Source organism: Papaver somniferum, chromosome 8 (assembly GCF_003573695.1).
Source record: "Papaver somniferum cultivar HN1 chromosome 8, ASM357369v1, whole genome shotgun sequence".
Lineage (NCBI taxonomy): Eukaryota > Viridiplantae > Streptophyta > Magnoliopsida > Ranunculales > Papaveraceae > Papaver > Papaver somniferum.
The window spans coordinates 166989135-167061223 of NC_039365.1; the positions used below are offsets into that span (position 1 = coordinate 166989135).

General features: G+C 35.9%; 2 protein-coding genes, 4 long non-coding RNA genes and 1 pseudogene across 6 annotated transcripts; 4 read left to right on the forward strand and 3 right to left on the reverse strand.

Moving 5' to 3' along the window:
- The first annotated feature begins 15530 nt into the window (after positions 1-15530).
- Positions 15531-15983, forward strand: LOC113302533. Its single transcript, XR_003336937.1, has 3 exons — positions 15531-15546; positions 15640-15760; positions 15968-15983. It is a non-coding gene; the product is annotated as an uncharacterized LOC113302533 (long non-coding RNA).
- Positions 15984-27741: 11758 nt separating this feature from the next.
- Positions 27742-32086, forward strand: LOC113303872 (NAC domain-containing protein 86-like). The gene is made up of 7 exons (XM_026552955.1): positions 27742-27786; positions 27976-28317; positions 29398-29675; positions 29792-30163; positions 30303-30758; positions 30878-30956; positions 31095-32086. The coding sequence occupies exons 2-7, from the start codon at positions 28161-28163 to the stop codon at positions 31817-31819; spliced, it is 2067 nt and encodes a 688-aa protein (XP_026408740.1). The 5' UTR covers positions 27742-27786; positions 27976-28160; the 3' UTR covers positions 31820-32086.
- A 328-nt stretch (positions 32087-32414) lies between these two features.
- On the forward strand, positions 32415-40108 carry LOC113303871 (putative ABC transporter C family member 15). Its single transcript, XM_026552954.1, has 11 exons — positions 32415-33071; positions 34180-36500; positions 36617-36703; positions 36809-37450; positions 37727-37891; positions 38121-38415; positions 38653-38867; positions 38989-39294; positions 39388-39451; positions 39527-39766; positions 39845-40108. Exons 1-11 carry the CDS (start codon positions 33044-33046, stop codon positions 39955-39957), a joined length of 4476 nt encoding a protein of 1491 aa, XP_026408739.1. The 5' UTR covers positions 32415-33043; the 3' UTR covers positions 39958-40108.
- Positions 33167-35470, reverse strand: LOC113303873. The gene is made up of 4 exons (XR_003337832.1): positions 35115-35470; positions 34822-35036; positions 33734-33843; positions 33167-33337 (listed from the first exon to the last, which is right to left on the reverse strand). It is a non-coding gene; the product is annotated as an uncharacterized LOC113303873 (long non-coding RNA).
- LOC113303875 lies at positions 36211-37240 on the reverse strand. The gene is made up of 3 exons (XR_003337834.1): positions 37121-37240; positions 36426-36634; positions 36211-36347 (listed from the first exon to the last, which is right to left on the reverse strand). It is a non-coding gene; the product is annotated as an uncharacterized LOC113303875 (long non-coding RNA).
- LOC113303874 lies at positions 37297-42961 on the reverse strand. The gene is made up of 4 exons (XR_003337833.1): positions 42829-42961; positions 41187-41269; positions 38783-38861; positions 37297-37430 (listed from the first exon to the last, which is right to left on the reverse strand). It is a non-coding gene; the product is annotated as an uncharacterized LOC113303874 (long non-coding RNA).
- Positions 42962-54392: 11431 nt separating this feature from the next.
- LOC113306399 lies at positions 54393-56886 on the forward strand (annotated as a pseudogene).
- The last annotated feature ends 15203 nt before the right edge of the window (positions 56887-72089 follow it).

The window sequence follows — 72089 nt, forward strand, 5'->3', positions numbered from 1 at the left end:
TGGAAGCCAAGAGGAATCACAGAAGGAAGCCGCGAAGAATGTTGTGCGCAAGACCAAAAGGCTAGAAATGGGCTTGAAGAGGAAGAATTGTTCTTAAAGAAGATATGGGCTTGGCATACCCAAGGCCCAAAACCCTCAACCAAACCCATTTCCAATATCCATACCCGCCTTCATATTCAGCCGTCGGATTGGATTATCTCAGCATCGTACGGTCGCTTCATCATAGTGCATCAAAATCTGAAGTTCCTGAAAAACACTATAGCACCTAACTCCATCTTGAGCCGTCAGTTTCGTTGTACTTCCGCATCCAACGGTCGCTCCTCGCTTCCTTCCATCTCGTCGTTAGATCGATCCATCATCTCCACATCCCACGGCTCATCCTCGCTGTTCATCCAATTTGCTACAACCGCCCAACACCCGAGCACCTAACACCTATACCCGTCAGCCAAACAGACCTTACCCAATTTTCCATCGACCACCTTCTTCTCCATCTTCTCCCCCATCCCTCTGCAACAGATTCACCTACTCCCTGCCACCACCTTCTCCGCCCCTACCAGCCACCCTACAACCTTAACAACTAAAACCCATCATCACCACTGACCTCCCCTACTAGCTATCAGTCGAGTTCGTCGATTTCACGCCCCTCTTCTCACTGTTGGCGTGTGAAAGTGACGAACTAGGTTGATGGCTATGAATCTAGAAACGTAGCAGGAGCAGGAGGAAGAGAAGATAAAGCATGGGTCGACATCAAAATCGCGAGAACAGTAAGGAATTTTTTCAATTAAAAATTTAGGTTTTCGAATTTTAGGGTTTCACAAAATTAGGGCTTTTTGAAAAGCTATAAAAGGCAAGTTGCAGGGAATGTCAAAGGGGTTCTTGGGTCATCCGAGATACCCCCTAATTGGGTTAATTTCATGTTTAATTTCAATTTCCATTTCAAATCAATTTAGGGTTCTTCAATTTTAATTTTTAGGGTTTACTGTTACTGTTAATTTTTTGATGTTTGATACTTTAATCATGTTATGTTAATCACCATGTTTGTTATGTTCTAATCCACCACTAGGGTGAGAAGACCATTGAACCATGTTGGTTAGCCATTTGGGTTACATCCTGTTGAGCTCAAAACACTTAGGTTAGTGACATTCCAAGGGTTCACTGGCTTGTGATTAGTGGTGCTTTAAACAGGCCATTAATGCTAGGAGTCAGTGATAGTCTGAGGGATTAACAAAGCCATATTAGTTAGAGACCTAGAACCTAATTGACCTGTGATTGTTTATGCTTTAATCAGATAGGCAATGCTAGGGGTTAATCCAAGGACTTTAGGTAGTTAACTAGACACATGACAAGGTTAACCTAGGTGAACTAGCTAGGTGAAGGGAATTCTCATCCATCTCCATACACTTCATTCCCATCCACAATTTCTCTCCCATGTTCTGTTTTGGTTAAGTTTTTCTTATTCATTGCCACTGATTTTTCTTTGCTCCTTTGCCACTGATTTTTCTTTTCTCCTTTGCCACTGTCATTCACTGCTTCTTTGGTTTACTGTCACTTATTTCTTCACTTCAATACACACCCAAGTCTCTGTGGTTCGACCCGTACTTGCACATTTGCCACTTTCGACACCGTGCACTTGCGGTATTAGTTTGTAGGTCTTTTAAAAGCCTGCCAATCACAGGCTTGCTTGTTCAAATGGCTACTAGCAGTCCTAACTCATTTTTAGCACTACAAGAACAATGACATGATTACTAACTATCTTAACATACAATCAAGAGTTTCATCTAAACCCTAGCACATGAAATTAGAACATGATAAACATAATTAACATTTGAAATTGAAACTAACTGAGTTAAGAACTATAATTGAAATTCACAGAACATGGATAATTGAGGGCACTGGCTAGTCCAGGCCTCTGAGGTGGTGCTCTAGCTAATTCAGGCATACCCACAACAGCACAAAACACCTTTTATTTATACCCAAATTAATCAATTAGGGTTCTTACAAAAATCCCCAAATTCCCCCAAATCAGGGAAGTTAGGGTTTCGAAATCTTACCCATACTTCTCGAATTTCACTCATACGCTTCTACCCACTTGCGTCTGCCTCTCCTAGACTTCCTCCATGCGTCAATTTCAGCTCTAGGTTACCTACTTCATCAATCTCCCACGCTTAGGGTTTCAGGGAGAGAAACGTGAGAGAGTGATGGAATAGGGAGCTAGATGGAAAGGGGGGTGATGGGTTTTAGTGGTTGGAGTGGTTGTGATGTTTTGGTGGAATTTGGTGGCGGGCAGAGACGAGGGTGTCGTGGCGGTGGAGTTGGTGGATCTGTTGCAGAGGGATGGGGGAGAAGATGGAGAAGAAGGTGGTCGATGGAAAATTTGGTAAGGTCTGTTTGGCTGACGGGTATAGGTGTTAGGTGCTCGGGTGTTGAGCGGGGACATCAAGTTGGATGTACAGCGAGGATGAGACGTTGGATGTGGAGGTGATGGATCGATCTAACGGCGAGATGGAAGGAAGCTTAAAGCGACCGTTGGATGCGGAAGTACAACGAAACTGACGGCTCAAGATGGAGTTAGGTGCTATAGTGTTTGACAGGAGCTTCAAATTTCGATGCACGAAGATGATGCGACCGTTGGATGCTGAGATGATCCAATCTGACGTCTAAAAAGGGAAACGGGTATGGATATTGGAAATGGGTTTGGGTGAGGGTTTTGGGCCTTGGGTATGCCAATCCCATATCTTCTTTAAGAACAATTCTTCCTCTTCAAGCCCAGTTCTAGCCTTCTGGTCTTGCGCACAACATTCTTCGCGGCTTCCTTGTGTAATTCCTCCCGGCTTTTCACCACTTTTCTGCTCTTTTTCGCTCCGCTATTCATCCAAACTTTATTTATTACCTAAAAATGCAAAATTAGTTAATAAAAATATTTATTCTTGAAAACAAAGAAAATACAGAATATGGGATATAATGTAGAATTAATGCACAAAAGATGAGTTAAATGCCAAGAAAAATATATAGAAATATGCACTTTTTAGGACTCATCAAATACCCCCAAACCTGAATTTTACTTGTCCTCAAGTAAAACAAAACTAAGGAAATCCTACCTATACCACTGTCGCTGGTCTCTCGAATGCATTTAGCGTATGCACTAAGCCTTTTAAACCACTAAGTGTCCCTAGTGGACGAGTGAAGTCTCGTGAAGGTTTGCTTAGAACGTACCTACAAAGTTCTAGGTCAAAATATAAGCTCAGATTCCATCAAATGTGACATGTGCAAGTCAGTAGAAGCTCACAGCAAAATGGAGATGTCAATCTAGCTATCAAAGGCACAATCCTAGCACTGATAACAAATAAAGACATGTGATAAGAGTGTAAAGTGTATCTACACATGTGTAAAGAAAGATCGGATGTTATGACTACTAATCACCAAGAGATAGTTTCTCAGGCTAAGAACCAAGGTCGAAATCTAGCTAGCTGTCCGGACTTTACGAGAATTGTGAATGAGTTGGAGGTATTTCACAATTACTCGCGTTGTACATCAATGGCATACACCCTCCTTGCTTATTACAATGAAACAACAAAATGACTATTTACATAACTCTTATTTACATTGACTACTCTCTTTTTATTTTTGGAACAAGAGATGATGGAATTGATAAATACTTGATTTTTTTATTTTTATTTTTTATTTTTTTTTTCTGAATATATACATCGTTTTTTTTTTTTTTTTTTTTGACACTTGCTAACACTTTTGATACATAACAAAAAGAAACAAAAAAAATACATGACACTTTGCAAGAGGTAGCCCTTTTTGATGCACCCAGTTAAATTCGATGGTTGTTTTTCTTAATGTAACCTCCACCTTCTATCCCAACCAACCAAAGAACAAGCTAGTCAAGTTTCGTTCAGTATTCTAAAGTGATTGGAAATCGTGACTTCCTATCAAACACCTTGAAGATCGATGCTATACATGTATTGGTAGATCGTGCGCGTGCAAGTTTCTTATCACTATGTGAATTGTGCTAGAATCAGGGTGCCTAAATATCTAGACTAAGACTCCTAATATTACATATTTGCACAAGAGTCAACATTTCAAGGTAAATGAGCTCCATTTTTATGTTTTTATCATTTTTCTAATTTTTTTTTTTTTTTTTATTTTTCATTTTTTTCAAAAAGGAAGAGTTCAAAATTTTCAATTATAGCATGTTATCAAAGTATCTACTTTTCACCCTCAAACCTAAACTAAACATTGTCCTCAATGTTTCAAAAGATAAACATGATTATAACACATACCATGAGAACGATGCTAAGTGTAGAAAAAGGAAAGAGATTACCGGATATTGGCGAAAGCAAGTTTTGAACTCCATTATTCAAGGAAAAAATCCAACATATGTCAGCCGAGATCATATTGGATTAGCAAAATATATACAAAATGAACAAAAGGATTTTTAAAATTTTTATCTACTGGATTATATACAAAAAATTCACCATACACTAACAATCTAAAGAGTTGAGGATCAACCCAAAAAGACGAAGTGTAGAAACATAGAAAGTTTCAAAACACTAAAATTGGACTTAAATGGGAGTGAGAGTGAAAAACCGAATGAATCACCCCAAAACCTAAATTGTTCAACATATTTACTTTTAAGCACAAAATCTTTTAATTTTAGGGATTCAGGATTCAAAAGGTCTAACTCATAATGGACTGTTTTCGGGATGGGCAAAGAAATGCATTCCAACTGTGGCTCTTTAAAAGTGTTATATTTTGAAGCAAAATAGTCCAAGAGGACTTGGGAGGCACACAGTTCCAATCCTAGATTGGGAATTTTCAGAAAAGTTGGTTTAAAATTTTTGTTGCAAACCAAATCTAGGTTGGGTGGAATAATCTCGATTTGAGATTTAGGTAAGAAAGTGGGTACATCTAAATTATTTTCATGGGTACGATCAATAGTACCAACACATACTTTTCCTAAATCAGAAACATGTAAAACATGCTCACATTCATCGAACAAAACATCAAGACCTAAATCAGTATCATGATTGTTCGAAGTACTCAAATCATCACCGGAAGAAATAACATTTTGTGACTTAGGCAAGGAATCAGACACATCAAATTCGTCCTCATGCATAATAAAATTAGTGTCTACAGAAGATTCAACTATTCCTATGTCATGTTCATCTTCACAAAATAATTGTACAAGCCCCATATTAGAATCAAAATCATATGAATTACAATGAGTATCAGAAGAAACAACATTCATGAAGGTTGAGGCTGAGAAGCCATATGTTATTGAACCAAAAGGTTCCACAATATTTTCAGCAAAAACATGTTCTTCTAACATATCATTATCATCATAATCATCATCATGGTAACATGCATATTGATCCTCATTAAAAGTGGTGGTGTCCTTAGTCGATTCATGTTCCTATAAATCAGGTTCATATTCAATATCATTTAGATGAATGGGACTGGACACTTCATTAGGGACAACATGCATTTCCTCATGAATTTCCTCCTTTTGTAGTTGAAGCAAAATCTGATCTAACTTCGCCTGAATGCGTGACATAGTTCTATCAGAATTTTGCTCACCGAGTCTGAGAGCTTCTACGGTGGAGTCTAAATTCATGGGAGTACAAAATTCTTCATGTTGAAATTGTGGTGAATGGTACATGTGTGCATGGTCATTAGGGTTTACAAAATATTGATCACAACCTTCGAAAGGTTGATTATGGTCCCAATGACTACCAGCCTCACAATTTGTGGGCATTTCATAATTTGGATTTTCATGGTATCCCCTAGATTTCCTAAATTCATGCAAAACATAGCAATATTCATCAGGGTGGTCTAAACCACCACAAAAGGTACAAACATGCATATTAGGTTGGCTAGGTTGATACATGGGTGAATAGTTATACGGGTTTGCATATTGAGGCTCATGACCTTGAAAAGGTCCATAATTATAATCCCTATAACTATTGACATCATGGTCTGTGGGAGGCTCATAAGGTGAATCTTGCCCGTAAGCATCTCTAATAGATTTATTCCCAGAGGCAGACCAAAATCCAGACATGTCTTTGTTTTATGAAATAATCACACAAATCACAAAAAAGTAAGGCCCACAATTTGAATTTTTTTTTTTTTTTTAAAGGGAGATGATAAAAATTTGGTTTAATTTGGGAGCAATTTTGGTTTTTGAAATTAGGAGCAAGCCCACATTGGTGGGAGAAATTGCTTTGTCAAGGGAAGGTGAACTAAGCCTACAATGTGTATGCAAACTGAAGCCCAATGTAGCTTTTGAAATAGCCTAACTGTTGCTTGTTTGGTCTGAAGCCCAGTTGGGCTTTCAAAAGTTCAGTTTTTCTAATTTAAAACTACTGGCCCAAATCAGTCTAAAATCACAAGCCCACAAGCAATTAAACAAACAAGCCCACAAGAAATTAATTACAAACCCAACAGAAAAATGGAAAAAATTATTACAAGCCCACAAATTAAAAATGGAAGCCCACAGGTTGGGTTCTCTTAATGGGTTTAGGCTTACTTGCTTAAGCACAGCCCAGCTGCTCAGTTTGGTTGCAAAAGCCCAGTTGGGCTTTGGATCATCCTAAGCTTTGGCTTTTTTGAGGCCCAGTTGGGCTTTGGATCACAGCAACAGCAGGACCAGCAGGGGGTAGCAGCAGCTTGCCTTTGCACAGCAGCAACAGCTGAGGCACAACAGCAGGACCAGGAGCAGCAGCAGGAGAAGCAGCTCAGCAGCAACAACAGCACCACAAGTTCAGTAGCACCACAAGCAGTAGCTGAACAGGGGCAATGTTGCAGGCTTGGAAGCAGCATCTCTATTTGGGCTTCACAGCAGCACAACAGCACCAGAGGTTTGTTCTCATCCTCACAGCAAGGTCACAGCAACAACAGCAGGGGCAACAGCTTCAGCAACAGGAGCAATTCAGCAGCAACAGGCTGCAACAGCAGCACCACAAGCACCTGGCAACTCAGAGAAGAGGTTCAGTTCCCAGAATGATGCAGTTGAAGCAAAGGAGAAGAGATTATGCAAATGATGCAGATGCACTAAGTTACATCTAAGATGCAATATGCTGATGCAATACAAAACAGTAAGATGCACAGCAAGTTATGCAAAAACAGCAAACTAAGATACAAGAAAAACTTCAACAAAACAGCATCCAAGTCCCCGGCAGCGGCGCCAAAAACTTGGTAGGCTCTTGAAGATGTAGAAAATAAGAGTAAAAGAAAGCCTACTTGTTAAACCGCAAGTGCACGGTGTCGGTTGTAGTTTGTGCAAGAACGGGTCGAATCCACAGGGACTTGTGTGTGTAGTTGAAGTTTCCTAAGCTAAGAAGTGACAGTAAGTGACAGTGGCAGTGACAGTTACAATGGCAATGAGCCAAAGGCAGTGAAGTATAGAATGAAGGTACTAGGGTCTTTGAATCTACTTCTTGATCCTAAGCTAAGGCAGCATCTAATCGAATCATGTCTTGTTTCATCTCAGGAAATACTATAATGGGTGATTTATCAACTAATTTTACTAGCATACCCCTAGCATCAGCTGTCTTTCTACAGCACATCTGATCACAGGTTTACTTGCACAACCAATTAATCTATCAACTCTAAGGCATTTGGGCACAATCCTTCTAATGTACTGAATTTTTAACCATTATCACTCACTTACCCCTAGCATCAGCTGTCTTTTTACAGCACAGCTGATCACATGCTTGCTTGTTCAAATGGCTACTAGCAGTCCTAACTCATTTTTAGCACTACAAGAACAATGACATGATTACTAACTATCTTAACATACAATCAAGAGTTTCATCTAAACCCTAGCACATGAAATTAGAACATGATAAACATAATTAACATTTGAAATTGAAATTAACTGAATTAAGAACTATAATTGAAATTCACAGAACATGGATAATTGAGGGCACTGGCTAGTCCAGGCCTCTGAGGTGGTGCTCTGGCTAATCCAGGCATACCCACAACAGCACAAAACACCTTCTATTTATACCCAAATTAATCAATTAGGGTTCTTACAAAAATCCCCAAATTCCCCCAAATCAGGGCAGTTAGGGTTTCGAAATCTTACCCATACTTCTCGAATTTCACTCATACGCTTCTACCCACTTGCGTCTGCCTCTCCTAGACTTCCTCCATGCGTCAATTTCAGCTCTAGGTTACCTACTTCATCAATCTCCCACGCTTAGGGTTTCAGGGAGAGAAACGTGAGAGAGTGATGGAATAGGGAGCTAGATGAAAGGGGGGTGATGGGTTTTAGTGGTTGGAGTGGTTGTGATGTTTTGGTGGAATTTGGTGGCTGGCAGAGACGAGGGTGTGGTGGCGATGGAGTTGGTGGATCTGTTGCAGAGGGATGGGGGAGAAGATGGAGAAGAAGGTGGTCGATGGAAAATTGGGTAAGGTCTGTTTGGCTGACGGGTATAGGTGTTAGGTGCTCGGGTGTTGAGCGGGGACATCAAGTTGGATGTACAGCGAGGATGAGACGTTGGATGTGGAGGTGATGGATCGATCTAACGGCGAGATGGAAGGAAGCTTAAAGCGACCGTTGGATGCGGAAGTACAACGAAACTGACGGCTCAAGATGGAGTTAGGTGCTATAGTGTTTGACAGGAGTTTCAAATTTCGATGCACGAAGATGATGCGACCGTTGGATGCTGAGATGATCCAATCTGACGTCTAAAAAGGGAAACGGGTATGGATATTGGAAATGGGTTTGGGTGAGGGTTTTTGGCCTTGGGTATGCCAAGCCCATATCTTCTTTAAGAACAATTCTTCCTCTTCAAGCCCAGTTCTAGCCTTCTGGTCTTGCGCACAACATTCTTCGCGGCTTCCTTGTGTAATTCCTCCCGGCTTTTCACCACTTTTCTGCTCTTTTTCGCTCCGCTATTCATCCAAACTTTATTTATTACCTAAAAATGCAAAACTAGTTAATAAAAATATTTATTCTTGAAAACAAAGAAAATACAGAATATGGGATAAAATGTAGAATTAATGCACAAAAGATGAGTTAAATGCCAAGAAAAATATATAGAAATATGCACTTTTTAGGACTCATCACAGGGTTTTTCCGTAATCTTGCATATAGAGGTTTGCTATCCTTAGCTAAATCCTTATAAAAATCTGCTATGTAATTTAAGCTTTCTAAGAATCTTTGTAATTGTTTTTTATCCTTGATTTCATCGGGAAATTTATCAGCAAAGGATATATCCTGTTCTATAGGTATTATAGTACCTTTATTAATATTGTGAGCAAGGAATCTAACCTGGGTTTGAAATATTTTCATCTTTTTTGCAGATACCACTAATCCGGCCTGTTTTACTATTTTGAGGAATATTGATAAGTGTTTAAAATTTTGCTCAATTGATTCAGAATATATTAATATATCATCAATGTATACAATTGTAAAAGTTGAATAAGAATTAAATATGTTATTCATAATATGTTGAAATTCTGATGGAGCATTTTTTAAACCAAATGGCATAACATTCCATTCATAATGTCCAAAGGGAACCGTAAATGCAGTTTTATACTTGTCTTTTTCTGCGATTTGAATTTGCCAATATCCTGACTTTAAGTAAAATTTTGAAAATATGACAGCATTATGTAATCTATCTAAAAGATCTTTTTTATTAGGAATTGGATACCTAATCCATCTTAATGCTTTATTCAAAGGCTTATAGTTGATGACTAATCTCGGAACTCCTCTTTCTAATTCAGCTGCTTTTTCTACATAAAATGCAGGACAACTCCAAGGAGAGTAACTTTTTCTAATCAAACCTTTATCTAGTAAATCTTGAATTTCAGATTTACATATTTCTAATAATCTATTGTTCATTTGAATTGGTCTGGCTTTTGTTGGAATCATTTTTTCAGAAAAATTTGGTTCATAAGGTAATTCTACTATATGTTGTTTTATTTCCCAGAATGCATTTGGGATTTCAGCACAAACTTCTTTCACTAGAAGATCATTAAAATCATAGATTTGTTTTTGGAGTTTTGGGCAATTTAGTTTCTCTTCTATTTGCTTATATTGAATCTCCTCTTTTAAGAAGAACAAAAAATTTTCTTTGTGCTTGATTATTTCTTGAACCTGGTTAATAAATTTTTGCCTAGGTTCAGAGACAAATTCAAATAATATTTTATGTCCCTGAATGAGGGCTTCAATGCCCGTATTGTTAATACTTAACGGGTACAACATATTCAAGAATGGAGTCCCTAATATGCAGGATTGAGATAAATTCTTTACCATGATAAATGGTGTCGCTAGACAAATACCATTATTACACACCGCAACATCAGATAATTTGTAATTAATTATCAATTTGTTTCCATCTGCAGTATTAAGAACTTGGGTTGTTTTGCTAAAATACTTTGTGGGAACTAATCCTTCATTTAAGAAGTTTATATCTGCACCTGAATCTATGAGTGCCATAGTTTCAAAACGGTATTCTTTTCCTATGATTAGGGTGACTAAGGTGTACCACTTTTGAGTGATTACTTTATCTATTATATTAATGAATTGCATGTTTTCGATATCCTGGTTATTAGTAGGTGATTCTGGTTTATATATATGTGTAGTAATATGAGCCTGGTAGTTTTGTAAAATTTCATCAAAAGAGTTTTCTTCTTGTGAGTCATACTCACAGTCTACTGGTTTATGAAGTTCCAATATCTGGACTCTTTGCTTAAGACTTCTTAATTATTCTTTAACCTGATTAACTTCTGCCCTAAGATCATTGACTGATGGTTCTTTTTTAATGTGATGATTTTATACTCTTGCCATTATTTCCTTAAAACTATAAGGTTTGTAAGAAGTTTCGATTTTCTCTTGTTTTGGTGCTCTTTTACCTACTTCAATATATTTTTCTAAAGCCATTCTCTTTGATTCTGGAATTTCAACTTTATCAATTAACTCTAATATAAAATTTTATTCATTGGTGAGGACATTTATTCCTAGACTCGATATTTGTTTATGAAAACAATTTTTACAAGAACAACCATCTGTACATTCATCATCCTCCAATCCTGGAATTGTCCCTGAATCATTTTCTGATGAGGATGATTCATCCTCTTCAGATAGATCGGAGTCCATTAAGAGGACTTGTTCTAATTGACGTTTGAGACCTTCGTCTAGATTAAGCTCATTTATTTTTTGTTTTGTACGACACTTATTACTATAATGCCCAATTTTTCCACACTTGTAACAGACCGGAAGTGACTTATTAGTCTTTTTATTTAATTGTTGTGTCTTATTGTTGTTTTTCCTAAAATTGGGTCGTTTAGACTTCAATGGATACCTATTAGGATATCTAGTAGTTTTAGGATTTTTATGGGAAGGTGGTCGAGTACCTTTCTTCCTAGATAATAACGCGGATGGTGTATTAGTGTATCCAAATTGCTCACAAAAATCACCTAACTCTTGCTTGTTAGATAATTTATTCTTTTGTATTTGTCTATGTAGCTTTATGTCTGAGCATAAAGCTAAACCTTCACATACAATTTCGGAAGATAGTTGGCCAAAAGTATATTCGCCATACTCAATACGTTGTTGAATATTTTTTGATTTTAGTCTATTTCTAACCCTTTCAGCAAACAGAGGGGGTAACCCTGAGACGAATTTCTCTTTCCAAAAATCAGAATTAGAGGAACAATCTTCTCTGCTGAACAATTTTGAGAAGAATACATCCTTGTACCATATATAATGGGAGAGGGTAGGACATTTAAGATTAATAAGTAATTCCCTAGATCTTTCCATTTGTTGGCTATTACTTCCTACAAAGTGCAGGCCAATGGTATAAAGTAGGATACTAACAATATCTTCCTGAGAGTATTCAGTACCATCTTCTAGCTTGATTGGTTTCTTTGCCTATAAATGCTATATTTTGCCTGGTCGGACATATGGAAATCCCACCATCCTTTAAGTTGGCCAGTAAAGCCAGTAACTATGGATTCAGCAATTTGTTTTTCTGGGTTTTTAATGAGTCTACAAGCAGAAGCATACATCGACATTTGTCTTATGATATTTACTATTTGGTATTCTGTCATACCATCTATGTTCCACTCAACTATGGATCTTCCATCAAACGAAGTCTGATTCCAATTATAATCCTCTTCCAGTTGTAAATCTACCGGTGTTGGTCTAGGGTAATAATTTCTAGTAGGAACTGTCGGTGTATATTTATCTTTTCCAAAAGATATTTTATCAATGTCATCAGAATTGTTGTTAATATTACCAGAATTTGATGAATGAAAAATTTCTTCCATTTCTTCTATATCTATATCATTGTATTCTTCGTGTTTGGACAGAACATTTATTCCTTCTTTTGATTGTTTGGATGCTTTAGATGGGCCTGAAGCAGATAAGCTTAATTTTCCTAGCTTTTCTACTAGTGCATCTAAAAAGCTATTATCTGGGTTGGACAACCTGAAGACATTTGGATCTATTATTGGGTTTGTTTTAAATAATAATCCACTAGATGGTGCCGGATTAAGTTTAAGCTCATTAGGTTGTATATGTTGGATTTTATCCTTGTTTAACAAGCCTTCAATTCTTGTCGTTTGTTTTCCTATTGAATGTAAATATAAATTGGTGTAGTTATTTTGTTGTATTAACTGACCAATATATTTATGGTTAGCTACTGAATCAGTTCCCTTATGTTCTAATTTGTATGGGTCTGCTATAGCACCTTTGATATCAAGGACTACTTCTAGTGGATGGAATGACTGAATAACATTTCCATCTTTTGTCGTATAAGATTGAAACTGGGTTTCCAACATATTAAGCGATCTATTATATTTATTTAAATTGTAAGTTTTGGTAAAATCTTCAAACCAGGTGAAAAATGGGTTTGGATTTCTATTATGACTTAAGTATAGAGCATAAGTTTTATATATTCTTGTTCTTCTATTAGAACTAAAGTTGGATTCAAACCAAGCCCTTTTATTTGTATTTTCTAAACTATGATACTCTTTTCGAAGTTCTTGTAAATCCAATGATGGTTTTTGGATCACATTTATCTCAAATTCTAGATCGGAGAATATCGGTTCTACTTGTTCAGGAATATTTCTAACCGTAGATTTTGGCGTTTCTACTTTATAATAAGGTTTATTAACCTGATGCGCGGTTTGTTTAACTCCTTCTATAATAATATCATTTGGGTCATTTATAAAATTATGAATAGGATCTGTATAAGAAGAAGATGCTACAGATGGCCTTGGTGCACTTCCCTCGCCTTCTGATATCTTAAGCCTAGTTTTCCTGAAAGATGTAAACTGTATTTCCACATCTCCATCTTCATATTCAATTATTTGTTGGAGATTTTGGTTTTGGCAAAGCTTTGCTGGAACTTCTACCTGTAAAGTCCACTTTTCAGGGAGGCTAATCTGATCCCACTTTATGGTTCTGGGAATAACTGTATGGGCTTTACCAATATTGGTATGAAAAAGAGTTGTCTGACCTTTTGTGTCATAAACTTGAGCATTAGGACATAAGGTATTCATAACCTTATAATATATTCTATACACAACGGCTAAGTTATGCGACCCTGCGACCATATCAAACCCCTGAGTTCTAACATTTAAAGTTAGAGTTTAAGGAGTCCTGGATCAGACAGAGACACCGAAAAATTTGGGAAACAATTAAAATAAATTGGACCTTCACATAAGGTGGACTCAATAATTCCTAATAATGAATCAGTGAATTTATTGTGTCTACAATCCCTGACACATAAGAGTACAGAATTATTTAATCATGTCCTTGTCAATGGTTTTACGGCTATTTGGATTAAGCCTATATGAAGATAATTAAATCTTTTTTGTTTATGATCTTCTATCATTCCAGGAGAGAAAAGCTCAAAATTATCATTCGAATCAATTATAGATATGGTCTTTTCTAAAGTTTTAATTGCGTAATCGCTTCTGAATTGAAAAGATCCTTTCTTATATACTTCATTAACTGGAACTTTAGGAATATTCCAATTTTGTATTTTTTTTCAATGTCATGCATTATGACCTCTTCTGAATTAAGGGTTATTTTATTTTTCAAACTATTTTTCTTTGAAAACGATCTGACAAAGCTAGCCATAATTAGGGTTTATAAAGCTGTAAATGGTCAACAAGAATCAATGCTCTAATTTTTTTAAAGAGGTTTTATTTTACGAGCTCACTGCGACTAATATTTAGCACTTTATCTCCCCTTTTTTAAATGGATCTGATACCAAAACGTTCCCAGGTTTTATATAATCTTTATATTGAAACAGAATATATATATATATATAAAACTTCAAAACAGAATATATTATTAAAACTAATAAATAGAAATAGTGATTGAAAGATAATTTAGAAAATGATTAATAGAAAATTAAAATGAATCTTCATAATTAAAAGAAATTTAAAACATAGATAACGGGTAGAGATACTTACAAAGTAGTCTTTTATTCCTTAATAGATAGCACACTAAACAACTTCAAACTCACACTTAGAACATGAAAACACTCACAAACTATCACTCTCAAAGCAGGAAACACTCAGAAACTTTCACTCTCAAACTTATAGACAATGACTCTTGAGAACTAAAAACTTATTTAACATATCTACAATATATGCAGGTAAAATCTCCGGGCATGGCCCCCAGCTACTTAGCCATGCTCTGAACCAATTTGGTAGCTCTTTGATTGTATTGAGTTTAAAACCAATATACCAGGAATGAGAGAATCTGTGAGTTTGATAGCAAAAATATGTGTCCATGCTTTAATATAATCAGTATAAGAATATGATCTCGGTTTGATATGGGGGTGATCATTGAATTTTTTTAACCCATGAGGGTTCATTCCCCAATCTCGGTATGATAATACCTTAAGAATAACAAGCTTGGAGAACGCAGGAGGACCATTACCGTTACTGTTGGCCGTGTTATGTGTTAAAAGGATAGATCCTGTCTCTATGAGTATTGTTTCATAAAACTCTCTAGTTTTACCATAATGTGGTAAAATATGCTCTTTTAAGTACATGCTTGCAACTTCTGCAGGATCTCTGTTAGCATGTTCTGTTTCCACCGCTAAAAGCGGTATTGATGTGGACATTATAAATGCCGACTTTTCTTCTGAAGAAGAATATTGTTTTCCCTTATTTGGGTTTCCTTTAATCATAATAGGATTAATTTTGTTCCTTTTATTAGGAGATGGGTAAGAAAATTGAGGAGCCTTTCCCCTAGTTATCTGGCAGTCCATGCTTCCCCTGCAAAAATTCACGAGTCAAGAAATCAGGTAGAGAATTAGTTTCACCTTTTATATATTCAATTTTAAAATCAAACGCTGATAAAATGGATTGCCATCTTGCAAAAATTTGCCGAGAGGCTAAATTTTTAACATCCTTTACCAATACATCCTTAGCTGCCTGACAATCCACTCTAATAAGAAATTCCTGGTTTAACAAATCACTTTCAAATTTAGTAACACAATGAATTATTGCCAATATTTCTTTTTAATGGTTGAGTAATTTTGTTGTGCCGATTTCCATACACCTGAGGTATATCTTACTAATTGCTCTTTATTATGAATCCTTTGTTTAAGGATTCCTCCATATCCGACATCTGAAGCATCAGTCTCAACTATTTTCTAGGTTGTTGGATTCGCTATAGTTAGGCATGGCAATTCTTTAGCTTTAGCTTTGATTTTTATAACAGCAGTTGTATGCTCACTGCTCCAATTAACAGGGTTTTTCCGTAATCTTGCATATAGAGGTTTGCTATCCTTAGCTAAATCCTTATAAAAATCTGCTATGTAATTTAAGCTTCCTAAGAATCTTTGTAATTGTTTTTTATCCTTGATTTCATCAGGAAATTTATCAGCAAAGGATATACCCCGTTCTATAGGTATTATAGTACCTTTAGTAATATTGTGACCAAGGAATCTAACCTGGGTTTGAAATATTTTCATCTTTTTTGCAGATACCACTAATCCGGCCTGTTTTACTATTTTGAGGAATATTGATAAGTGTTTAAAATGTTGATCAATTGATTCAGAATATATTAATACATCATCAATGTATACAATTGTAAAAGTTGAATAAGAATTAAATATGTTTAAATTCTGATGGAGCATTTTTTAAACCAAATGGCATAACATTCCATTCATAATGTCCAAAGGGAACCGTAAATGCAGTTTTATACTTGTCTTTTTCTGCGATTTGAATTTGCCAATATCCTGACTTTAAGTCAAATTTTGAAAATATGACATCATTATGTAATCTATCTAAAAGATCTTTTTTATTAGGAATTGGATACCTAATCCATCTTAATGCTTTATTCAAAGGCTTATAGTTGATGACTAATCTCGGAACTCCTCTTTCTAATTCAGCTGCTTTTTCTACATAAAATGCAGGACAACTCCAAGGAGAGTAACTTTTTCTAATCAAACCTTTATCTAGTAAATCTTGAATTTCAGATTTACATATTTCTAATAATCTATTGTTCATTTGAATTGGTCTGGCTTTTGTTGGAATCATTTTTTCAGAAAAATCTGGTTCATAAGGTAATTCTACTATATGTTGTTTTCTTTCCCAGAATGCATTTGGGATTTCAGCACAAACTTCTTTCACTAGAAGATCATTAAAATCATTGATTTGTTTTTGGAGTTTTGGGCAATTTAGTTTCTCTTCTATTTGCTTATATTGAATCTCCTCTTTTAAGAAGAACAAAAAATTTTCTTTGTGCTTGATTTTTTCTTGAACCTGGTTAATAAATTTTTGCCTAGGTTCAGAGACAAATTCAAATAATATTTTATGTCCCTGAATGAGGGCTTCAATGCCCGTATTGTTAATACTTAACGGGTATAACATATTCAAGAATGGAGTCCTTAATATGCAGGATTGAGATAAATTCTTTACCATGATAAATGGTGTCGCTAGACAAATACCATTATTACACACCGCAACATCAGATAATTTGTAATTAATTATCAATTTGTTTCCATCTGCAGTATTAAGAACTTGGGTTGTTTTGCTAAAATACTTTGTGGGAACTAATCCTTCATTTAAGCAGTTTAGATCTGCACCCGAATCTATGAGTGTCATAGTTTCAAAACGGTATTCTTTTCCTATGATTAGGGTGACTAAGGTGTACCACTTTTGAGTGATTACTTTATCTATTATATTAATGAATTGCATGTTTTCGATATCCTGGTTATTAGTAGGTGATTCTGGTTTATATATATGTGTAGTAATATGAGCCTGGTAGTTTTGTAAAATTTCATCAAAAGAGTTTTCTTCTTGTGAGTCATACTCACAGTCTACTGGTTTATGAAGTTCCAATATCTGGACTCTTTGCTTAAGACTTCTTAATTCTTCTTTAACCTGATTAACTTCTGCCCTAAGATCATTGACTGATGGTTCTTTTTTAATGTGATGATTTTCTACTCTTGCCATTATTTCCTTAAAACTATAAGGTTTTTCAGAAGTTTCGATTTTCTCTTGTTTTGGTGCTCTTTTAGCTACTTCAATATATTTTTCTAAAGCCATTCGCTTTGATTCTGGATTTTCAATTTTATCAATTAACTCTAATATAAATTTTCTTCATTGGTGAGGACATTAATTCCTAGACTAGATATTTGTTTATGAAAACAATTTTTACAAGAACAACCATCTGTACATTCATCATCCTCCAATCCTGAAATTGTCCCTGAATCATTTTCTGAGGAGGATGATTCATCCTCTTCAGATAGATCGGAGTCCATTAAGAGGACTTGTTCTAATTGACGTTTGAGACCTTCGTCTAGATTAAGCTCATTTATTTTTTGTTTTGTACGACACTTATTACTATAATGCCCAATTTTTCCACACTTTTAACAGGCCGGAAGTGACTTATTAGTCTTTTTATTTAATTGTTGTGTCTTATTGTTGTTTTTCCTAAAATTAGGTCGTTTAGATTTCAATGGATACCTATTAGGATATCTAGTAGTTTTAGGATTGTTATGGGAAGGTGGTCGAGTACCTTTCTTCCTAGATAATAACGCGGATGGTGTATTAGTGTATCCAAATTGCTCACAAAAATCACCTAACTCTTGCTTGTTAGATAATTTATTCTTTTGTATTTGTCTATGTAGGTTTATGTCTGAGCATAAAGCTAAACCTTCACATACAATTTTGGAAGATAGTTGGCCAAAAGTATATTCGCCATACTCAATACGTTGTTGAATATTTTTTGATTTTAGTCTATTTCTAACCCTTTCAGCAAACAGAGGGGGTAACCCTGAGACGAATTTCTCTTTCCAAAAATCAGAATTAGAGGAACAATCTTCTCTGCTGAACAATTTTGAGAAGAATACATCCTTGTACCATCTATAATGGGAGAGGGTAGGACATTTAAGATTAATAAGTAATTCCCTAGATCTTTCCATTTGTTGGCTATTACTTCCTACAAAGTGCAGGCCAATGGTATAAAGTAGGATACTAACAATATCTTCCTGAGAGTATTCAGTACCATCTTCTAGCTTGATTGGTTTCTTTGCCATATAAATGCTATATTTTGCCTGGTCGGACATATGGAAATCCAACCATCCTTTAAGTTGGCCAGTAAAGCCAGTAATTATGGATTCAGCAATTTGTTTTTCTGGGTTTTTAATGAGTCTAGAAGCAGAAGCATACATCGACATTTGTCTTATGATATTTACTATTTGGTATTCTGTCATACCATCTATGTTCCACTCAACTATGGATCTTCCATCAAACGAAGTCTGATTCCAATTATAATCCTCTTCCAGTTGTAAATATACCGGTGTTCGTCTAGGGTAATAATTTCTAGTAGGAACTGTCGGTGTATATTTATTTTTTCCAAAAGATATTTTATTAATGTCATCAGAATTGTTGTTAATATTACCAGAATTTGATGAATGAAAAATTTCTTCCAGTTCTTCTATATCTATATCACTGTATTCTTCGTGTTTGGACAGAACATTTATTCCTTCTTTTGATTGTTTGGATGCTTTAGATGGGCCTGAAGCAGATAAGCTTAATTTTCCTAGCTTTTCTACTAGTGCATCTACAAAGCTATTATCTGGGTTGGAAAACCTGAAGACATTTGGATCTATTATTGGGTTTGGTTTAAATAATAATCTACTAGATGGTGCCGGATTAAGTTTAAGCTCATTAGGTTGTATATGTTGGATTTTATCCTTGTTTAACAAGCCTTCGATACTTGTCGTTTGTTTTCCTATTGAATGTAAATATAAATTGGTGTAGTTATTTTGTTGTATTAACTGACCAATATCTTTATGGTTAGCTACTGAATCAGTTCCCTTATGTTCTAATTTGTATGGGGCTGCTATAGCACCTTTGATATCAAGGACTACTTCTGGTGGATGGATTGACTGAATAACATTTCCATCTTTTGTCGTATAAGATTGAAACTGGGTTTCCAACATATTAAGCGATCTCTTATATTTATTTAAATTGTAAGTTTTCGTAAAATCTTCAAACCAGGTGAAAAATGGGTTTGGATTTCTATTATGACTTAAGTATAGAGCATAAGTTTTATATATTCTTGTTCTTCTATTAGAACTAAAGTTGGATTCAAACCAAGCCCTTTTATTTGTATTTTCTAAACTATGATACTCTTTTCGAAGTTCTTGTAAATCCAATGATGGTTTTTGGATCACATTTATCTCAAATTCTAGATCGGAGAATGTCGGTTCTACTTGTTCAGGAATATTTCTAACCGTAGATTTTGGCGTTTCTACTTTATAATAAGGTTTATTAACCTGATGCGTGGTTTGTTTAACTCCTTCTATAATAATATCATTTGGGTCATTTATAAAATTATGAATAGGATCTGTATAAGAAGAAGATGCTACAGATGGCCTTGGTGCACTTCCCTCGCCTTCTGATATCTTAAGCCTAGTTTTCCTGAAAGATGTAAACTGTATTTCCACATCTCCATCTTCATATTCAATTATTTGTTGGAGATTTTGGTTTTGGCAAGGCTTTGCTGGAACTTCTACCTGTAAAGTCCACTTTTCAGGGAGGGTAACCTGATCCCACTTTATGGTTCTGGGAATAACTGTATGGGCTTTACCAATATTGGTATGAAAAAGAGTAGTCTGACCTTTTGTGTCATAAACTTGAGCATTAGGACATAAGGTATTCATAACCTTATAATATATTCTATACACAACGGCTAAGTTCTGCGACCCTGCGACCATATCAAACCCCTGAGTTCTAACATTTAAAGTTAGAGTTTTAAGGAGTCATGGATCAGACAGAGACACCGAAAAATTTAGGAAACAATTAAAATAAATTGGACCTTCACATAAGGTGGACTCAATAATTCCTAATAATGAATCAGTGAATTTATTGTGTCTACAATCCCTGACACATAAGAGTACAAAAGTATTTAATCCTGTCCTTGTCAATGGTTTTACAGCTATTTGGATTAAGCCTATATGAAGATAATTAAATCTTTTTTGTTTATGATCTTCTATCATTCTAGGAGAGAAAAACTCAAAATTATCACTCGAATCAATTATAGATATGGTCTTTTCTACAGTTTTAATTGCGTAATCGCTTCTGAATTGAAAAGATCCTTTCTTATATACTTCATTAACTGGAACTTTAGGAATATTCCAATTTTGTAATTGTTTTTCAATGTCATGCATGATGACCTCTTCTGAATTAAGGGTTATTTTATTTTTCAAACTATTTTTCTTTGAAAATGATCTGACAAAGCTAGCCATAATTAGGGTTTATAAAGCTGTAAACGGTCAACAGGAATCAATGCTCTAATTTTTTAAAGAGGTTTTATTTTACGAGCTCACTGCGACTAATATTTAGCACTTTATCTCCCCTTTTAAATGGCTCTGATACCAAAACGAGATAAGATTTTCTTTTTTGAGAATCCTATCTATAATTACAACAACCTATAAGTGGTAGACAAGTGGAAGACATATCTAAGGTGGAAATCTTAGATAAGATTTACCTTTTTTCTTTTTTGGAAAATATTAAACCTTTTCACTTTTACTATTTTGAAGCAAATACGTGTCCTTGGTGAATAGTGGAGTCGATCCTGCTTCCTGTTGATGAAAAGTTGACCAATTTTTTGCCGGAAAATAATTAGAATTTTTCTATCTTCTTCGAACCATTTAAACCCTAAATTATTCCAATGCAATCATCACCATTTGCATTTAGGTCTTCTGTATTTTCCGATTTTATCTCTTCTTCCTCAAAGATTTTTGACGAGGACGGTTGGGAACCCAAATCTTCGTTATCAAGTACCTCCAAAATCTGCTTCTTAAATGGTATCAGATACCAATGTTCACTGCGTAAAGTGCTAAATTAACAGGAAGCAGGATCGACTCCACTATTCACCAAGGAATCTAACCTTTATTAATAATCTTTATATTGAAACAGAATATATATATATAACGTTTTGGTATCAAGGAATCTAACGTTTTGGTATCAGAGCCATTGAGACTAATCTTTCCCTGCAAGATTATATAAAACCTGGTTGAAAGATAATCTTTATATATATATTTACATTTTATTGTTTTTCTTTATTTTTACATTTTATTTTTAATTTTAATCACCACTTATTCCCGCAAACAAATTATTAATCACCACTTATTCACTCAAACAAATTAAATTTGTTTTTACCCGTGAGAAGAATGAATCCTTATTTTGTTCTCTTACAATCAGAGCATCGTGAAAAAGAGCATACAAGCTAATCAATGGAAAGAGTATACAACAAAGTGAAACCATATATTCATGTGTGATTATTACTTAATTCAAAATCTACCATAATCAAATAATCTGATTATTACTCCATCTCCCAGTAAATCTCTCCATCCATCTCGATCGGTGGAAATGTTGGGTTTGAATCAAGATTCTGTTGATATTCTTCTTCATGGATTCTAGTGTTAGAAATTTCTCAGATGGTTTACGAAATCCATCTCCTATTTATTTAGCTCTTATCTTATGATTAAATTAAAAAAAAATTCATTCTTTCAGCCGGAAATTAATAAATTGCTTTGTCAAAAGGTTCACAAACAAATAAAAATTAAGAAAAATAATAATAGTAAAAAATAAATCTATTTCCAAAATTTCTCCTCGAGATGGTTACATTTCTATGATGATATATCTAAGGGTTACAATATGCACCCTTACAAAAGCTATCACGATGGTGACCTCGTCACAGCATGACTCTTAAATTAAAGCTTCTCCAACGGTTGTTATATGTATTTCCTATGTGGCAACATAAACAAGACATCTTTATTTCAAATTTTCTTTAAGTTTAGGTGAAAAAGTTATTAATCTCCAAATGTGTTGTTTGTGATCATTTTCTTATTAAATGTAAATTTTATGTTTAGTAATTTTAAGATTTTATTAGATTTAAAAATGATTATTTATTGTACTAGAATTAATTTTAGTAAATAAAATATATTTTTAATTTAAAAAAAGCTGACTAGGATGGTAGACAATGTCAAGGGGAATGTGGGAAACTAGACATTCCCCTTGACATTTTCTACCTAAAGTCTTGTATACATTGATTAATGACATCCGGGTTGGAGAATGATTTTAGAAAAAATGGATGTGCATCCTAGGTGGATTTTGACATTTATCTCCACACACATGCCATTGGAGAAGCTCTTAATTAAACCAAATAATGAAAGAAATTATAACTATGTTAATTGCATATGTTATTTTCTCCTACATATATCTCCATCAAATATATGTATAGTTGATTGATGAAGTTCGAGAAGAATGATGAATCTTTTTGAATGGTTCTTGTTGGGAGTGAATACGAGTTTGGTCATACACGTCATAGTCACAACGATGACAATACCTTTTCCGAGAATAGAAAATGAGAGAGAACTTAATTTCCATTGTACAATGTTCTTCCTTTTATAGGCTTTTCCTAAAACTCTTCTTTTCATGACATCATACCACATGTCATAGAAGTTCCTTTACTTACAACTATTGTCATCCCTTCTAATATAACTTTCAACTTCTCCATAAATCCCTTTGTGAACACGGAAATAATGATGGTATCCACGTATTCACAAAAAATATTCGCATCACTCACAAAATCATTGAGGAGAATAAAATAGTGTAAAATTGTACAAGTCCGAAGCTTATTAGACTCAGAGCCTTCGGGCTCGTCCTTGTCTATCCATAAGAGAATAACTGGACAGACTTATCGGTGCACAATATATAACATAACTCAGCATATAAGTAAAATAAAAGAACGAGAGTGCAGAATTTAAATGAGACAATGATTTATGTGACTAATAGAAAGGGATTACAGAGATAGTCGAATGACTTTAGAGTGAATAACGAAGGTAGCAATAAGATGAATCTACTACTTACTCTTACTTATTTCTCTCTCTTCTGCTCTTTTCTCTCTCTCTACCTAGAATTGGTCGACCTCCCTTTTTCTTAGTGTTCAAGGGGTATTTATAGGCATCTTCAGTGGGGCCTTTTTCTATGGACAATTGTGTCCTTATCGTCTTGATTTGTGTACCGAACCCGATGATATCTTCGTTCTGATCCATCGTCTCTCAAAGGCTTTGTGTAGAATTGAAGATGGGATTCCTTCTTCTTCATAGGATCTTAGACACGCGTCCTATGCCTAGGGTGTTTAATGCGGGTTGTTGGGGAAATTTGCACGCGTCAGGCGGCTGTCTGATGCCCCTGTCACATCCCTATCGGCGTGATTTCTCCCCACCCTTGATCTTGGATCTTTATTGGGATGGAGTAAAGTTGATCTCTTGGACTACTACACTACTTCGCGGTAGCTCGGTCCTTTGGTGTTCCTTTATCATCCATAGTTGGATTGGTCTGATGATGGGAACAAGCGGATGTCAGATGCCCCTTGAGTGTTGGGACGTGGCATCATATCTCGATGTTCAGGGGCTGCATGTCTTCCACGTATGGCTCCTTCGACACGTGGCGGATGATGAATTATGTGTATACAATTTGCCCCCTTTTTTCAAGTTTGAAGTTGGTCAAAGTTTGGAGAAAAACTGTCTTCATAGTCTTCCCCACTTCTCTCATTAACTCCTCCTTATTCTTAGGGCACGTTTCCCACTGTTGGAATTAACTTCCTCTGGATTCTCGGGGCGGTTTTTCCCACTTATTACGGTTATAAATACAAGAGGTTGGTGCGGCCTCATAACTTTTATTCTCTCTTCATTCTCCTGTCAGTTGTAATCTTTATATCTTCTTCTTCTGAACCTCTTTCTTCTAATTCTTTCTTTTGTTCTTTATTTTGTTCTTTTGCTCTTAACTCCTTCTGTTGATGTTGGATTGTTCTGACAAGATCTTTAGAGACTCGTGGCTGTCGTTGTGCGTTGATCGCTCTGCCGTCCATCTTCTCTTGCTTCTTCTTCAGGTGTGATGTTCTTCTAACCGTTATTCATTTTTAATTGATTTTCCTTCTTCTGCTGTTGCAACTATATAGAAAACATAGATCTAAAAGGTTTTTTCAAAGAAAACATAGATTTAGAAGGTTCTTGCGAAGGTAAACGCCGATCTAAAGGAAAACATAGATCTTAAAGGTTTTTTCAAAGAAAACATAGATCTAGAATGCCCTTGGAAAAGTAAACGCTGATCTGAAGGAAAACATAGATCTAACAAGTTTTTTCAAAGAAAATGATGATAGGCTGCTCACAACACTATTATCTGGGGAATGGTGCTGGGAGCCAAAAAGTGAAATCATAGGGAAAGATAAATATTTTACCGGGACAAGAGTCCCTGTTTCTAGCGCCAGATTGTGAACACGGAAATAACGATGGTATCCACGTATTCACAAACAATATTCGCTTCATTCACAAAATCATTGAGGAGAATGAAATACTTGTAAAATTGTACAAGTCCGATGCTTATCAGACTCAGAGCCTTCGGGATCGTCCTTGTCTAGACATAAGAGAATTACTTAATTGACAGACTTATCGGTGCACAATATATAAAATAACTCAGCATATAAGTAAAATAAAAGAGCGAGAGTGAAGAATGTAAATGAGACAATGATTTACGTGGTTCAGCACTAAGGCCTACGTCCACGGGGGTAGTTGTTTCACTATGCATTTGAGAATTACAAAGATAGTCGAATGACTTTGGAGTGAGTAACGAAGCTAGGAAGAAGATGAATCTACTACTTACTCTTACTTTTTTCTCTCTCTTCTGCTCTTTTCTCTCTCTCTCTACCTAGAATTGGTCGACCTCCCTTTCTCTTAGTGTTCAAGGGGTATTTATAGGCATCTTTGGTGGGGCCCTCTTTTATAGACAGTTGTGTCCTTATCGTCTTGATTTGTCTACCGAACCCGATGCTATCTTCATTCTGATCCATCGTCTCTCAACGGCATTGTGTAGAAACGAAAATGGGCTTCCTTCTTCTCCATAGGATCTTAGACACACGTCCTATGCCTAGGGTGTTTAATGCGGGTGGTTGGGGAAATCTGCACGCGTCAGGCGGCTGTCTGATGCCCCTGTACGTCACATCTCTGTCGGCGTGATTTCTCCCCACCCTTAATCTTGGATCTTTATTGGGATGGAGTAAAGTTGATCTCTTGGTCTACTACGCTACTTCGCGGTAGCTCGGTCCTTTGGTGCTCCTTGATCATCCATCGTTGGATTGGTCTGATGATGGGAACACGTGGATGTTAGATCCCCCTTGAGTGTTGGAACGTGGCATCATATCTCGATGTTCAGAGTCTGCATATCTTCCACGTATGGCTCCTTCGATACGTGGCGGATGATGATTTATATGTATACACCCTTCCTTATCCTTTCTATTTTAAAATGTGGAGATTATTGTTATTTATAACCGGCTCAAATGGAGACTATGACTTTTTATTAACATATGAACTATCAATATATACAATTTTTACAGTAGTAGGAACTCGATTCCTAGACATTGTAATTGCTAGTAGTAGTTAGGAATCACTAACCACTGAAGTAACCCATCAAAAAGGAATAATAAGTTTTGATCCAGGAGTCTTCAAGAGAGAGGCCGGTGAAGGCATAAACTACGAAAGGAGAAAAGCACCTCAACTCAATCAAGATGGGTTGATTACCAAAAAGGAAAAGAGAAAGAACATTATTGCATCACCATCTCAAAAAGTACGAGGGACCGATACAAGTGATCCTGTCTCCACATGTCAGCTTTATATGTCACGTGTTAAAAGCTGGCCCCATTCTTTGAAAATTTTAAGACCGTCACTTGTCATTTCCACGACGATTAAATTAAAATAATCTGGGAAAAAATATAAAATAAACAAAAACAAAAGGAAAAGCTCGAAAAGCTGTGTTCAAATCGTATTAGTGGAATAACTAACTTTGTTCACATTGTGAATTTGTGAACCAAACATCTTTCCTTTTGGCCGGTTTGGTTTTAGATTGTGAAGATACCCCAGCCGTTCAACCTGGTCTCTTTTGCGTAGTAGTGGTAAAACATGCTATTGATACTACTCAGCGTGGTCGCGTAGGGAAAATATGCACATGAAAATGAACATAAAAAAGCAATATATAACACAACAAAATTTTTATTTATTCGGCCATAAAATCCATATGGCTCAGCCTGGGAATACTTTTTACCATGGTAGTGGGATCGACGTCCATTTATCTTTAGCTGGCCAAATTATTTCCAAAGGAAAAAAAGCATGTGTTGGAACAATTATCGATTTCACACCTGCAAAACAGAGATTAAGATACAAAACAAAGTTACGGCTGATTCACGATCAGGTCGCTCTCTTTATGACGTTTCGTGGCTCTGCCTTGAATTTTGTGCAAGCAGTTCTTTTCCGTCACAACGCCCCCAGGATAAAACAGCCGAGAAAAACTCTCTTTCGACCTCTCAAGCACACAATGAGAAATCGATCACTTTTACTCTCTCTATTCTTGCTCAGTATTTTTGGTCTCTTGATTCTCAGAAAAACAATAGTGTAAAAACTTGTTTTTTTTTTCTTTCTGTTCTCAAAACTGTTTTTATAAACAGGCAATCAATGCAGATTAATGGAGAATAAATTGGATTAATTGCTGCAATTAAAATTTCATTCGAAACAATCAAAAAACGGGCAAATAAATCATGCCATAATTAGCGCATTTAAAATATAATTAAGTGCAGTAAAAAAAAACAGTTTGAAAAAATCTTAAAAATACTGAACTAGTAAGGGCAGGGATTCGATCCTGAGACCTAACCTTCCAGGCCCAAAATACTTAATTACTGGGTCAAACTCGAATTATTGATATAAATGTATAAAAGAATTATTGTAAAATATATATCCCAACAGCATGTTTGACTAAATAAAATGACTGCTAATAAATTACACGGAAAAGATTCAGGGGTAAATCTTGATCTTACGGGCGTATGGGTATTGAAAGAAAGCTGCCAAAATTCTGTTAAACCAGTAGTCTGATAAGTTAAAAATAGAATTCATGAAAACGACGGCCAATCATAACCAATCATTTGTTGTTTAAGGACGATATATAATTAAATATGGGATCTTCCATCTTACGCGCAGAAAGAAGAGTGCTAGCAGCTACCGAGAGATAGATTAAGATATTTGAATGTGAAGACAACGAGAATCTGAGTTAGGAGGAGGGAAAGAGAAAAGATAAAGAGATCTATGGGTAGGCTGCCACCCTCTCAGTTTCCTTTAATTCCTTTCTTCTCTTTTTGTCTAGCTCTACTTATATACTTGGAATAATTATCATCTTCTGATCCAATCCCTTTCTCTCCAGATCAGTTTTTCGACCTTCTTCGATCCCACCAAAATTAAGGTAGACCTCTCCATCTCTCATGAAGTTCTAGCAGCTTATGTTTTGTCACTACTTCATATATCTTCCATATCATTTCATTCTCTAGATATATATGTTCATCAGTTTCATTTATGCTCGCTCTAGTTTCTTTATTTGTATAGTTGTATTTCAGAACTATACGTACCTGGTTTAATTAACTGTTAACTGCAGGTGTTTGTACATTAATTACTTGTGGAGAGTGCTGTGCCGTATTGCTGACGATCCTTAATCTATAAGGGGTTGAGTTTTTCATAATCAGCCTCGGACGTGTTTTCCAAGCATAGCATTCCCTCAGTATATACGTACATATACAGAAGAAGGTCTAAATTGATCAAGAAACGCGCGCAAATAATTAAATGGCACCTGTAGCATTGCCTCCTGGTTTTAGATTTCACCCAACAGACGAGGAACTCGTTGCTTATTATCTAAAAAGAAAGATTAATGGGCGGAAAATCGAATTAGAAATCATCCCTGAAGTCGATCTCTACAAATGTGAGCCATGGGAATTGCCAGGTACATTTTACTAGCTTCATTTACTAATTTCATGCATCTTCTTCGACCTCTTTTTTAAACTTCAAAGTTCAAACTGTATACGTAAGTTACAGAAACTGATAATAGTAAGGCGTGCGAACAAGGGTTTAACACAACTTAAGCACTGACGGACTTACAGCTGGGCTAAAGAAGGCTTTGGCCCGGGTAGTCCTCCCAGTCCACAAACCAAAAAAAAAATAAATTCTACTCCACCAAAGCTTCTAGCCGGACCTTACAAGGAAATTTAGCCTTCCTGGATCTGTTCTTGAACTTAAGTATATTTTAACATCATAATTGGATGATGAGAAAATGTATAGTTGTCTATATTATATGATTCCTTCAAAGGTTGTATATGGGTGTACTTTCACTTACTTTGAAGGCAATTAAGTGCAAGCATAATTAATTTTGATATATATTTGACTCAAAAGCTAGTTTTAGTCCTTAATTGAAAGTTGTTAACAATGTGATCAGAACTTAATAAAACCTCTAACTAAAGCGCCATTTGATCCTTCTATTTCTATATATTTCCTTTCTCCTCTCTTCTTGTGTTAGATACTACATTGCTTTCTTTATTTCCCTTTAGAAATTCTGTTTTGATTAGCAAGCGATTTCTTTTACGTTAGATCTAGCTGTTTCATCATCCTTAAGATTCACGTTGCCGATTATCTAATTATTCTAGAATCTTATAAAGCTTCTAATATGAAAAGCAACAAAAGATGGAGGGTTACATAGTGTTCCAAAGATTTGTTCTATATACATATGATCTATCTATATGCTTACTAGCTAGCTTTTCAGCTTTTTTTTCTAGGTTCTAAGATTTTGTCCGCAGTACACTGTATATATGTATGATTCATTTGAGTAAAACAGTAAAATATTATTTTCCTAGCTTGGAAAGAAAACACACATTATACTGTTATTAAAAGACTAAATTGCATCAAATTATCAAAAGTAACCCGAGACTCCAATAATGACTTGATTACCTCAACCTAAACGTTGTTACCTAGTAAGGAATACTTGTTCATGATCCTTAACCGCACTGTATTTTTTCTTCGGTTGTTACAGAGAAGTCCTTCTTGCCAAGCAAAGATCTGGAGTGGTACTTTTTCAGCCCACGAGATCGGAAGTACCCTAATGGGTCCCGAACTAACAGAGCAACTCAGTCTGGTTATTGGAAAGCCACCGGTAAGGATCGGAAAGTTAATTCCAAAACGCGTGCGGTGGGGATGAAGAAAACCTTAGTCTATTATAGAGGACGGGCACCTCATGGTACCAGGACTGATTGGGTTATGCATGAATATCGACTCGACGAGGCAGAATGTGAAACTGCTTCGGGGTTACAGGTACTCTTTCTTTCTCTCTCTCTCTCTCTCTCTCTCTCTCTCTCTCTCTCTCTCTCTCTCAATAGCAACTATATACTGTCACTGCTACACTACTAATATTTCACTGAATATATCAGGATGCATACGCATTGTGTCGTATATTTAAGAAGAGTGCATTAGGACCTAAAACAGGGGAGCAACACACTATTTCTCGAACTGCCAACCCTAATTACCAACAATGGCCATCTAACCATCATCATCAGCATGCTTGTTCATCTACCATCGATTTGTCCTCAGCTGGAAGAGTTACAGATTTCGACAGCTCTGGTTATCCATTTCCATCAGAAACATGCTCACAAAATGTCGTTCAAGGAACATCATCATCGTCATTCGATTTTAATGGCTCATCTAGAGATGGGAAATGGATGCAGTATTTGGGAGACGAGACATTTGGAGCCACAACGCCAGCATTTCCTAGCCATGGACAAATGCCCTATATTCCATCAAAGGTATAAGCTCCATTCAAGAATCAAGTTTATCAATTATTGTATTCCATCTTAACTTTATTTTATGTATTCTCACACGTCAGTTTGATAGCGGCATGCATGGATTACGTATAACCATAGGATACTGAATTGGGTTTTGCAGGTTGATATAGCATTAGAGTGCGCAAGGTTGCAGCATAGACTATCACTGCCTCCATTGGAAGTCGATGACTTCCCTGAATTCGACTTCACAGACACAAAAGAGCACCACCAACAACAACAACCCATGGCTAGGCAAAACACCAATGGACCAGATATCTTACAAGAAATACTTTCAGTTGCTAGTGCCTCTCAACAATTGATAAACGGACCTAATAGTTATCAGGAAACATGGGCGGGAAATTATTCCAGTTACTTGGATGAGTTTGTTATGGATTTACCCGAAGTAGGACAAATAGATGATCAAGATCATTGCTTAGTCGGTAATTTAAGTTCTTGGGGCGGAGGAGAACACGCAAGATTTATCGATATCAATGATTTAGAGGAAGAATTCAAGACTGACAGTAGGATGGTGGAAAATCTGAGAGGGGTTGGAATGTCATCCAAAGATCTCGAGAAGGTACGACTAAAATGCCTTGAAAACTCTTTAAATCACCCTCCATTCATACTTTGGTTTCTTAGACGTACAAAATCTATAAGTATAATTATTCATGTATTAATGTTTTGATGATCTATCAGACAATGCTGCAAGAACACAAGATGGTTCCCATTGAAAATGTCTCCAGTTTCCACAGAGGAGAGGGAGAAGCCATGAGAGGTTAGTTTCTTTACTATACCTCTCTTTTTTCTTCGTAATTTTTTTTTTAGGTCAACAGGACCGAATTAACTCAATTATATTGTTTTCAGGACTATATGGTAGTTTCTACAAAAATTAATTATTAACTTTGTTTTCCAGGAGATACTAATAACCAAAATGACATCTTCAACCAATTTAAGGAAGAGTACTCTAATGATTACTCAACTGGATTCGTTAATGATGACCCTGATGATAATAACGGAATCATTTCCGAAGGGGCAACTACGGATGAATCTTTGAGTATGCCAACTTTTGAAGTTTACGAGAAAATTGAATATAAGCAAGGAATGTACTTTGTTTCCAGTCACAAGGTAGCTGATACATTCTATCATCAGATGGAGCCCTCCAAGACTGTTACAGTTCATCTTAATCAGGTAACATCGCATAATTTCCCGATTATGAAACCTACTGCAAACATCACGACAAGAGTTAAAAACCGAAGTTCATCATCTAATTTTGGCGAGTCCAAGGTCATGGCGGGGTTAACCAAAAATATAGATGCTAAATCGACATGGACGTGCTCACATTTATTATCCATAACAATGAAAGTTGTCATCCATATAGTTGCACTTCTATTGACAAGTTGTATGTACGAAGAACATCAAGATCGTAATAATGCAACAATGAAAGATGAGTCATCAATCAGTGAGTGCAAAGTTGTGATCCAAAACAGAGATGATCATCCAGAATATTGCAGCAGTTTTCGACTGAGAAAGAAGATTATGCCACTAACAATTGGAAGTCATATTAATTCATGTAACGCTATTGATGACCAGAAGAGTGGTGTTTATGATGCTGACATTGGAGGAGAAGGATACATTTGAATTGTAACAAGAAATAGTCCTCTGCAACTGCTTTAGCTAACTTTGCATTAGGGTTTCATCACATAACATGTTTCCCTTGACAGTATACTAGCACTAAGGATTAATTTCGTCATATCTTTGTTACATTACATACATACAACTGTATTTATACACATTAGGAAAGGCACTTAGTATATATCCATCCCATCTCAAGATGAAGGATGTGATCTTAATGTATAACCTTCACTGTGATGCTTAATTGATTCTATATATATTAACAAAGACATAATTGAGTCCATAATTGAACTTCAATTCCGAATTCTTTGTATACAAGATTACAAGTGATTAAGCATTTTGCTATTATGTTCTCCCCGTTCTAGTTACGTGTTCACTAACGAAATTTCAACACCACCAAATAAAATTAGGTCAAAGTTCATATTCTTAAATTGTTTATTTAGGCTCAGATGAGACATGCTTGATGCTTCATACCTCGATCGTCTTCATTGTCGTCCTTCTCTGGTCGCTTCTAGTGGACTGTAATAAATTATCATTTTAATAAAAAAGAATACTAATTCTGTCGGTCATCGTGTATTATAATTTCATAAAATTACGTAGCATGTAACTTTACAGTCTACGACAACATACACTACCAATTAAACGTCATATGATCCCTATAAAGCATGTCATCAGAGCACCCCTCATCTAATAATGCTTTTCTTGCATAGCTGTTATTAAACAACCAAATCAAAGAGACGTAATAATAATATAATAATAAGAGGACAGTAAAATAATCCTCATTTTATATACTCGCTTCTTTTTGTTTTACCTAATAATGCATGTGAACTCCACCAGAACGAAGCAGGAAAGAAATTACTTGTAATTTTCTATTAATCTTCCCAGAAAGTATCCAGTTTTTGTCTATTTTAAACAAATGCAATGGTTGGTGGCGAACTAAGGACTTCAAAGACTTAACACAGTTCCCTACTCACTCTCAGGACTCATTTCCTCATCGCCATAACCAAATGAGTGAGTTCTATCAATCCTTTGATAGAATTTGTTCTTGATTCTTGTGCGATTGTGCCCGCGCCTGAATGAGTGAGCTCTACCGATCCTTTGCCAGAATACATTCTTGGGTTCCGCGACTAAGTTCTGTTAATTTGACCGTTCGGTAGAATTCATTCTTGGAGTTCCACCGGAGATACTCATCAGCGGGGTCAAAGTAGGGAAGCTGGTTTCTTACAAGACATGTTTGATTCAAACTACAGCTTATCAAGTAATTTCCGACTATTGCAATATTCTGTGTATATAAAGATAAACTAAAATATAGTTGAAGTTCATAAGCTACTCTAGGTTTGATGAAAAACTATATGATAGTAAACTGCCTTATTTCATATTAGACGCTAATGTACAAAACAAGTTAGACTTCGCCACTGCGGTCATATGTACAACCATGGATCTCAACCAGTTTAGATGCTTACCTACCCATGCTAAAAATTCAGTTCTTCTGCTTAACCCTCAGACTGTTGCACAGCTTTATAACTGGTTCAATAGACGAGAATAAACATCAGTTTTTCCTTATAAGAGAAAAATACCGCAGACAAGTCTCCATCAATACAATTAATGTAGTTCAGATTTATTAATTTCAGTCAGCAACATAAATGTGAATGAAAAGCTTTGCAGATAAACCCATTATATCTCCAAATCCTTTCCAAGGTCTAGCAGGTTGAGGTTTAGAGCAAGTGGTTTCAAACTTTACCTGGTTGCAGAATAATCTCCTAAACATGATAGACATCTTTATCTTATAAGATCGAAGTTAATATAGCGAAATTCCTTAGACATAACACATGTGAAGTTGTAGCTTATATGATCTCTGGCTCTTGCGGGTATCGCAGAACAATTAGAGAATTACGAATAAGGTGTGTCTTAAATTACTACCTTCTTTAGAGCTATCTATCTAATCCCAAACTGGCAACAGAAGTAATTTGACTTCATGTCACTGCTGTGAATGTAGAAGACGCCTCTATATCTTTGTTGAAGCTTTTTACCTGCCATCAAAGTACAGAGAAGTAAACAACTTGTAACTAATTGCATAAATAAGTGGAAACTAGCATATATCTTGCATATCATTGTTTGCAATTTGAAAATCAAGTGCATATAAAATAGATCTAACAGCATACACAACCGTATAAACCTCAACTTTTAACAGCTAAAACAAATCTGCTTCACATAAAGGTGTTGTAAGATGAAAATGCAGAGGCTGTACTACTTAGACATGAAATTTTTTAACAGAAAACTTATCCAAACAAACAAACGACAAGTTAAGGTTTATAAAGTACTTCACTAATCCACGTAATCTTATTTTCTCTTGAATGTTTTATAAGGCTGGAGCACTGGGTTGCAGTTAGGCACACCATGTTTCTGGGAAGAAGTCAGCATATTAATCCAACTAGGGGTTCTTGGAAGCATTTTAATCAGCTTCATACAGAAAAGATGCCGACATGGATCACGAGTTGGAGAGGAAGGAGCAGAAAAGCACCCCAGTGGCATGAGATTTGGCTTTGTTTACAAAGCTGCAGTAGTCTGTTCTGTTTTAGTAGCAGGAATTCACTTCTTGATGCTTTGGACGGTGTTAAATGGATACGAGGCCCTTTGCAAATCGAAAATCTCAGTTCTCTCTAAAGAAATTTTGTCAGAGATATCATGGCTAATCACATTGCTTCTGGTTTTGAATCTTCGAAACTCAAGGTCCTTGAAGCTACCATGGATTCTAAGAATCTGGTGGATTTCGAGCTTCATATTATCTGTTGTCCATACAACTCTATATACAAGTTACATTCATGCAAACCATATATCGCTGAGCATAGTATATTATGTCAACTTCATCGGCTTAATCGTCTCAACATACTTGGTAGGCATTTCAATTCAAGGAGCAACGGGCATCAGCTTCATCACCAATAGCACTACAGAGCCACTACTGAACAAAATTGAAAATCATTCAGATGGAAAGAGGGAAGAGGAATCACCTTATCAAAGTGCTACTCTTCTCCAACTCATCACTTTCTCCTGGCTTAATCCATTATTCAAAGTTGGGTACAAGAAACCGCTCGAACAAGAAGAAATCCCAGGCATTGACGTCAAGGACTCTGCCAAAGTCCTCTCCCATTCATTTAACAACAGTCCAAAACAAGTCAAGGAGGCAGAAAACACCAGCAGCGCATCCATTTACATGGCTATCTTCCTGTTGATCAGGAAAAAAGCAGCAATCAATGCATTTTTCGCAGCAATCCATGCTGCAGTGTCATATGTTGGTCCATACCTGATCAATGACTTTGTGGCATTTTTAAGTCAGAAGAAGAATGACAGCTTAAAGACGGGCTACATTATTGCATTAGCATTCATAAGTGCCAAAATGGTTGAAGTGACTGCACAAAGGCAATGGATTTTTGGGGCTCGCCAACTAGGTATGCGTCTGAAAGGAGCTCTGATATCCCAGATATATAAGAAGGGTCTTCATCTGTCGAGTCAGTCAAGGCAAAGCCACAATAGCGGAGGGATGATTAATCTGATGAGTGTAGATACAAAGAGAATCGCCGATTTCATATGGTACATGAACACAATCTGGATGCTGCCGATCCAAATTTCACTAGCCACCTATATCCTATATCTGAACTTAGGTCTTAGCGCATATGCAGGATTAGCCGCAACATTAATGGTGATGGTAGGCACCATACCTCTTCAAAGAATCCAGAAACGATTGCAGTCAAAGATCATGGAAGCGAAGGACGAAAGAATGAATGCTACATCAGAAATTCTTCGAAACATGAAAATTCTTAAACTTCAGGCCTGGGATATGAAGTACGTCCTAAAGCTTGAAAACTTGAGAAAAATCGAGTACAGCTGGTTATGGAAGTCGTTACAGTTACAAGCACTCTGGGGTTTTATCTTCTTGATATCCCCCACATTTGTCTCTGTAGTGACCTTTGGATCATGCATTTTACTGGGGATTCCACTAACAGCTGGGAAAGTCTTATCTGCATTGGCAACTTTCAGAATGTTACAAGATTCAATGTTCACTTTACCAGATTCACTCTCTTGTATTGCACAAGCTAAAGTTTCAGTAGATAGGATTGAATCATACCTCCAAGAAGATGAATTACAAGATGATGCAGTCATTTTTGTTCCAAAAGAGACATCAGAGGTAGAAATCGAGATTGAAAATGGGAAATTCAGTTGGGATGTAAAATCACATTGCCCAACCCTCGATGGAATACAAATAAAAGTTAAGAGAGGGATGAAAGTTGCAATTTGTGGGACTGTTGGGTCCGGGAAGTCAAGTTTACTCTCTTGCATACTTGGAGAAATCCCAAAGATTTTAGGAGAAGTGAAAGTTAGTGGGACAAAAGCATATGTTCCTCAGTCCCCATGGATATTAACTGGAAATGTAAGAGACAACATTCTCTTCGGGAATCCATATGATCAAGTCAAATATGAGAGAACAATAGGAGCATGTGCACTGTCGAAGGATTTAGAGCTCTTCCAGGCTGGAGACCTGACAGAGATAGGAGAAAGAGGAATAAATATGAGTGGAGGCCAGAAACAAAGGATACAACTTGCACGCGCTGCTTACCAAGATGCCGACATATATATTCTAGATGACCCATTCAGTGCCGTTGATGCTCATACAGGAAGTCAACTTTTTGAGGTCAGATTTTCTTCCTATCCAGAATAATGATCTAAACATGGATAGCATTTGTTGACTAGGCAGTACCATAGTTTCGGATCATTATGCGTTTCATAGTATGTATAACTTTGGTGCAGGAATGTCTGATGGGAATCCTGAAAGAGAAGACTATACTTTATGTAACCAACCAAGTAGAGTTTCTTCCGGCAGCTGACCTAATTCTGGTAAGAAAACTGCAAAATAACTTCCTAGATTCTCTTAAAATGAAATGGTCTTGTGGTCCTAGAATTGGGAAGTACAACATAACAACCTATTTTCATCCTCAACAGATGATGCAAGAAGGAAAAATCATACAAGCTGGAAGGTTCGAAGAACTTCTTGCACAGAATATAGGATTTGAATTGTTGGTTGGTGCACATAGCGAAGCCCTAGAATCAATCCTCAATGTCAAAAACTCAAGCAGAACACTAAAAAAGGTGCATGCTAAAGTTGAAAATGATATTCATAACACAACAAATAAACAGCTTCAAAATGGTAAAAAAGAGAATCTCTCACAAGAGATAATAGAGAAAGAAGGAAGATTGACTCAAAAAGAAGAGAGAGAAAAAGGAAGCATTGGCAAAGAAGTTTATTGGTCATACCTGACAATGGTGTGGGGCGGGGCATTGGTTCCATTGATTATCTTAGCTCAATTTAGTTTCGATGTGTTACAAATAGGGAGTAACTATTGGATAGCATGGGCTTCACCTGTTACAACGAATTCCAAGCCAGTTGTCAAGATGAACATCATGTTCCTCGTTTACTTACTAATCGCAGTAGGAAGTGCAATTTGTATATTGTCCCGCATGTTGCTAGTGGCAACAGCCGGCATCTTGACATCACAGAAACTCTTCATGACCATGCTACATAGTGTGTTTAGGGCGCCAATGTCTTTCTTCGATTCAACTCCAACTGGAAGAATTTTAAATCGAGTAAGTTAACAGATAAGCTTCTCCATTTTTGTGGCATAAATGTAAAAATATATTAATATCAGAAGTATCATATTGAAGTCACTAATCTCCTGAAACGGTAACCATGCATATAATGTGCTAAAAGAGATGGTAAGAATAAATAAGTGATTCTTCCTTAGACTAATACAGCTTAGGAATCATCTTTTCTCCTTTTTTCTGCCATAAGTTTTATCTACATCGTATACACAGGAAGGTCAGAGTACTGATAGTGTGGGCCTCTTGTCATCTAACAAACAGGTGTCTACAGACCAAAGTGTGCTGGACTTGGAATTAGCAAAGAGGGTAGGTTTTTGTGCTTTCTCGATCATTCAACTTCTGGGGACTGTCGCAGTCATGTCCCAGGTAGCGTGGCAAGTATTTGCCATCTTCATCCCGGTGACAGGGATATGCATATGGTACCAAGTAAGACTTACTCTCAAGTTAGTATGTTAACTTCACCAGAAGAAACCCCACTTTCTTTTTTAGTTTTAAAAAATTGAGGGCAACGAAATATTTCTCTGAATAGTATCTCATCCTGTAAAAATGGCTCACTCAACCCATTTAACAACGGAAAAAATACACAGATGAAGTTAGGATTTATATAAGCTAGATAAATTAGATTATAAATCTCAGTATTGAATCCCTACTACAGAAATACTACACACCAACTGCCAGAGAACTGGCACGCTTATCCGGGATTCAACAAGCTCCAATCCTCCATCACTTTGCAGAATCACTTGCAGGAGTTGCAATAATCAGGGCATACAACCAAGAGAGCCGCTTCGTGGAAATGAACCTCGGACTCATCGATAACGAATCAAGGCCATGGTTCCACAACGTAGCAGCCATGGAATGGCTCTCCTTTAGACTGAACATATTGTCAAATCTGGTGTTTGCATTCTCACTAGTGATACTTGTGAGCCTTCCTGAAGGGATTCTCAACCCAAGTAAGTTAATGACCATATCTATTGTTCTCATAACAGTTTATGAATTATCGACATTATACCAGTATTTACTGTTCTCGTAATAGTAATTTCGCTTATAACAGAACCCTCTGTTGGACAATCTTCATAGTAAGTTACTTTGTCTTTAACTATGTATTAGCTATAAATATTAAAGAAGGAAAAGAAAGAAAGAAAAGAGACTAAATGAGAGAGCTGATTAAAAATTGAGGGACTTCACAGGTATTGCAGGGGTAGCAGTGACATATGGACTGAATCTGAATATACTTCAAGCAAATGTTATATGGAACTTATGCAACGCAGAGAATAAAATGATCTCAGTAGAAAGGATTTTACAGTATTCAAAACTTACTAGTGAAGCCCCTTTGGTGATTGAAGACAGTAGACCTCCAAGCAACTGGCCTGAGTTTGGAAAAATTTGCTTCAGAAACCTGGAGGTGAATCCACTCAAATAATTATTCAATCATCTTTGAAAAACAATGGTTTTAATTAATAGGAGATGAGAGTAAAGATAATCTAATGCTTGTACTAGGGCATTTTTTTAATCTCTCTTAACAGGTTCGTTATGCTGAACATCTTCCATCTATCCTCAAAAACATCAACTGCACAATTCCGGGAAGAAAGAAAGTTGGTGTTGTAGGAAGGACAGGAAGCGGTAAATCGACTCTAATACAGGCTCTCTTTCGGACAGTAGAACCTAGAGATGGATGCATTTTAATCGATGACATTAATATTTGCAAGATTGGCCTGCATGACTTGAGATCCAGGCTGAGCATTATACCTCAAGACCCAACAATGTTTGAGGGAACAGTCAGACGAAACCTCGACCCATTAGAACAATTCTCCGACAAAGAAATATGGGAGGTTAGTTTTTAATCATATCAAATGCAAATCAATCGTCAAGGATAATACTTATCTATCACGAAAGCTACTGATGAATAGCTCAAATTCTTCCAGGCTTTGCATAAATGTCAACTAGGTGATCTAGTACGTGCTAAGGAAGAGAAGCTGGATTCACCAGGTCAGACTAATAACTATTATCTAAGAACTAAGATTTCTTTCTAAAGTTTGGTTACTAACCAAACAGGGTTTACAGTGGTTGATAATGGAGAAAACTGGAGCGTGGGTCAGAGGCAGTTATTCTGTCTTGGAAGGGCATTATTGAAGAAAAGTAGCATTCTTATTCTAGATGAAGCAACCGCGTCTATTGATTCAGCTACAGATGGAATTTTACAAAAGATCATCAGCCAGGAGTTTGAAAACCGTACTGTTGTCACCATAGCTCACAGAATACACACAATCATAGACAGTGATCTTGTTCTCGTCCTTAGTGAAGGTAAAGCAACAATAATAAGTACAGTGTAAGCTTATACCAGTTTAATGACTAAAAATGAAATTACATTCTGTGGAGCAGGAAGGATAGCCGAATATGACACGCCAGCTAAGCTACTGGAATGCGAGGATTCATTCTTCTCAAAGCTTATAAAGGAGTACTCAATGAGATCCAAAGGTTCCTCAACAGCTTAGAGGATATATAAGTTGTGGACAGGCCTAACTTTTCAAATAAAATTCTCCTAAGTGAAACGAATCAATAACTTCCCTGTAATGCGAAGAATGCTGCTCATAATTCTAGTCATGTTACTGAAGAAGACCATAATTATCAATTAAAATGCTTCAATCTGTTCCATAGAGAGAACTTACATCCAAAAACTAACAAAATATTCTCGTCTCAATCAAGCAAGCAATAACAATAACAATACCACTACCACTAGTAACTGTAGAAGATCGGATTCAGTTCATGAGCATAATTGTTTCTCTCAGATTTTCAGCAAGATTCTAAGAGGGATTTTAACAAACACATTTTAGGGCATCGAAATATCCAACCAAAATTTAAGACAAAAACTTCAATAAATAATCACTAATCATTCGCAGATTGTATTGTAATCAATTTACACACTCTAATCAGAAACTTGAACTCAAAGAGTGGCGGGAAAGTTTTGTACCTCTAATAAAGGAAATTCATGCGAAACAGGAGATTTCCAAAATGAGTAATTGTATTTGGTTCGGGTTTGGAAGAGAATTTATTTCATAGCCTTGGTCAAACAATGATGGAGCTCAGTGAAGGAGAATCTGAGTCAACATTTGAGTTAATTGAAAGTAACAGTGAAACTGAAATCCTTGTTAAATTACTTTCCAATGGCAAGTATAAGGCTATAGAGTTTGTCAGATTGTTAAACAAACCCCTAAATAGTAGTTTCTTTCTATGACTTTCACATATCACTCTTTTCAACTGGATTCCGAGCCCCTCTCAACTGATTCTGTATCCTTTTCACTACCAGTCTTCACAACAGCAGCCGCAACAACTTCACCTGAATCGTCCTCCGATTTATCGAAACTTGTTGAGAAGAGTGATCATGCAAAAGTTAAAGTAAGATGAACTATTAAGGGTTTTGTAAGCATTACCTACACCTTCTTTCAGGTCAAAAGCAGTTGATGTGAACAAAATTAAAGGATGTGACCGGAAGCGTACAAAAGGGTCATAAGGAAAGATTACATTTTGCAACAAAAGGTTAAAACATATGAAAACGTTTGTCATTAAACTGAAAGAGCATGAAATAAATCCTATCACTTTAGGCAAATCACATGAACTCTCCGCTCATGAAAGAGAACACAAGGACAAAATTCGGGTCACTTTTGGCAAAGAAATAACACGGATCGAAATCATAAAGAAACTGTGTGGTTAAAATAAAACTTACAGGAGTAGTGAAGCCCTTTGGTGATTGAAGAACGTAGACCTCAAAGCAACTGGCCTAAGTTGGGAAAAACTCGCTTCAGAAACCTGGAGGGTGAAGTCCACTAAAATAAATTATCCAATCATGTTTGGAAAACAATGGTTTGATTCAATATGAGATGACAGTAAAGGTGATCTAATACTTGTACTAAGACGATTGTTCTATCCTCAAAAACATAAACTGCACAATTCCAGGAAGAAAGAAAATTGGTGTCGTAGGAAGGACAGGAAGCGGTAAATAGACTCTCATACAGACTCTCTTTCATACAGTAGAACCTAGAGATGGATGCATCTAAATCAATGACATTAATATTTGCAACATTGGTCTACATGACTTGAGATCCAGGCTTAGCATCATATCTCAAGACCCAACAATGTTTGAGGGAAGATTCACAGGAAACCTCGACCCATTAGAACAATTCTCCGACAAAGAAATATGGGAGGTCAGTTTTTAATCATATCAAATACAAATCAATCATCAAAGATAATACTTATATATTATGAAAGTTACTGATGAATAACTCAAATTCTTCCAGGCTCTGCATAAATGTCAACTAGGTGATCTAGTACGCGCTAAGGAAGAGAAGTTGGATTCACCAGGTAAGACTAATAACTATCATCTAAGAACTAAGATTTCTTTCTAAAGTTTGGTTACTAACAAAACGGGTTTGGTTACTAACAAAACAGGGTTTAAGTGGTTGACAATGGAGAAAATTAGAGCGTGGGACAGAGGAAGTTATTCTGTCATGGAAGAAAACTGGAGCGTGGGACAGAGGCAGTTACTCTGTCATGGAAGGACATTATTGAAGAAAAGTACCATTCTTATTCTAGATGAAGCAACCGCGTCTGTTGATTCAGCTACAGAGTACAGATGGAATTTTACAAAAGATCATCAGCCAGGAGTTTGATAATCGTACTGTTGTCACTATAACTCACAGAATACACACAATCATAGAAGGTAAAGCAACAATAATAAGTACATTATAAGCTTATACCAGTTTAATGACCAAAAAAGAAATTACATTCTGTGGAGCAGGAAGGGTAGCCGTAGCCGAATATGACACGCTAGTTAAGCTACTGGAACGCGAGGATTCATTCTTCTCAAAGCTTAGGGAATATATAAATTGTGGAACAGACCTTATTTCAAATAAAATTTCTCCTGTAAAATCTATTAATAACTGCCGTAATGGCTAATGCAGAGAATGTTGCTCATTTTACCGAAGAAGACCATAATCATCAATCAAAATGCTTCAATCTCTAGATTCCATAAAGAAAATTCATATCCAAAAAGCTATAAGATATTCTCATCTCAATCAAGCAAGCAAAAACAATAGCACTAGCCCTACTATCTAGTAACTGTAGAAGATCCGATTCAGTTCATGAGCATAGTTCATTTTTCTCAGATTTTCAATAAGATTCGAAGAGAGATTTCAACAAACACATTTAGGGCATCCAGCCAAAATTTAAAACAAAAGCTTTCATTAATAATTAATAATCATTCTTAGATTGGTATTGTAGATTGTATTGTAGTTCAATTTACACAATCTAATCAGAAATTTGAATTCAAAAGAGAAGGAATTCACAATGTGGCAGGAAAGTTTTTGTACCTCTAATGAAGAAATTCATACGAGACAGGAGATTTCCAAAGAGAGCAACAGTTTTTGTTTGGACCTCCGTTTAGGAGAATCTGTGCTGACTTCTGAGTTTAAATTTTTCCCTTTCTTTTTTTGGGTAGGGTTGGGTTGGGTGGTTTGAACTTTGAAGAACTCGACCAGCCTTTTGAAAGTGGAATACCTAGAAAATGAGTAAATTTTTTGCTACATGATAGTAGTAGTAATAATAAAGTAACATTGTTTATTTATTTTTTTGAAACTTTTTTTTTTTTTTTTGAAAAGGAGATTTTTATTTAAAGGCTCGAATATTCAAGGGTTACACATTTTAGGAATGTAGCATTCCCTATCTTTATAATCGGGTGAATAAAACAATAGCATAACTAATTCCCAGTTATAAGCATTAACTTTTCACCGTCTTGTTCGATTATACCTTATCCCCTTGGCAGTCTGGATGTCGTTGCGAACTTTGATTCCTGTTTCCTGCATAGTTTCGTTACAATCTTGAGTATTTCTAGATTCAGGTGTCTGAATCCATAGTTGGTGTAGACCACAACAGTTACAGCTAGCCAAATAGTTATTGATGGAGTGATGGAGGTAGATCCGGAGTTTGAAGGTTATAAAACCTTCTTCAATGACTATCCACAAGAATAGCCTAAATTTTGAAGGATACTTCAAAGTCGGGACAATGAAGTGATCCCTTGGTGTTGCTAATGATTTTACAGCCGAGAGTTTGGCGGATTGGTAGCTGTTGGTGTTGCGGTGTAGTGTATGGCTCTTGTCCCCGCCTCTATGAGCACCTTCTGTCGTTGTTGATGTGAAACTTGCGTACTTCGATCATGTTGATGATGATTCGCGGAACCTAAGTTATCCTTAGTACTATTAATAATCTTAACTAAAATCTTAGGAAATGAAAACACAAAAACAAGTAGAAGTTCACAATTACGGTAATTTTCAGATTCGTTGGCAAAGTTGCGACTAATATCTTTGTTCCCTGATTTCAGCTTTTTATGAGTGGATAGGAATTGTTGTTGTTGATGATGTGGCGGAGCTGAGTTGTTGGTGGTGCATCGTATTAGCCGAGAGTAACCAAAACCTGCAGAGTGATCATAAGACAGGGCATGGTAGAGACCGTAACCTGAGACTAGATCTAAAATACAACTGACAGATGGTGCCATCGCACACTTATTTATATACACAGATGAAATTGATTATTTTTTCCATTCTCCCCGCCTTCCGTTGTAGAAATAAATTTTACTGGGCGTGGGCAAAGAGATTTCATCAAATTACTTTTAGCTGCAGTCATTATCTTAATGGGACCACGTGATGATCCAATTTGTGTCCTACATCCTTATGTGCAAAAGTTTCTACATGTCGTCCGAACGGACCCTTATCTTTTCCATTGTCAGAAACAACATCAGACAGGTAGGCAGACTCTTTCCCCAAAGTGATATATGTCCCCTCTAGAGATAATGTGACCCGAATCCATATTGTTCCAGGTCGAATCAAATTGGTCTTCCCCATTGAGATTGCTTCCGATTCCGTAACTCGGGTTGCCATTGACATGGCCAAACTGCTCGCCGAATAAAGTGAAAAAAATGAAGAAGAAAGTAATGTCATCTTCTCCGTAGAACACTTAATCAGGATTGAATTTTTATTGATACATTCAATTTGAACCGAGTTGTGAACCGAATTTTGATGTTTAATTTCTCCGACACGGTGGATATGGAGATCAGTTTCCCAGAATTTTCGACCATCACCAGGTTGCAGATGGAGTATTACCAAAAAAACTGTTTTCTCTTCAAGTCTTGCAACCAAAATAATTTTTCTGTGTTGATTAACTATCTTTTTTGGTTGATGATTTACTAGCACCTGTATAGCCATAACTTTAATTTTCTTTGTTTGTAGCAACTTCCAGATGCGACTCCTTTTGAAGGACAAAGGAGTTATGAAAAACCCATCAAATAGAGACTGATAGTTATAAGGTCTAGTATTATGGAAGCAAGAAAACAGATTGTGGCGTGATGTAGATGATGTTGATTGGGGTTTGGTCATATGAGGAGTGACCATGGAAACTGTTTGGACTGAATTTGGTGTAAAAGGGTAAGGTAATGAGATTTAAACTAAATCAACAAGGGCAGAGAACAAAGTCTCAGAATTGATTTTGGTTGTTGCTATCTTTTGCCAGTCTAGGTACCACAAACAAAAAGAGACGAACTAAACTGAAAATAAAGGTACGATGCTTTGAAACTTATGGGTACTTACAGGAGTAAAAACAGAGAGAGATTCCAGGAACTCAACCCAGTTTCCGGCTTCTGGAACAATTAGATTTTCATCTACTCGACTGAATACATCTAGAAACTCAAGAGGTATGAAGAATACAATTCTTCCGAATCCTTCATCTGCCAAGCTATCCCTATTCAACCGACATTGAATTGAAAAATCATTTTGATTCAGGTCCGAATTAGCTTTTTTTTTTAACCTAACCACACCACAAATACTAGTTTAAGAAGAGAAAAATGGCCGTGGGCGTTGACTAGAGTCAAGGAAAACTAAATTCTTCATATCAACATTATCTTTGCTTCTTGGTTCTCGAAGAATCACCCTTCCAATCATAGAGTTTTTTATCCCTGAATTCATCCATCAATCAGAAAGAATTGAGAAACTCAAGTGGAGGTTATTCTCACAAGACTAGTTAGTGGCTGAATTTCTGAGATTTTTTATTCCCCTATACACCTCTGAGAGCACCAATGGAAAACCAAGCACCTCCCTCCATCACCAATCCATGCTTCGCCACCTCAACAGCTAACCTGCAAAAACCAATTCTTCACACAACTACCTCTGAAAAGCAACCTGGATTCTCGCAAAAAACACCATGCGTGTCTATCCCAGAAGATTCATTCTCTCGAAAAGATACCCATCAGAAGAAAAATATAAGCCTTTCTCCTGATTCTAAAAAGACCTTCTTCTCCTTTTCATCTGCTTGCGTCTCGAGTAACTCTGAGAACTTTACCGAAAAAGCAGAAGAATCCAACCCAAGCTTTTCACATAAACAATCACACGCACATCATATCAAGATAGAAAGCAACAAATCAAACCATCAAAAACACCAACCAGATTTCAAGAGCAAATCAACCTTTTTACAAAAGAATAAAGATCTACATATACCTATTTTTCAACTCACTGAAAGAATGCAGAGCCTCATGCAAACTCATAACGAACACAGTGTAGCGGTCAAAGTTGTTCGAGGGTATGTCGATTTTTTTCAGGTCAAGAGAGTGTTGAGCAACAGACTCTTCCCCATACAGATTCACCATATTGAAACCAATTCAAGCCTTCAGGTAATTTAGTTGTCCCTAAAATTCCAAACATATAAAGAATTTATACTTGCAAACCAACCTTGGGTCCACATGTAATCTTTTGTGAAGATTGGAATTTTTTTTATTCAACACCTACATAGCTGCTTTAAATTCTCACCCTTTTGGCTTCAAGTTCTCAATCTACCGAGATTATTCACTGATGAAGAGGCAATCCGAGATATTATTGAAATATCAGTCACGGGAACGGTGCTTCAAATAGACCTAGAGATCTCACCACCAAGAGCATATGTAATGATGGATCTACACAAACCGTTCATGCCAGGGGTGATGCTAAGTATGGGTAATGGAGTATGGGTTCAGTTTGCATATGAAAATATCTCGGTGCTATGTTTTATCTGTGGATTCCCAGGACACGTATTCAAAGATTGCACCAACTGCACAGGTATGAACCAACTGATGAACAACAGGAAGTTCTCGGATCTTCCTTATGGAAAACTCAATGCTAAGATGAAGGCTTCAACTTCAAGAATGACAAGAGTAAATTGCTTGCATGAGTACCGCGCCACACACTAGGAATAGGAGAATCTTCATCAACTCGGGATGAACATGCAGAGAATCAAAGAGAAGCTCCACAGCAGGCGGCAGTGCAACCAGAAAAGAAGGACACAGAACCGATCCAAGAGGTGCAAAAAGAAATGACTCAGGAAGTTAGGGTTACAGAACCGGCTAACCTACCACCGTTCCCAGCTCGCTATCTAAGGAAATGACTCGGGGTGGTCTTGCATGGAACCCGGTAAACCCGCACAAGAAATCTAACAAAGTATCTGTAATAATCCAGACAGCTCAGCCGTCGGAAGAATGCAATAAAGAACGTACCGATGCAAAAACATCTTAAAAAGAATCTGCAAAGATAAAGAATGTCGGGAAAATATCTTATGAGTAGGACCCACTTACTCCCACGTCATCAAGGTCGTCTCAGACATCAAATGGACTTAATGCTCAAGAGAAGAATCAGCAACACCAACTACATACCCAAGCCCAGGATAAGCCCAGAAACAAAGGAAAAGAAAAGGCCCACCCGGAGAAAATCCAAACAACTGAATCTGGTTCTAAGGATCAACAACAGCACCCGATTCCCGAAGCTTCACCGCAACCCAAAACAAAACCCAGTATCAATAGAATTCTGACTTTTTTCACCCCTGAGTATACTAAAGTGATTTTGAATGAATTATAAAACAGGGATATACAAGTGAACCTGCTAGTACATATGATCGATGGCAAGCCCGAAGTTAAGGTAACCACATCTGTTGCACCAAAGAAACATCAGGAAATTCCGAGCTCACTTAGAACCTATAAAAGAAGGACTAACAGAACACCTACAAGGCTACCAGCGCACCTGCTAATTCCTAATACTCCGGATTTTGGGGCACAACCACCACCAGCAAAATCCCGCAAGTATGCCTCCATAGCACAGTTGGAGATGCAACAGGCAGCAAGAACCAGAGCACCAATGTTTGAAATACCAAGTATGCGAAGCAGGAAACCGAGGAGTGCTAGAGGCATTTTTCAGCAGCCACAGACTGGCAATGATGCATAGACCACAATAGATCACAAGAACCAAACAAAAACGGGGCAAAACAGTGCACAAGGAATCAACAATCCTTCTTCTTCAGTTAGACCAGCTTGGAGATTATCCTTAGATGCAAGGACTATCGCAGAAGCTGAACAAAAACTCACGCGAGATGTTGGCTTGAACCAACACCCGCCAGGGAAATGAGTTACATATCCTGGAACTGTCAAGGCATTCACAATGCCTTGACAATATCTAAATTACGTGACTAGACACGTTAATTTATACCTTCTTTACTTTTCTTGTCTGAAACTCTTGCGACTGTTTCGCATATGTCTTTTTTGGGAACTTCTTTAGTTTTTTTTGGATCTTTCACTGTACCTTGTGAGGGACATAAAGCTGGCATCTGCTTGATGTGGACATCCCATCTTAATGTCTCGGTTTTAGCCGCAACTCAGAATGTTATTCATGCCTACATCATACCTGCTCAACATCAACCTACACCACCATGGATGTTTACTGGCGTCTATGGACCTCTCCAACAACTGTTCCTTGGATGCTTATGGGTGATTTCAATGAAATCATTGAAAAACATGAAAATAAATGAGGCACACCTGTGACTAATAGTCAGGTTAGAGTTTTTAAAAATTTCATAAATACTCATGGCCTTATTGATTTAGGATCTCAGGAGATGCATTCACTTGGACCAACAACCAAATTGATGGAAACATTATCATGGAGAGACTAGACAGAGGTCTAGGAACCCAACAATGGCTAGATAATCACCCACAAGCATTACTCAGACACTTACCAAGAATCGGTTCAGACCATACACCACTTCTGGTAAATGAAACAGCAATTGAAAAAAGGCACACAAAAAACTTCCGTATTGAACATCCGTGGTTTCTGCATCCCCAAGTGAAAGATATTGTTACTGCAGCATGGCAACAACAATTTTCTCAGGATGTCTCAGAATATGTGGGACAAAATCTTTTACTTAGGATGAAAGAAACAGTCGTGGCATTACCGCTGTGGCACAAGCAAACTTTTGGTAACTTGCCTGAACTTCTAAAGGAAGCGGAATTTCAAATCCAACTGGCACAATCAAAATGTTCAAATACAACTGGCAATGAATTGATTTTCTGGATAAAACATGAAAGGGAGACTAGGAACTCGCACTTAATGCTTCTTCATTTCCATGATGAATACTGGAAACAAAGATCGCGAGTTGAATGGTTGCAGAACGAAGACCTCAATACTAGATTCTTCCATACAAAAGCAATTATCAACAACAGAATCAACCACGTTCACCAACTACAGGATGCAAATCACAGATGGGTGTACAACCAAAGGAAAATTATTACCATGATGGTTCAACATTATGAACAACAATACATTGCTAAAGCAACAATGATGGACATGCAATTATTTTCCAACGTGTCACCTAGAATATCACAATATCATTGCCACCAGTTGATGAAACCACCCACCATTGAGGAAATCCAAAAAGCTCTGCGAACTATTGGATCAAAAAAATCCCCAGGCCCGGGTGGATACACAAGTAAGTTCTTAAAAACCTTTTGGGATACCACAAACCCACAAATCATAGGCGTAGTGACCAATTTTTTTGAGAATATGGAACTAGCATCACCTTTCAACCACACCAATATCACACTCATACCAAAATCAGATAACCCAAACACAACAAATGAGTTTAGGCCCATTGGTCATTGTAATGTGGTATACAACATTATATCCAAACTGCTTGTGGATAGGTTAAGACCGATACTTCAATTCATGATAAGCCCTTACCAAAGTGTGTTTGTCCCAAACACAGCAATCCATGATAACATAGCCATTGCTACTGAGATTTTCCACCACATCCGTTCCACTCCACCAACAAAAAATCCAAAGATATCTATGAAACTTGATATCAAGAAAGCTTATGACAGTCTAGATTTGGGTTTTGTGAAACAAACCTTAATTTCTTTGGGATTCCCGGCTAAGTTTGTGGATTATATAATGTTATGCATAACCTCAGTGACATATTCTATCAACATCAATGGATCTCCACAGGAACACATTAAACCAACAAGGGGACTTGGGCAGGGAGACCCTTTGTCTCCATACATCTTCATTATGTGTGCTGAAATTTTATCCACAAATCTGGCAATTCTGGAAAATGAAGGCAAGTTGAAAGGACTGAGTATTTCAACAAAAACTCCTCCGATACTTCATCTTATGTATGCGGATGACTTGGTCATTACTTGTACGGTGGATCAGAAGACTTGTGATAACCTCAACACGGTGCTACAGAGATATTCTACCTCAGCCGGACAAGCAATCAATCTACAGAAGTCAGTCATCATACACCATCCAAATACAACTCAAAATACCAAGGATTGGATTTCAACAGTTTTCAACATACCAACAACTCCCGATCCACCTAAATATTTAGGTTTGGAATTCAAACAAGGAAGAACCTCATCACCAATTTTTGCATACAATTACTTCAAAGACTGGAGAGAAAGGCTAAAGGCTGGATGGCGAAAATGTCTCAACCAGGCAGGTAGATGGTTACTCACACTACAAGAAAATGGGAATTTAGTGTCAAAAAAAAAAATTGTCATTAAATACCATGTTTTTGTCTCGAAATATTTTCTAAGATGGATTTTTTTCTCTCACGAAGTTGTCTCAAATACCCCATCTGGGAAAGTATTTCAAGACAAAATTACGAATGGTCACGAGAAAAATTAATTAACGACCAAAGAGTTGCTTCTGCGGCTAGTTTTTAGGCCTCAGCTGCCTTCTCGCTCTCATAGAGCACTGCTTCTGCTTCTTTTTGTTTCTTGTATAGCTCCCAGTTTGCCTCTTGAACCTGATAACTGACTTAGGTCAAGCAAACAAATTCTTGTCCAAATGCTTGCGTGGTTCTTTTTTCTTTGCTTAATTTCTTAGAGATGCACTGATCCATGGTCATTACTAAAAAAAATTGTAGTATTTTTCTGCGAAGTAAGCTTTTAACCACGATCCAGCATATCTTTTTTTGTTGAAAACTTCCACTAATGAAATCTGACAAATGTCTGCCAGCTGTTATTTTTGATGTTTAGATAAATCAAAAGACTAGGTTCGCTGAGGCATGATCAGAATTTATATTCTTGTGATCTCCCATAGTTGAATAATAAATAGGTCAGGTGCAGCAGTAAGGCTGTGTATGGCGTCCCATGAGAATTTGCGTGACGCATAATGTGGAAAATGGCTAAATGGCGTGCCTACGGTGGATTTTGAGGATAGTTTCCATTATAGTAAATAAGATGCCATCAGGCTGTGGTTTCCGGTACCACTTCATGGTCATAGAAATTTTAACCGTGCCTTTTACATCTTTTTAGTACCTTAACTACAGTGAGCAATCAAATCTTTTAAACTGAGAAGTTTGTGTGTGCTACATGTTTGTTCGTCACCCCAGCGACGCTCATGCATAAAGTACTTGCCTTGATTTGATTCCCATGAGTACTGAATATGTGAGTTTTGCATTACTTCTATAGAAAGATTATCATACGGACTAGTGTCTCTAACAGAATCTTTAAAGTGAAAAATACTAGAACCCCCTACTATATGGGTTCAATATATAGAAGCCCCACAAAATGGATCCTTCACTATCAACTCCATACTTTAGGAAAATGATACTGCTAGGCCCAAAATATCAATTTTTCTTCAGATCTGGCCCATAATTAATTATTCCGAATTTTAATAATGGCAAGACTACCCTTTACTATATATACAAGAGGAATATCGACACATATTTTCATTTATCAATTTATTTTCTCTCTCTTCTCCGTTCTTTTTCTCTCTCGGCTCTGGCAAAAACCCTAGAAAACTTCTTCATCGTCTCCAAATTTCACCGATCTTCATTTTTTTTCATTCATTTCATCTCCCTGATCTCATATTTCGAAATTATCATGGACTTCTCACCATTTTAAGCTCAGATTCGTTCATTTCGTAAGCCAAAACCCATAAAAATTCGGTGAAAATGTCTGTGAAATGAACTCATAATGCGTTTTCCGCTATTCTTTGAGGCTATGTAAACTTAAAACCTGTAGTTCAAGTATTTAGATAAAAATCTGCTGGTAATATCGCAAGATCGACTTTGATTACTGGTTTCTGACTCAGATTCGACTCATTATGTTGTGTCAGAAACTCGGTTGAATGAGAAACTGTTCAATGGCGATATTCGTAAGGGATCTGTGGTTCAATCGATTGATTAGATGTGTCATACTAGTCAGAATCGGAAGTAAGTTTCACTGAGTTTCGATCTAATTTTAGGTTTAATTTCAATTTTTGATATTACGAATTTTTCAATTTGAAATGAATCTCAGTTCAGATTATTAGTTTCATTCATATCTCTGAATACTATATTGAATGCCTGCCTTTGCTTATTGTTTTCAAGCAATAAAATAACGAAGAGCTGAAGTTGTTACTACTGATTATTTTCGTGGGATATATATGAAGGGGATTGTTGCAATGATAGTGTATTTGAACGATTTTATGATTGTGTTTTGTGTTGGATGTGGAAATGTTGCAGGAAGATTATCCCTTCTTCACCATTTCAAGTTCATATGATTCTTGGTAAGTCTCTGTGCAAGTGTTTTTGCTGCAATTTTTTTGCCTTAAGTTCTGGCAGCCGTTAGGTGAAGAATTTGTGGAATTTCAAGACATAAAATAGCTGGAAATGGGCGGTTCTACGATAACTTGATTTTGTTCTTCTTATCAAAGCCACCAGTAAGCAAAGGCAGTGGTATGTGTGGGTCTTTATGATGGATTTAAGAGATAATTGAGGTTGTGAAGATCTCAGGCAGAGAAAAGAAGAAAGTGTGAGTATGGTGGATGTTACATGGATATGAACTGGGGTTGTATTTATGGCTTGAGCATGGTTGAGTATTTGGCAGTTGAATCTAGTTGTGAAGGTCGGTGAACCAGGTGGGTATTTGTCATGGATTCTGGAGGTTCTGGGATGAATGTTATCTGAGTAAGGAAGAAGTCAAGTGGTGTTATTAACCGATAAAGCTGTGGAGACGCCAACAGTTTGCATTGGTCTTGTGCTATTATATCCCTACATTAATGGCTAAGTAGGAGGGTTCATTACGCAATGGCTAATGAATGTTATCGATAACCACAATAAGAGAAGATATGGATTAGATTGGTCAATTTTGGAAGGAGTTTACTACCGTAGGAAATTCATGTCTTTGGAAAGTTGTGTATGAATCTCTCCCTAATTTGTGAACTTCTTTAAAAATTATCTTATTATTGTTTGGTAACTACCTGTCCTTGTCTTAATTTAATTGGTGGACCTTTTATCAGCTTAATGGTACACACTCCTTGGATGGGATTGGGATGAATCATGCTGGAATACGTCTTTTGGAGAAGTAGCAAAACCTGCACCTTGAGGTAAGATGGATTCTCAGTTTTTAGTTCATTCGATAAATACAATCTCTTTGTACTGGAACTCCCTGTTTAGCATGAAGTCTATAAACATGATTGACTAAACAATTACATGCTTACAACAACTTGTATTATATAAACTATGCATTAATGAATGGTTCATATCTGAGATGTATTATATAAACTATGCATTAATGATGATTTCTGCTAACTAGTAGTTACCAGGATGTGTAACTGCTAGTTACACATCCTGGGATATAAAGTTTATGTTATATATATTGCAGGTTCTTATGAAAAGAATAGTTATATGGATGTGTAACTAGCAGTTACACATCCTGGGATATAAAGTTTATGTTATATTGCAGGTTTTTATGAAAAGAGTAGTTATATGGTTGGAAAGGTTTCTCTCATTTTCTCTTCTATCAAGTTTATGAGTGTCGGTATTTCCTAGCGTTTCCACCTGAGTACTCGTTTATGAATGTTTTCCTTACACATATTTTCTTTACTAGGTTTGTGGTATGGAAGATGCTTTGGAAATTTTATATCACTATGGTCTTGGGTTCAATATCTCAAGTATGTGTAGCTATTAGTTACACATGCTAATTAGATGTGTAACTTATAGGTACACATGCTAACTGATTGAGTGATTTTCGTTTCATTTGTCAGGGTATTGAATTGGCATGATCTTGAGGCGTTATCTAGTCATTATACATTGTTATTTAAAAGGGGGGAAAGCAAAATTATTGGATTATTGTGTAACTTCTAGGTACATTAGCTAAATGGATGTGTATGTACTAGTTAGACATGCTAATTAGATGTGTATCTAGTAGTTACACATGCTAAATTATGTGTAACTAGTAATTCTGTCACAAACATTCAATCATTCTGTACCCTGCATTAGTCATTTCCATAGATCATCTTCTTAATGTGTTATTTATGTCTATGCTGACATAAACCCTGACTCTCACTTTATCAACTACTGGAATATCATATTGAAATTTGCATCTAAATATAGAACTTGATTAGAATTATTTATGTCTATGTTGACATAAACCCTGACTCTCACTTTATCAACTACTGGAATAACATTTTGAGTAGACCTTGCAGTTAACATTTTGAGTTAACATTTTGAGATATGTGAATTTTGAATTATGCATGGTTTGGGTTTCGAGTATCCCTAGTTTATTTAGCATTAGTGAAGTAAGATACTACTCTTTTTAATAGACTGAATCATGCCATATGTTGTCGTTGCCACCTCAGAGGTAAAAGCTCAACCCTGTTGACTTAATCATTTGTCCTTCATATGAGATGATAATTCTTGAAAACCACATTTTAGATCTCAATTACATGCCTCAAACAATGTATAATAATGATGGGATATGTTATAGTGGTTATATTTATGAAATTGAGAAAAGAACATCAAGTCCTAGTAGTAGGGAGTAGTAGTGGATGCAGATTAGACTAATTAGATGCAGGTTATACTTATAGTTACACATAATAATTAGATGTGTAATTTCTAGTTACACATGATGATTGTATGTGTAACTTATGCTAATATGCATGTGTAACTATTGTTTACATGTGTAACTACTGATTACACATGCATTTTGTTTTCCTGGGTTCATATCTATACCCTGCTGAATCAGTTGTGTGATCATTTTTTGCGATATTAATGTGCTAGCACAAGGTTCCCAGGTGTTTGTATTATTCTGCCAGTATAATTACTGTCTGAAGCTTTACTTTCTGTTGCTTAAAATGTCCTTCGTCATCGATAATATGAAAATGGCTTAGGTACATCTAGACTAGCGCTGTAAAACGTCTTTCTGTTAATACAGTGCTAACAACGTCTTTCTGCTGAAGCAGTGATATCTTAATTAAGAGCTTCTCATTCACTTGCAAGGTTAACTGTATTATTTTATGACTGGTAATTGCTTGATAATCACCTCTCTTTTTTGCTAGTGTTATTCATTTAGAGATGGATTTGCTGATTTTATGTTGACATATCTAAGTCAGATGCATGTGTAACTCCTAGTTACATAATTCAGATGCATGTGTATCTGCAAGTTACACATGTTAATTAGATGTGTAACTTTTACTTACACATACTGATTTTGGGTACACATATCAATATGTATGTGTAACTCCTAGTTACACTAGTCATATGCATGTGTAACTGCTAGCTACACTAGCCAGATGAATGTGTATCTCCTATTTACACATGTTATATGCATGTGTAACTCTTAGTTACACAACTCAGATGCATGTGTAACCGCTAGCTACACTAGTCAGATGCTTGTGAAACTGAAATATACATTGTTTTATGTACTGTTCATTTTAATCGTATAAATACTGATTGCTTGTTGTTATATTTCAGGTTTTAGATAACTTCATAAAAGCTAATTGCTTAAACGTGGTAATGGTCTCGCTGGAACTGGATTTGACGCTGAATACACAAGTCAGATGCATATGTAACTCTCAGTTACACTAGATAGACACATATGTAACTCTCAATTACACTAAACAGATGCGTGTGTAACTTCTAGTTACACATGCTAAGAAATTATTGTAAATGAATACTAAAGTAATAACTTTTTTTTTTGTGTTTTTTTTTTATGTCTATTTATTTGCATATATATACAAGTGTAACTTTGCATTACACATATCATAAGGATGTGTAACTTCTGGTTACACATGCCATATGCATGTGTAACTTCTGTTTACACCTTCGCACTGTATTTTAATAATTTCGGGCCTAGATTTAATAATTTTGGGCCTAGATTTAAATTTTATTTAATTATGGGCTTGACAATATGCATAAGGGTATCAAGGTCTTTTAAAAACTCGGGGCCTAGATTTAAACTTTTTTTAATTAAGGGCCTCATATTATGGGTTATCCATGGGTTGGGCCTGAGCCTAATTTTCCCATCTTTAAATTATCTGTTGACAGTTGTAATAGTGTAGGGTTGTTATGTAACAGAATCTGGTGCGACTACTTGTGTAGGAATCAGTCCATGATTCTGTTTTGGTAAAAGGTGTCTTATTGAAGAGCTCAATTTATGAAAAAGACGTAACTGCTCTCAAAAAGGAGGATCTTTATCAAATTTGTCCGTCTTGACTGCATTCACCAGTTGGAATTTTTAAGGAGGCCGCTGATTCTGTTGTACACGAGGAAGGAGGTTCGTCAGGTAAAGTGGGAACTTCTAAACAGCCTTTCATAGAACGAATCTCAGTGCAAGTTGATAACATCATGTGGATATTTGAGATTTTGGGAGAACAAAAAATGGCCTAAGAGTTCGTCAATCTTTGGGCAGAACAGGGAGCTTTACTGGCAATGCATAAAATTGTTTCACCGATGGTCAGGTATGAAGTTAGTCGGATTTCAGCGTCACTGTTCATTGCATTTGGAAAAGGTATGCTGCTTTGCCCACCAGAGTCTAGATGTGGTGTTTTCCAGTCGTGGTTTAGGCCAATGTTGTCAGACCATGGTTACAGAGATGCAATAAGGACCTAGATGTAAAAGTTTTGGAGGAATCCATGGGGCAGGCATTTCTTTTGCTACCAATGAAACATCAACACATGTTCTTCATGGAGTGGTTTAAATCTTATTCTAAGCATGGAGAAGAGTGTCCTAATCTGAGCTCGGCCTTTCAAATTTGGTGGCGTCGGTCTTTCTTAAGAGGCTACAAATCTTATCATACAGTTGAACTAGAAGCACCAAAAACATGATAGTTATCTCTCCCTCGTTCTTCTCTAGTCTTTGTTATTTGTAATATTGTATAACTAGTATAGTTAGTTTTCTGGCTTCTGTATTTGGCATTATGCTCATTTTACTGATCTGTGTGGAATTGAGAAAAAAAAGAGAGCTTGTCATAAGATTGAGTTCAGTTAGCATTTGTGAATTGAACAAGTGCACACTACAATTCTTTTTGAACTCTTTCATTAGAAATTCTTATTCGTCTGTGTCGTTTGGCATCATTCCTAATTTGAATTTTAGTTTTAGTTTCGGATTCAGATTTGAATTTAAATTCACTTTCAGTCACCAAATATTCAGATTTGCACACCACAATGTTTTGCCGCTAACAATGTTTTAATGGCAAAATTTCAGATTTGCTTCGTATTCATTTAGGTGATGAATCATTTTATGTCAGCATAAATAGATATTGGGACAAAAGTTATATGTTGTCGGCGATAATTATTTCTGGGACCAATTTTTTCTCCATCTTTAGAAAACAATCCTTCTGTGACTACAATTTGTTCGGATACTAATAGTTCTAACGGCAAAATCCTCATTTGACATGCAATCATTTCGGAAACAAACTAGTTTTGTCAGCATAAGATGCATTCAGGGACCAAAGTTTCGAATTGTTGGCAACAAGATATTTGGAGATTGTATTTTACCTTTGTCGCTAGAAACCACTTCTGTGATCGAATTATCCTTTGTCACTAGAAACCACTTCTGTGACTGAAATAATTCGTCACAAAGAAATATTTAGAGGCAGAGACAAGATTGGTCACTATATTTGGTCACAAAAAAAATATTTAGAGACGGAGACATGATTAGTCACCATATTTGGTCACAAAAATTTTCAGTGACAACTTTAAAGACTAAATTTAGCGTTTGTCGGGAAAAAAATATATATGGTGACCAAAAAAATATTCCTCCCTAAACACTAGATTTGTAGACAAAATTTTATTGATCACATAAACTTTTGTCACTAAACGTGTGTTTTGTTGTAGTGTCATAAATTCAAGTCTCCTACCAACGGCTAACCACATCATGCAAACTCAATTGCTACCAGCCCATGTCCACCACAAAATAGACAAGATTGCAAGAAACTTCTTCTGGGGACATGACAAAGCAACAAAGAAATGCATATGATTGGTAAAGAGAAACTCAGTCTACCAATAAAACTAGGAGGACTGGGAATAAGGAATGCTAGGAAACATAATTTTGCGCTGCTAGGAAAAAGGAGTTGGCAGATACATGCTAAGCCAGATACAATCTGCAACAACATGTACAAAGCCAAATACATGTCACAGAAATCGATCTTGAGAAGAATTCCATCACCACAAAATGCAGCAAGCCCCGCTTGGAAAAATCTAACAAAAATTTCTCCTTTTGTGCAGGAAAATTATGCAATACAGATCGGAGATGGAAACTCAACTACAATAAATGAGAACTGGATTCTCATGCATGCAAATCAACCATCTTTGGGACACACTGGCAGCAACTTGGTTAGTACATTAATTTTTCCACACTCTTTTAATTGGAACACTATTTTGTTGGAACAGATATTCCCAAGAGACATCAGTAATACAAACAGAGCCATGCATATTCCAAATTCCCCTTCACCCGATAAACCAATTTGTCCCCATGCCAAAAAGGGACAGTAAACGGTTAAGAGTGGATATGAGGTGCTTTTACAAGCACACCCCTCATCAACCAATCAACCTCAACATGCTAGTACCAACCACTCGGAAAAACGGTACAAAACCATTTGGAAAGCCGACTTCCCTCAAAAACTAAGACTTTTCCTTTGGAAAGTCAGCCATGATGGATTACCTACGTTTGAAGCTCTTCACTATAGGCACATAATCAACACCAATAGGAGACAGTCCAACATTTCCTTTTTGAATGCCCCATGGCCAAAGTGGCATGGGAACTTTTATATAGACATGCCAACAGTGATGCACTACAACACAATGTATACAATGGCATTGTACTACCAATACACCCGCTACCAACTATCATCAGGCAACAACAACAACAAAACAGGAGAGCAGCAATGCAGAACAGGCAGCAAGGAGGAGGAACAACATCAACCCCAAAACTACAGCCACCAATAAATTTCGAGGACTTCTTGAAAATACATGCACACAAAAAGGAGTTCACATTGTGTTGTTTCATGATATGGAATATTTTGGCTGGCGAGAAACGCTAAGGTGTACAACAACAATATCCAAACACCACAACTCCATATTTCGGTGTTGCTGAGTCAAGCATACAAATGGGCTACACAACATTACATATTCACACAACCTGTAGCAGGCAACAACAAAGAAGAAACACTGCGACCATATGGATAAAATGGAACACACCACCATCAGACTGGATGAAAATCAATACGGATGCAACAAGCAAGACTGACATACAAGGTGCACCAGAGGCAGCATGAGTTGGATGGATATGTAGAGATACACAAGGCTCGGTTATCATGGCTATGGCAGCACCAATTGGCAAAACAACGTCACTGGTGGCGGAGACATGGGCCTTGCTCTTAGCAGCCAGGATGGCAGTTACCAAATAGTGGCACAACATACACTTCGAAATAGACTCGGCAGCTTTGTTGAATCTAATTGTGCGGGAACATTCAGAGGCTCCATGGAACATTCAAACTATGCTGCATGAAATACGAGACCATTTGCAAAAACTACGAAGATATGTGATTACACACACGTACAGGGAAGGTAACCAGACAGCGGATGAACTTGCAGACTTTGCGGCAAAGAAACATCTGCAAAACGGAAACGGCGGCACCAACAATATATCGACAAACATTTGGGAACACACCTGTCCTTATTTTCTCAATGTAATTGTAATGAATGACTTAATAGGGACCCCTATCCTAGAAAAGTTCTTGTTTAATAAAATAATGGAAACTTCTTACTTTCAAAAAAAAATTGAACTTTTTTTAATATTCTTAACTCCAAGTTCTTCTTCATATGCCAACAACAAATAAACATAAACACTGCCAACACGTATTTTTTATGCTAAGATTTAGATTCATGTGCTAAGATTTAGATTCATGTGAAGTAAGCAGAACAAAGTATAGGTAATGCTTATTAAAACACCTACTAGTTTCTAAAACTTTGGCATAAATGAGGAGTAATGTTTTTTTTTAACAAAGAAAAAATGAGGAGTAGTGTTAATGCCATAGTTAGAGGTACTACTAGGGCTTTCAACAAGAACTATCTACCTTTTGGTAAGGTTAGTCCACACAAATCTAAATTTGAACACACAAAAATAAAGCTTTAGTTTAGTTGTGTTTTGGCATTTATTTTTTCGCGGTACAGAAAGAAAAAGTCAGAGTCGAGATAAATAAGAAAAGCTCAAAAAAAAAATTAAAAAAAAAATTATCAGTAGTTTACTATTTTAATATGTACCAAGTTTAATCACAACAGAATTCAATTACAAAATACAATAAAATAACATTCATAATCTGAAACTAACAATAAAATATGCATATAAAAATTATTAACATATGATATGGGCTGTGTTCATACCATTAACGCAGAAAAACATCAATGTGCATCATCAAAATATTAATCCAAATATACATTTGTTTTTTTTGTTTTTGCTTCCTTTTTTTTTTTGATATCATAATCCAAATATACATTGTGAATATCTATCATATGCATTGTCAATATGCATGTATTATAGAAATATTAGTAACATCTATCATGAATAACACGACCAAAAGAGGTAATGAATATTCTACCAGAGAAGCTTGAATCTTGGAAAGATTGCTCATTAAGTTCGAATGCTCACACAGAAAAGTCTATTGAATAGATAAATTTGTCTCCCACAGAAATATCTATGAGTTTTGTTCCGTCTTTTGATAAATCAAGGTGAACAGGAACCAATTGATACACCAGACTTATATTCCCGAAGAACAACCTAGTAATATCAATCACCTCGCAATAATCTTAATCGTATGGTAGAGAAACAAGATATTGTGGAATCATAAACGATGGGACGAAGATGTTTGTGACTACTTTTTATCTTGCCTATCGGAGATTAAATCTCGAGCAAATCCTAAAGAAGATAGTACTTAATACGATAAAAAACAACAAGATCAGAACATGCAAATAAAGAGAAAATAGTTGGGTCTGGCTTCACAATCCCAATGAAGTCTTTAAGTTGTTAACCTATAATGGTTTTAGAAAAACCTAGGTTAAAGAAGAATCGACTCTAGTCGCAACTAGTATCACACAAGAGGTGTGGGGATTAGGTTTCCCAAGTTGCTAGAGTTCTCCCTTATATAGTCTTCAAATCAGGGTTTGCAATCAATGTTACCCTGGTAACAAAGCACAATATTCACCGTTAGATGAAAACCTGATTAGACTCAATCTAATATCTTTCAACCGTTAGATCGAACTTAGATTGTTACACACAAATGAAAAGTGACTTCATTTAGATATGGGTAGCCATACCTAAACGTGTATACCTTGTTGGCTCAACAACAATTAACCAAAGTTAGCCATATGAACACTTTCATATCAACCTTGTTCATCTTAACACAACTAGTTAAAATGACTCAAATGAAACTAGCTAGTTCTAGAGTTGTTCAATTGTTTATATTCTTGTAGAAGTATACAAGAGACAATTGAAGCAAAATCGATTTTGATTCACTCGAATAAATTCATGAACATTAAAAGATATCATTCCTTATTTTATAAATGTATTAGTTCATGAACAAAGTGATTTTAGAACATAACCTACTCAAGTATGTAAACGGGTACGCATACCTAAGTGGACGGACTTAATTTGGGTTCGCCAGTATCCAAACGGGTACGCATACCTTCCAAAACCAGTTGAATTTCCGGACATGAACTTACGTCGGTACGCATACGGGTATGCGTACTAAGTTCCCGGACTTTCATTAAACCAAACAGTACGCACATGGGTATGCATACTATGGTTCCCGGACTTGAAATAACTTGCAACAGTTAGCATACAAGTATGCATATTGTGTTATATCTAATCATAGTTATTGTTCTAAACTCCCATTTCAACCATTGAAACATTCTTGGAAGACGACAATAGCTGTCTCACACAAACTATTAGCTTAAAAGCAATTTTCAAATGATCGATATATCAATACGAAATATTCCGAGTCTACATCAAATGACTGTCTCACACAAATCATGTAAGATGTTACCATGCGATTTTCACAGGATCATCTTTTGACTTTCGTCAAGAATATAAGATGAACTTGGTTAAAGCGAAAGCTTGCCAACACATATTTCGAGAAATATGTAAGTGAGTTAAACTCAACTCGAAATATCAAATGTGTATAATCGAAGTATATATATCTATACGACTTTTGTCTCAAATAGGAGATATATTAGATAGACTTTTGAGTGATAGATGAGTTCAAGTCTCCACATACCTTTTGTTGATGACGTTCCACAAGCTTCCCTTAGTAGTCTCCGTCTTTAATCGATGAACCCCGTGAATTCTAAAGCTCAACTACACTTTCTATCCTAATCCGAGACTTATCTATAAGTAGACTAGAAATCAAGACTTATAGTTTTGGAAACTAAACTTGACAAACAAGCTTGAGATAGCAAGCTTGCTAGTTCGACCGAACAGTGCTCTAACAATATCGACTTACGGATTAGTGGTAAACATATTTTTATGTATATCATATGAAAATCTGTGTGACTCGTGAACCGGATCGGTATGCATATTCTTATGCAAACCATTCTTGAACTGTAGTTACGGAACCGGGGTGAGTATCCAAACCGGTACGCAAGCTTAAACATTTTTGTGTTCCTGAACTCGGTAGCATTTCAAAACTGGTACACAAACCGATTTAGTTCTATGAACTCCGGAACCGACGACAGTTTTACAGTTTCCAAACCGGTACGCAAACCTTAAAAGTTCTAGAATTCTGGAACTTAGGTTTGGTGTAAAGTTTGCAAACTGGTACGCAAACCTAAAAAGCTCTGTGAACCCCGGAACTTGGTTTTGGTTTAAAGTTTCCAAACTGGTATGCGTACTGTGACTGAACCGACTCACGAACTGCTATGTATTTGTACTCGTACATTTAATAATAATGTCGATTATATTTTCAAGTGTGTTTAAATTATTTCTTCGAGATAATTAGCATTTGATTAATTATATATAAACACTAGACTTAATTGATCACATGTTTATGACTCATAGTTAATGTCTTATGTGTTCATGAAAATGAATATTAAGTTTTTAAGTTCAAACCGGCTAGTTTCGGCTAACCATGTTGAACATAGTCTTTGTACATGGTTCGGTTACCGTATGATCACCTAACCAGAGTTTATATCTTGCTTATGTAAATAAGAGTCAAAGATTCATCTAACGGTGGACCTAAAGCAACCTATGCTTTGAATGTCTATAAAATGGAAACTCTAAAAAACTAGGATCTTTGAATCCTGACACCACTTTTTGGTGTGTCCTAGTTGTATCTAGTGTCATCCTCTCCAGAAACCTTTTTGGGGTTTAACGACTATAAAGACTTCATTGGGATTCGTGAAGCCAGGTCCAGTTATATTTCCTTGATAACTCGAGTATCCTAATCTTGATTATTTGTAGAGCTTGCTCCAACGATCAAGATAGATAGTAATCATCAAAGTTATCTTCGTCTCAGGCTTTGTTGATTACACTGGCTTGTGAGGTGAATAATAATCTAGGCTACACTTCGGGTTGCATAATTTCGGATTTTGAGTATAGGTAGACTTTTGTCAAATTGATATCGATTTCCATCATCTTGATCATACGTTTCGATCGTTGTCAGGAAGTCTATTATATGAGCTTAATCTGTAGGAGGCAGATTTGGCTTAAAGTCTTCAATAGAGTTGAAGAAACTCTTAGTTGGTATGACGTCATCAATTGCGCAGAGTCCTGCTGGGATTCAAGAGGCGTAATAAGCGCGACTCTACCTTAATCGATGGGATACCTTTTAGTGATCAAATAAATTCCAGTCCGAAGTTAATTGGTATAGTAGGCTAGTGTATGTAGTGGCTTAATACAGTTTGGCGTTCAATCTGGATTACGTCCCGTGGTTTTTCTGCATTTGCGGTTTCCTCGTTAAAAAAACTTCGGGTGTCTGTGTTATTTCTTTTTCCGCATTATATTGTTTATTTTTATAATTGAAATATCACAGGTTGTGCGTTGATAAATCATTGTAGAGATATCCGACCTAGTTTGTTGGATACCGCTTGATTGATTCTTGGACATTGGTCTTTGGAACCGTCCAAGTTATCTCCTTGTGATTAGGTTCACATATTCAATTTTGTAAACGTTCTAATCACAAGAGATAGAGATATAACTCTAAGATACGATTCCTTCATTAAGTTTAACTCTCGGAGTTGTATTGAGTTTGTCCATACAGATTGCCTAAGAAAAAAATGATGGTGTATTTTGGTACCCCCGCGTTTTCACCCATGCATTATAAATAGAGAGGGGATACCGTCACACTCTTAAATTCACCCTATCTCACATTTTGGGAGGTTATTGAAAAAAATTAAACGGTAGCGTATTTGAAGCTAATATTTCGGGGATATGCTCGCCTTATAGTGATCTATGTACCCCACAAATAATGAGCACATTTCGAAGTACCAAACCTCACCATCAGCTGATCTTGATTTTAACAGTTTGAAAATTCGTTGATTTTTGATGGTTGATATTCTAAGTAGTAGATACTGGAGTTATACATTTCGAAATATCTTCGGTTTTTGTGAGTATGTAGAGATTTGTAAGACGGACATATTCCCAAAATAATTGTTTCAACTACGCTAATGTTTTGTTTTTGAAAAGATTAGTGTCCAAAGCGTGAGATGGTGTAAAAATAGGAGTGTAAGGGAATCCACCGTCAAATAAGTAAGGGTATATGTGAAAAAAGAACTCCAAAAATTGGAACTTCATTTATCTAATGAGACTATAAAATTTCTGAATTCTGTCTTTATAATACGGACAAAAGGAGTATATCTTTTGACCAATAATGAAATGTACAAACCAAAAAAAAAAAAAAAGGAAGAAAAAACCCCATGAAATTGGGATATACCCAAATTAATAACTCAATAAGACAAAATAGGGTCATTTGGAAGTAAAATCCAAAGCCTCTTAGTCATATATTTTTTGAAAGTAGCTTAGTTACCATGGTTTAACTAGTACTAATCAACCTTTTTAGTTTGATTAATTTAGTTAGATTAATTAGTTGAATTAAAAGGTATGAAATCTTGTTTTGATTCGATTGAACTTTTTGAATTTTGTTGGAAGATTTTTGAGAAAAAGATTTTGTTCTGAGAATTTTTTTATATTTTTTTGTAAAGGAAATAAAACCACACTAGCTAAACAGTTCTAATGACGGGATTGCACAGCTGTTTCATGGTTTCATTCTTCAAATTACAAAAGAAATTAACACTTTCAATTATAACAGTATGAAAAGTTGGCATGCTTGACTGAAAACAACATGCCGATTAAGTACTTTCAGAACTCAGCCCATGAACAGTCTACATGCTCTACCGAAACAAAGCATGCCGACCAAACTTAGTCAGCACGCTCGACTGAAACAAAACATACTGACCAAACATTATTTTTTCGGATTTATAGTCGTCATGATCGAAAATTCAGTGCACCGATGACTGTTTATTACTTATTAATCGTCATGTTATTTTTACAAAATCATGACGACCAATAATAAAATTGGACACAGGAAAATTTATTTTCTGGGAGTTATTAATCGTCATAGTTAAGCTTTTCAAACATTAACGACTATTCATACTACATCACTAGTCGTCAATGTTTATGGATGAACACTATGACAACCCTGTGAATGTTACTTTTAGAAGTAAGATGCTTTAAAAAGTCGTCACGTTATTCATCCTACAATCTTAACGACTGAAAATAAATATGAAAAGTCATCATGTTCGACGAAGAGATACCATGATGATCGTATTACTGCAATTCAACAATTTTAATTTTTCCGACCTAATATCCATTTAAACAACAATACAAAGTACTCGATAAAATTTTAAAGAATTAATTGACGATAAAAAAATTTCTAATCGATCAATTTCTTTTCTTCATTTGAAACCATGAAATATAGAGAAGGAGAAATCTTTTCTTCATTTGAAAACGATGAAATATAGAAAACGAGAAATGAACCAATCATTAGATTGATGATAAAAAAGAAAGACGAGAATGAGGTATGGATCTAAAACAAAAAAGGAAATAGTTTTAGTTATTATTAGTTTATTACGGAAAGAATAATTATGTAAATTTATACGCCTTAGCGCACTATTATGGGTGATAACAAATGGCATACCTCAATCTGGGTACACTGGCAAGTAAAAAAAACTGCGACATGGTTTTCCTCTCTCAGACAGTTTATCCAAAGATGATTTGATCTGATCTGATCGTGGTTTGTTTAAACATAGTTGTCCGATAGTTGGGTTTGACAGACCCAAACTAAACCAGCCTAGCTAATCGTAAGACCCCTTCCCGTTCCAAAAAGAATCTCACTCTGACGTTTTAGAGGTTGACTTTTGATTGAAATGAGGCTGTTGAAATGATTTCTTTACCCAGTAGTAGTATGTTGTGAAGAAGGTTCCCTCCAATATAAATTTAAGAACAAGAAATGCCACACAGTTTCCGAATTGACCAATTCAAACATTTATAGTAATACTTAATCAAAATTGCAGCTAACTAAAGTTGATACTAAATGTGCAGTATTTATAGGTCTGCATTAGTTGAGTTGAAACAACTTTCACAAACATCATTATCATTCTGTTCAATAGCCGCGTACATACATTTTTAGAAGACATAGAGAGAACCAAAGTAAAGATCATCTAGAGGATCGGAATAATGGATACAACAGGTATCGTATTTTTTACAGTATTTGGTACCTTACTTGTCGCAGGATGGGGTTTGATTCTATATGGTTGCATCAAAAGTGGTTGTAAAGGAGGCTGTAGTGGACCTACTGGCGGTGCTGGCGGCGGCGGTGCCGGTGCTGGCGGAGGTGGTGGTGGCCGTGGTTGTTGAAGTTTAAATGAGTTCAGCGTGCAAGAGCCTTTCTATTTCGAATTTACATGTACATCATTCTGATATTTACCTAGGAGGCGTCTGAACTTTAATACACCATCTAACCGGATTCCTTCCAACCAAATAAATATTCTCCTTTAGATATTTTTATTCTCTTTTTTCTTTGTTTTTTATATTTTGTTTTTGTATTTTGAAGCATTCCTTTAGTTATCTGATAAATATGAAATCTGTTTTAATTCGTTTCTGAATTTGCCTACCTCAATTTTGGAACTTCACACTGCGAATACAAAAAGCCTTGCTAGTTGGTAGGCTGGTGTAAATTAAAGGAACGTCCAAAACCGCCCTCTTCGATTGGAAGTTTTTTTGGGGTTCAGGGTTCCATAACATTTGAGTAAGACTCACTGTTTTTGAAGTGTCCGTCACCCTCTGTTAGATTTTGAGGTTTTGGGATTATCCAAAACCTCGGTTTGTCTAAAGTTTTGACCCACCGGAATAAATAAAGCTTGTGAACAAGACAAGTAGTAGTCATTTGCACGTAAAGTGCTATTCAACGGTTTACTGCTGACTTTGACTCGACTGCCGAAATGATTTAACATGAAGTAAAACATCTGTATTCTATTGTAGTAGAAACTAAAAGCTGGTAGTAGCGGCAAACAGAGGTTCTTACTCAACCTAGTTATGATCAGTTCGGAAGTTGGCTATCTTTTAAGCAGAAACCTACATCTCTATGTAGTGTGCTCGTACAAGATTAAACGGAGTTTGAACGGAAAACAGTAAACTCTGCGGTAGCAGCTACTAAGACTTCACTAAAATTTGTTGGAACAATTGCCGAAATCCGTCTGCAAAACAATCACAATCATAAACCAAACAAATAAAAATGTTATGGCTGAGTCACGATCAGGTCGCTCTTTTTAAGACGTTTCACGGCTCTGTCCAAGATTGTGCAAACAGTTCTTCCATGTCGCGTCGTCCCCAGGATAAAACAGCCGAGTATATCTCTTTCACAATCACTCTTGCACTTTCAGAGTATGTGATACTTGTACACTTCTATTTTTGCTCAAAATCAAATCTGTAGAAAACAAATGATAACCATTCACTAGATTTCTTTCTCTCAAAAAATCATTTTCTTTCTTTAAAACTCCATAAACATTAGAGAAGAAACTCTCTCTTGTTTTCCAACCAAAACTGATTTTTGTACTCAATAATATCAATAATTAATGATACTTAATTACCCCAAAGATAAACCCATTAACTTCCCTAAATAAAACGGTCAAGGAATTAATAAGAATAAATTTCTTTCATAAAGATAATTATGACTATTAAAATAAGTTTTAATAATAATGAAAAATGGAAATAAAATTTGGTTTTAAATAATATATTTCCAACAATCCCCCACTTATATTTTTAAAATATTGAGCAAGATATGTATAACAATGTACATAAGCAAAGGTATCTTTCGATTTTGAACCTTTACATATTGTTAGACTCTCAAAAAATCTGACCATAGAGTGAACACAGGTCTTTGAACTCTGGGAGATAAAAAGATTGTCTAACACACACACACACAACTATACTAGTGTAAAGTCTAAAGCCAGCACATTACGGCCATGTGCTTGAATCCCGGTTTATTGAATGATCTAGAGAATTACCCATATTCTCATAGAAAGCGGCCACACTTTCACATCCATATAGGTGAGTCTATCAAGAATACTCCTGTAGCTAAGTATTCCTCTCTAAATAGAGATATAGACATCATTAAGAGTTTTAGAAACAAAAACTCAACCTTATCTCGCTTCAGGATATCATGCGCGGGATGAATTCTCAAAAGCATGATTATGTGTCTACATATTATCCGTGACTTAGCCTCATTTGAACCTACATTTTGGGATCTCCATTCATAGGTAGGGATTGCCTTTTGAATCTACTTCAGGACTCTTGAGTTATAGGTTGGGTGTCCATCACAAACAATTATGTTCATATCATTTGTGAATCGTTATTGCCTTTAAACCTATTTCTAGGTGGGTATCCATCACAAATGACTCAATTCTCAATGGGCATCAACATCATCCCATAAGATGTGTTCACACCTTCTTATTAATCCTTTCGTCAAAGGATCAACGATAACTCTTTTCTGACCATATATAATCCATTCTCATAGCATCAAAATAATATGTTATTCGATCATTGTATATGTCGACTCTACTGTTGTAATTAACGGTTCTCAACTCTTGCAATAGGCGTGGTACTATCACATTGGATTAATATGTCTTTTCTTCCTCTATTTATTAGAGGATTGAATCGCTCCATCCCGTAGAGGTTCTCTGAATAAATTTCTGATCAGCTTCACAATATCCATAAAGGATTTCTGTAAACATTTTTAGATATCGTATTTCTTGGTTTAAGGTTCTTTTCAGACACCTTATAACCTTCTCAAAATTTTACCAATTTTCTATAGTAGGATTGATAAGTTTGAATACAAAACCCCCACTGTGGAAGCAAATATATTACACCCCCACACAAAAATAATAATAATATATATATATAGTCGATTAGATCACGTAGCAAAGAACACATACCAAGCTATCATACTCATGTCTAGTGCAATCATACACAATCTCAAAAGCACAAGCACTAAAAAAAATGAGTAAAACTAGTTTATAGTCAGACTGTATATGTTTCTATCTTTTTTTAATTTCATTTTCTATTTTCATTGAAATGAAAGAGATCCAAAGAAAGAAAAATATTCATTTCAAAAACATACACCATCTTCACTCAAGTCTTTCATATCAAATAAAAAACTAAGCATGTTCTCGGTTTCATTTTCATTCTAAAAGTTAGAATAAAAGTTCAACAAATCACTTATGCATACAAAACAAAGAGTATTGTGCATTTCACTTCATCAATTCTGAAATCATTCGGATGAATCAAGTAAAACAATTTATTTATTTATTTTAAATTGTTTTAAGGTTGTTTTCAGAATATAGATGATAATTTATCTAACTTATATGCTTTCTTTTATTGTAGAAACTACACAGTTTTCCATGTTGGTTTACATATATTCTCATCTTTAACTTACATAAAAGTATATATTTCTACTTATGACTATAACAAATCATACATCATAGAAATAACATCAACAAAACAAGCATGTAAGTTAATTTAGCGACATGAATGCACGTGTCAACGATTTTCTGTTTGCTTTCCTAAAAACAATAGGCTCATGAATTTATCGTTCCAAAGATTAACCTTTTAAATAACAAAGTTACTTTCTATGAGAAGTTATCTTCCAAATTATAAGCAACAAAATGTTCATGACTAAAATTTAGTCTCACTATATATGCTTTTCTAGGTTCATTCTTAGTGAATTACTTGTCACCTTCATTTTTTCTAGTTCCTCTAATTTAAATCAAAGTTCATAAAACATAGGGTATAGAACCCCCACTATTTTTGACTCAAACAAGAATTTCAAAAAAATATCCAAAGGTCCCAAAAAACTGTGAAATACTAATGAACCAATGATCTAAACCCAAAACGTTTTGCACAATATAGAGAATATAACTTCAAACAATTTACGTGAAATCAATATTACCTAATTCACTACTCAAAAATCATATTTGATATCAAGACAAGTTACTCTAAGCATCTTTATAAAATTATCAAATACTTTATTTCATCCAATATCATTGCAAGTTGCGTGAGATTTGAAAATATGCATACTTTTATGAGTTAGGTAAGATTGCATACATGTTACTCAAAAAATTCTCCAAGTTTATAAGAAAAATATAACATGCTCATATTCATCACTAACTCATTTATTTCTTAAAAGCATGACAAAAAATCATATTTCAAATATTCAAAATTCAATTCATGTTATGATAAAATTATAATATCATATTCAAACATTTTATCCATAACCTATCATTTGTAGTAGTGCAGTGATCAAATTCAACAAATTTCTAATTTCAATCTTGTTAATAACAAGATAGGCGGAAACTAGAATTCATTCTCATTTCGGAAGTATGAACATCTTTAACAAGATTGTTCTTCTCAAAGTAAGCTTTGAGATCGTACCAATACCAAAAATCCTAGTGATGTGAGTATATCTCAACACCACTTTCTTTCAAGCGATTTGGTTCAACTTTTGAACCATAACCTATCAAAACAAACATGGTGTAAAACACCAATATATAACAACCTCTCACCGTATCCACAATTCACATTAACTTAGCTTTAAGAGCGTTGTTAATAACATTTGATATCCTTTCAATGTCGTGCAAGAATAACAAATAAATTCATAATTAATATTACGTTCATTTCTTGGTGAGAGTTGATATTTTCATTAGTTTTGACTAGGTTTCTAATTATTTCGGTTTTGGGTTCGTATAAAATTTCATCTCATAAGTTCCAAACTTATATGAGTCACATGTTTATTGTCATACACAATAATTCTCAATATGTTGTTTCCCTAAGATTTATTCTAAGATTGAACAATCAATTTATTCAACTTAGAATGCCATTGTTTGATCACTACAATAACTGCAAATAATTTATTAAATATACCTCAATTGCTTTTAAAGCTCAAATGGTTATAAACCATTGTCCGCTCTTTGCGCACCAACAAACAAATCAGAAAATCCATTGCTGCACACATCGATTAATCTCCCGCAATTTTTATTTCATTGGAAAATAAAAACTTGCTCAAGTAAGTGAATTTGCACCTGTCACAACCACTTACATGTAAGAATTTGAAACCAGAAATAGGTAATTTATGCACTTACATAATTACTTAAAAATGAATCAAAATATAATACTCCAAGTTTCTCTTTAGTGTCAAACAAAGATTCAAAGTTATCTAGTTATAAAATCGTACATATATTTATAACTTTCTACTAAGCATATTATCAAACACATATGATGCGTTTGATTTCTAACAATAATCTTCTTTTTCATTACCATAACAAGAGTATAATGAAACAAAAACCCAAACTTATTTTTAATGTACTTTATTACATTTTTCCAATCTCAAGTATCATGTCTTATATTTTGAACAAACATACACAACTATTTTGAAATCACCATATCTCTCAATCTAAATCCAAAAAGGAAATTTCAATATGGGTTT

Bases quoted from the DNA above. Each gene is read 5' to 3' on its own strand.
- LOC113303872 (XM_026552955.1), top strand. From the start codon at position 28,161: ATGGCACCTGTAGCATTGCCTCCTGGTTTTAGATTTCACCCAACAGAC. The intron at 28,318-29,397 runs GTACATTTTACT...CGGTTGTTACAG, and splicing joins TGAGCCATGGGAATTGCCAG to AGAAGTCCTTCTTGCCAAGC. The intron at 30,957-31,094 runs GTTAGTTTCTTT...TTTGTTTTCCAG, and splicing joins AGAGGGAGAAGCCATGAGAG to GAGATACTAATAACCAAAAT.
- LOC113303871 (XM_026552954.1), top strand. From the start codon at position 33,044: ATGTTTGATTCAAACTACAGCTTATCAA. The intron at 33,072-34,179 runs GTAATTTCCGAC...ATGTTTTATAAG, and splicing joins TTCAAACTACAGCTTATCAA to GCTGGAGCACTGGGTTGCAG. The intron at 39,452-39,526 runs GTCAGACTAATA...CAGGGTTTACAG, and splicing joins AGAGAAGCTGGATTCACCAG to TGGTTGATAATGGAGAAAAC.